Source organism: Heterodontus francisci, chromosome 16, assembly GCF_036365525.1.
Source record: "Heterodontus francisci isolate sHetFra1 chromosome 16, sHetFra1.hap1, whole genome shotgun sequence".
NCBI classification, from domain to species: Eukaryota; Metazoa; Chordata; class Chondrichthyes; order Heterodontiformes; family Heterodontidae; genus Heterodontus; species Heterodontus francisci.
Window position 1 is genome coordinate 39,432,894 of NC_090386.1, and position 66,127 is coordinate 39,499,020.

The window sequence follows — 66,127 nt, forward strand, 5'->3', positions numbered from 1 at the left end:
GTGAAAGTTGGAATTTCGATTATTATTTTACTTAGATTGTGATTTGATTTTAAATACAATAAACTAACCTCTTTCTTGTTTAAACTCAAGAAACCCTGTCCGATTGATTCTTTTATGATCACAGCACATTCACTGTAAACGGAATAAACTTTTTTTTCCAAAATATACTTTATTCATAAAAATCTGTAAAAAAATACATTACAAAACAGTACCATGTCCTCAATACAAAGAGTGCAAAGGAGATCAGTTTCCTTCAATACAGGACTGAGTTGCCTCACAACCCTTCCATTTCATTTTATATGCCATGTACATTTTGCAGCAAACCCATATGTGCTGGATACAGCCCGAGGGGTTTTCCATGGATCCAGTCCCTCCATTCACCTTGGTAGGGGGACCTTACACAGTGGTTTTTCCCCATTGAGCCTTTGCTGCAACTGCCCCAAGCTTTAGTGCATCCCTCAGCATGTAGTCCTGGACCTTGGAATGTGCCAGTCTGCAACGCTTGGTCGTGGACAATTCTTTGCGCTGGAAGACCAAAAGGTTTCGGGCAGACCAAAGAGCGTCTTTCACCGAATTGATAGTCCTCCAGCAGCAGTTGATGTTCATCTCGGTGTGCGTCCCTGGGAACAGCCCGTAGAGCACAGACTCCTGTGTTATAGAGCTGCTTGGGATGAACCTCGACAAAAACCACTGCATCGCTTTCCACACCTGCTTTGTAAAGACACATTCCAGAAGGAGGTGGGCAACCGTCTCTTCCCCACCACAGCCACCGCGAGGGCATTGTGCGGAGAGGGTGAGACTCCGGACGTGCAGGAAGGATCTGACAGGGAGGGCTCTTCTCACCACCAGCCAAGCCAGATCTTGGTGCTTGTTTAAAAGTTCTGGTGATGAGGTATTCTGCGAAATGACATTGATAGTCTACTCGGGAACCATCCGACAGGATCCACCATCTCTTTTTCCCGTAGGGCCTTGAGGACATTCCGTGCAGACCACTGCCTGATGGATTGGTGGTCAAAGGTGTTTTTCCGCAGAAACCTTTTCACAAAGGATAGGTGGTATGGCACGGTCCAACAGGATGGAGCGTTCCACGACAATGTGACCAGGCCCATCCTTCCCAATACTGTGGACAGATAGAACCTCAGCATGTAGTGACACTTGGTGTTTGCGTACTGGGGATCTACGCACGGAATAAACGGAATAAACCCTGTTACGGTCAAACAAGAAAAAGGACAAAAGGGGAGCCTTTCAATCCTCCTCACCTGATCATAACACCACTTTTTGAACAGTTCTCAGTTCAAGACATTCATGGAGAAGACTCGGAGGGTGGAGTTCCGGACCAGTAGGTATAAAAAACTTACCTCGGGGATTCGCGGCCTACATTCACGGAGAAGACACGGAGGGCGGAGTTCCGGACCGGTAAGTATAAAAAAACTTACCTCGGGGATTCGCGGCCTACATTCACGGAGAAGACTCGGAGGGCGGAGTTTCAGACCGGCAAGTATAAAAAACTTACCTCGGGAATTCGCGGCCTACATTCACGGAGAAGACTCAGAGGGCGGAGTTCCAGACCGGTAAGTATAAAAAATGTACCTCGGGGATTCGCGGCCTACATTCACGAAGAAGACTCGGAGGGCGGAGTTCCAGACCGGTAAGTATAAAAAAACTTACCTCGGGGATTCGCGGCCTACATTCACGGAGAAGACTCGGAGGGCGGAGTTTCAGACCGGCAAGTATAAAAAACATACCTCGGGGATTCGCGGCCTACATTCACGAAGAAGACTCGGAGGGCGGAGTTCCAGACCGGTAAGTATAAAAAAACGTACCTCGGGGATTCGCGGCCTACATTCACGGAGAAGACTCGGAGGGCGGAGTTTCAGACCGGTAAGTATAAAAAACATACCTCGGGGATTCGCAGCCTACATTCATGGAGAAGACTCAGAGGGCGGAGTTCCAGACTGGTAAGTATAAAAAACCTCTGGTAAAAAAAAACTGAAAAGTGACATCACAGGAAAGCTGTGACCTGATTGGCTGGTAGGGAATCTGTACTGAATTTGAAAATAAAACATTGGTAAAAATTGATTAAAACCCTTAATTAACTAATTAATAAGTAGAGTAACAAAACCAGAGGGAGGAGATTACTGTATTTAGTTAGCATTTAATATTTATCGTAGAAATCTAGCACTAGGGACCATATAGTTAATTATAACAATTTAGTAAGGATTTAATAAGTATTTATTTATTTTATATTAATTAACTAATTAGTGCTAGAAATGACAGTTAGAGGGGTGAAGTGCTTCACCTGTGAGATGTGGGAAGTCCGTGACACTTCCAGCGTTCCGGACGACTACATCTGCAGGAAGTGTACCCAGTTGCAGCTCCTCACAGACCGCATGGATCGGTTGGAGCGGCAACTGGATGCACTTAGGAGCATGCAAGTGGCAGAAAGTGTCATAGACAGGAGTTTTAGAGAAGTGGTTAAACCCAAGGTGCAGGCAGATAGATAGGTGACCGCTAGAAGGGGCAGGCAGTCAGTGCAGGAATCCCCTGTGGCTATTCCACTCTCCAACAAGTATACCATTTTGGATACTGTTGGGGGGGATGGCCTATCAGGGGAAAACAGCAGCAGCCAGAGCAGTGGCACCACGGCTGTCACTGTTGTTCAGCAGGGAGGGACAAAGCCCAGAAGAGCAATAGTTATAGGGGACTCTAGAGTCAGGGGCACAGATAGGCGCTTCTGTGGACATGAAAGAGACTCCAGGATGGTATGTTGCCTCCCTGGTGCCAGGGTCAAGGATGTCTCTGAACGGACAGGGGGCATTCTGAAGGGGGAGGGTGAACAGCCAGAGGTTGTGGTACACGTCGCTAGCAACGACATAGGCAGGAAGAGTGATGAGGTCCTGCAGGGGGAGTTTAGGGAGTTAGGTAGAAAGTTAAAAAACAGGACCTCTAGGGTTGTAATCTCGGGATTACTCCCTGTGCCACGTGCCAGTGAGGCTAGAAATAGAAAGATAGTGCAGCTAAATGTGGCGGAACAGCTGGTGTAGAAGGGAGGGTTTCAGATATCTGGACCATTGGGATCTCTTCAGGGACAGATGGGACCTGTACAAGAAGGACGGGTTGCATCTAAACTGGAGGGGCACAAATATCCTGGCTGCGAGGTTTTCTAGCGTCACTCGGGAGGGTTTAAACTAGTGTGGCAGGTGGGTGGGAACCAGAGCAGTAGGACAGCAAGTGAAATAAATGAAGGGGAGCTAGTAAATAAGGCCAGTAAGACTAAGAGGAAGAGCAGGCAGGGAGATGTTGCGGAGAACAGCGGGACTGGTGGTCTGAAGTGCATTTGTTTCAATGCAAGAAGTATAACAGGTAAGGCAGATGAACTTCGAGCTTGGATTTGTACTTGGAACGATGATGTTGTTGCTATTACAGAGACTTGGTTGAGGGAAGGACAGGATTGGCAGCTAAATGTTCCGGGATTTAGAAGCTTCAGGCGGGTTAGAGGGGAATGTAAATGGGGTGGGGGAGTTGCATTACTGGTCAAGGAGAATATCACAGCTGTACTGCGGGAGGACACCTCGGAGGGGTCATGCAGCGAGGCAATATGGGTGGAGCTCAGGAATAGGAAGCGTGCAGTCATGATGTTGGGCGTTTACTACAGGCCTCCCAACAGCCAGCGGGAGGTAGAGGAGCAGATATGTAGACAGATTTTGGAAAGATGTAAAGGTAACAGGGTTGTGGTGGTGAGTGATTTTAACTTCCCCTATATTGACTGGGACTCACTTAGTGCTAGGGGCTTGGATGGGGCGGAATTTGTAAGGAGCATCCAGGAGGCCTTCTTGAAACAATACGTCGATAGTCCAACTAGGGATGGGGCCGTACTGGACCTGGTATTGGGGAATGAGCCCGGCCAGGTGGTTGAAGTTTCAGTACGGGAGAATTTCGGGAACAGTGACCATAATTCCATAAGTTTTAAGGTACTTGTGGATAAGGATAAGAGTAGTCCTCGGGTGAAGATGCTAAATTGGGGGAAGGCTAATTATAACAACATTCGGCAGGAACTGAAGAATTTAGATTGGGGGCAGCTGTTTGAGGGTAAATCAACATCTGACATGTGGGAGTCTTTCAAATGTCAGTTGATTAGAATCCAGGACCAGCATGTTCCTGTGACGAAGAAGGATAAGTTTGGCAAGTTTTGGGAACCTTGGATAACGCAGGATATTGTGGGCCTCGTCAAAAAGAAAAAGGAAGCATTCGTAAGGGCTGGAAGGCTAGGAACAGATGAATCCCTTGAGGAATATGAAGACAGTAGGAAGGAACTTAAGCAAGGAGTCAGGAGGGCTAAAAGGGGTTATGAGGTCATTGGCAAACAGGATTAAGGAAAATCCCAAGGCTTTTTATACGTATATAAAGAGCAAGAGGGTAACCAGGGAAAGGGTTGGCCCACTCAAGGACAGAGAAGGGAATCTATGTGTGGAGCCAGAGGAAATGGGCAAGGTGCTAAATGAATGCTTTGCATCAGTATTCACCAAGGAGAAGGGATTGGTGGATGATGAGCCTGGGGAAGGGAGTGTAGATAGTCTCAGTCATCTCATTATCAAAAAGGAGGAGGTGTTGGGTGTCTTGCAAAGCATTAAGGTAGATAAGTCCCCAGGGCCTGATGGGATCTACCCCAGAATACTGAGGGAGGCAAGGGAAGAAATTGCTGGGGCCTTGTCAGAAATCTTTGCATCCTCATTGGCTACAGGTGAGGTCCCAGAGGACTGGAGAATAGCCAATGTTGTTCCTTTGTTTAAGAAGGGTAGCAAGGATAATCCAGAAAATTATAGGCCGGTGAGCCTTACGTCAGTGTAGGGAAATTATTAGAGAGGATTCTTTGGGACAGGATTTACTCCCATTTGGAAACAAATGGACTTATTAGCGAGAGGCAGCATGGTTTTGTGAAGGGGAGGTCGTGTCTCACTAATTTGATTGAGTTTTTTGAGGAAGTGACGAAGATGATTGATGAAGGAAGGGCAGTGGATGTTGTCTATATGGACTTCAGTAAAGCCTTTGACAAGGTCCCTCATGGCAGACTGATACAAAAGGTGAAGTCACATGGGATCAGAGGGGAGCTGGCAAGATGGATACAGAACTGGCTCGGTCATAGAAGACAGAGGGTAGCAGTGGAAGGGTGCTTTTCTGAATGGAGGGATGTGACTAGTGGTGTTCCGCAGGGATCGGTGCTGGGACATTTGCTGTTTGTAGTATATATAAATGATTTGGAGGACAATGTAGCTGGTCTGATTGGTAAGTTTGCAGACGACATAAAGGTTGGTGGAGTTGCGGACAGTGATGAGGATTGTCAGAGGATACAGCAGGATATAGATCGGTTGGAGATTTGGGCGGAGAAATGGCAGATGGAGTTTAATTCGGACAAATGTGAGGTAATGCATTTTGGAAGGTCGAATGCAGGTGGGAAGTATACAGTAAATGGCAGAACCCTTAGGAGTATTGACAGGCAGAGAGATCTGGGCGTACAGGTCCACAGGTCACTGAAAGTGGCAACGCAGGTGGATAAGGTAGTCAAGAAGGCATACGGCATGCTTGCCTTCATCGGTCGGGGCATAGAATATAAAAGTAGGCAAGTTATGCTGCAGCTGTACAGAACTTTAGTTAGGCCACACTTAGAATATTGCGTGCAATTCTGGTCGCCACACTACCAGAAGGATGTTGCCTGGTCTGGAGGGCATTAGCTATGAGGAGAGGTTGGATAAACTCGGATTGTTTTCACTGGAACGATGGAGGTGGAGGGGCGACATGATAAGAGGTTTACAAAGTTATAAGCGGCATGGACAGAGTGGATAGTCAGAAGCTTTTTCCCAGGGTGGAAGAGTCAGTTACTAGGGGATATAGGTTTAAGGTGAGAGGGGCAAAGTTTAGAGGGGATGTGCGAGGCAAGTTCTTTACACAGAGGGTGGTGAGTGCCTGGAACTTGTTGCTGGGGGAGGTGGTGGAAGCAGGTACCACAGAGACGTTTAAGAGGCATCTTGACAAATACATGAATAGGATGGGAATAGAGGGATACGGACCCCGGAAGTGCAGAAGGTTTTAGTTTAGGCAGGCATCAAGATCGGCGCAGGCTTGGAGGGCCGAATGGCCTGTTCCTCTGCTGTACTGTTCTTTGTTCTTTGTTCTAAGAGTCAAGATATTTGGCAATGCATTCTGGTACAAATATTCAAATTTTGCCCAAGTTTACGTCATGGGAGCAACCAAAACATAAAGTGGAGCTTTTTTGATTCAAGCACATGGGGAAGGGAATCAGTCTGGTTGCAAACACAGTCAACAAGAATATGTTTACAATTGAACAATATAATGACAATTCTGCACCTTGGTTGTATTATAATGTATGCAATAGAATTCTGAAGCGGAGACATCTCTTACTGCTGATAGTTATTGACTGGAGTAGCCTTTAATCAATTGAAAGACTCTCCCAACAAAATACAGACATGAATCTAACCTTAACAATACTACATATAAATGGAAAATACATTGGGAGTATTTCTGATTGTCACAAGACATTTCAGTACACCAGTAATTTTTTTTTTATTTCATTATTTGCAATGGTAACAACTAAAATACAGAAGTAAGAAAATTAACCAAAAAAAGAAAAAAAATGTTCCAATAATTTCAGTTCTTCTTTTACTGCATGGAGATTCGTAGAATTTTAATTCTACTGCAGGTTTTCTTTCCTCAAATTAATACTCTTTTCTGCAATTTTTTATGTTAAAGTATCACACATCCTATTGTCATTTTTGGTTTTATTCTTCATTACAATATCAAACCTTAAAATACAACAATTTTTAGTTCCTATTTCCAGATTAGTAATTCGCTCTTTCCAATTCCACCCCCAACCCCACCCGTGCAGTGAGTTTCCTTTTGCCATCCTCTCTCCTCAGACATATTGCTGCCTTCCCTCCCACACCATATGAACCTGCAAAATGGTAGGCGGTGGCGTAGTGGTATTATCACTGGACTAGTAACCCAGAGACCCAGGGTATTTCTCTGCGGACATGGATTTGAATCCCACCACAGCAGAAGGTGGAATTTGAATTCAATTAATCTGGAATAAAAAGCTAGTCTAATGATGGCCATGAAACCATTGTCGATTGTTGTAAAAACCCATCTGGTTCACTAATGTCCTTTAGGGAAGGAAATCTGCTGTCCTTACCTGGTCTAGGGTGGGACAGTGGCGCAGTGGTTAGCACCGCAGCCTCACAGCTCCAGGGACCTGGGTTCGATTCTGGGTACTGCCTGTGCGGAGTTTGCAAGTTCTCCCTGTGACCGCGTGGGTTTTCGCCAGGTGCTCCGGTTTCCTCCCACACCTGAAGACTTGCAGGTGATAGGTGAATTGGCTGTTGTAAATTGCCCCTAGTGTCGGTAGGTGGTAGGGAATATGAGATTACTGTAGTTAGTATAAATGGGTGGTTGTTGGTCGGCACAGACTCGGTGGGCCGAAGGGCCTGTTTCAGTGTTGTATCTCTAAATATAAAAAAAAAATATTTGCTCCCTTGTACACAAGGCTGTCCCCATGCATTGATTTTAACTTGCAGGAGCGCACAGATATCCTTGGGCTTGGCTTGCAGACTGCAACTTCTTTACCCTTACCAAGGCTGTTCTTGCTATCCTCACTGAATTCTTCACCCTCCTGTCCATCCTGTCACTACATGAAAATTATTTAATTCTTGACATTTCAACCTTTGATCAACTATGGAACATACCTTTTGTATTGCTATATCTGAGGTTGATCACCAGCAGTTATGAGGTCTTCCTTGGCAGCATGTTCCCACCTCTTCAGTTCATCTGAAGCCATCGACTAAAGAGTTGAGTCTCCAGGGTGGTAGATGAAATCCCAAAGTTGCTTTATGTTACATACTCTGGTCCAGGGTCACATAGTTTTGTTCTTCTCATTAACGTTACAACCATAATTCAAGAATTAATAAGGAAATCTGCTACGTTGATTTCATCGCTATTTTTAACCAACCTGATTTGTAGTTTCTATCCTAAGTCACAGGGACTTTGGCATTCTTTTGTGCTATTCAAAGACAGGAAAAGCACAAAGTGGCTTGTGACAATTCAGTGAACTAATTGAAGTAACAGATTTCTTTTTGATCCTGGCAATTCTACATTAACAGATTTTGTCTACAAACTCACACACTGGTTTCTAAGGGGTGAGAGTTTGCTTGCAGGAGTGATCACCAGAGCTGGGCAGAAGGGAAATATCTGTCAAACCCCTTGAAATGAAATTGGCCAGATAGATCAGGTGATGGACAGGAAGGTCAGTCAAGGATCATGTGCAGTTGAATTAGATTCTCAGATTTAAGCAGCGAACAATCATCCAGGATCAGAGGGAGGGTGGATATGGCACAGCTGTAAAACAGATTGACAGAAGCACTAGCAGAGCAGAGAAGGAAAGATTAGAGCTGTAAGGGAGTTGGACAATTTTGTTTTCCTGGGGGTGAAGGATGGAAGCAAAGAGGTCTATTTATACCAGAAGGGAGTTGTGCTCAGAAAGAGCATAGTTGATGATAAAGGCTTGAGGGATATTGAGGACCTATGTCGAGATGAGATTGGGAAAGCTAAGAAAAAACTTCCATCTCTAAATGTGCCCTTTCAGAACCTCCAGACTTCTGAAAACACTTCACAGCCAATGAAATACATTGTTTTAATGTATGGAAATGCAGCAGCCAACGTTGTACAAAGCAAGGTCCACAAAGCCCAAATAAGATAAAAATGACCAATCTGCTTTAAACGATGCTGGTTGAGAGATAAATGTTGATCAGAACTCCCTGCTCTTTGAATAGTGCCAGAGATTCTTTCAGATGCACCAACATGGACTGCAGTGGTTCAAAAAAGCAGCTCATCACCACCTTCTCAAGCGCAATTAGGGATGGGTAATAAAGGCTGGCATAGCCAGCAACTCCCACATCCCATGAAATGAATTAAAAAAAATGAACTCAGAGACATGAATTCTACCCCTCAGCCAAGCCTGCAACTAGGAAAATGAAAGATGAACTTGAGGGAGGTAATGAGGCCAAGAAGTCTGAGATTATAATACACATGCAGCACACATAATTCTTTAGAAATATTAAAATTAGCAACTGAAATAAAGCAACATTCAAAGCTAATGCTTATTGGTAGCTGCTCCATTACTGAATAAGTTAAAAATATAAAAGGCTATTGAGATTTAATTGAGACAAAATAAAATTCAATGAATATAATCAGGTGAAACCAGAACTCTCAATAATTGCAATTAATCAAATGATTTCAACATCAATATTTCAATTTCTTCCCAACTGTGACAAGCTTGATTGAAAAATGCCTTACCCTAAATGAAAGAAACTGACGCATATACATTTTGAAATCTATCTTTATCATAAAACATATGTGAAATACTGCTTTTACAATATTCATCTCTCATCACCAGAATAATCTGTCACATTTATTCTGGACCAATATTTTCATATTGCAATACCAACCAAGTATCTGAAACTTTTAATCACATCTTAGGTTCTAGCAAAGATCTGAACTAAAAACAAAAAAACACAAATGCACTGGTTGTTTTATATTTGAAAGCCAAATGATATGTACTTCCTCTGGTGAAAGAATGCATCAGGTTCCACTTTGCAGTTTTCAGTAATACCGCTAGTGCAGAAGCACAAACTTAATACTTTCTCCAAATTATCTTACAGCACAACTCCAGTCCTGGATATATGTTATTGTCCACTACTGACAGTTTGCAGTTGTTTAGATATCATCTTTGCCGAATTGTTCAGTGTTGTATGGCAGATTGGGATACCCTTTAAACTTTGAGAACTGGCAGATGTTATCTGAAAATAAAGGCACAGAAATTGAGTTAAATATTATCCATAAAATGTAATTATTTTGTTAATAACACAATTGCAGCTATTTACAATAATTTACATATCTGCAATTTCCATTTTTTTGTTGGGAGGGCAGAAAAAGTAGAGAAAGCAATATATCAGCAACTAAGAGAATCTGAGCTGCTCTCATGCACCTCCTAGTGGGCTACTCAATCAACCACAGTACAGATAGAACCTTAGAGCTGGTTGGGTCAAAGACTCACAATTCCAGTCAAGTGCCATTAGTTTTTTTTTGAAATGGCAATATAATTGACCTCAGAACCACTGGGCTAAAGGACTGCATAAAGAAATACGAGTCTCTCACTTTTCAGTGATCTCTGACGAAAATCATGTTTGTATTGAACCCTTCCAATCAGGTTGCTGCTCCTGTCAACAGCAGTGAAAGTGCCCTTAACAAAATCAAAGTCAAAGCCATAAGATCATTTTCTTTAAAAGAAGATATTTAGGTCTCCATTAACAATATAAAAATTCTCTTTATACAAGGTCACTGTTAAAAAGGCTTCTTAGCAAGCATCAAGATAGTTGGTCAACAGTGGCAAGAATTTTACAGCGTGGTGGTTGCCCCGCCCATGGCTAAAAACTCAGGGGACAGCCCGCCTCCACCGGGCCTGGAAGCCACGTGGTGAATTTACGTGGCTCAGGTCTTTAACTGACCCCGTGTGGGACTTCAGCTCCTCTGAGACAGGGAATCCCGCCTCCAGGAGCTGCCAGCCAATCAGGGGGCTGGCAGCTCTTCAGTCCCAGCAGCGCTATAGGGAGCAGTGGCCACTGCTGGGACTGCACCCAGCTAGAAGACGACCATGGACGCCAGTCCTGAAAGATGAGTGGGGTCTTGGGCCTCGCCAAGGAAAATCTGCTGGGCGAGTGGGGCGAGGGCTGATTAGGAGGGTGGGGGTTAATGCTTCAGCCGGGGGAGGCTTGTGCCGCAGGGATGCCTTCCGTGGAGCACAAGGTGCCCAATCAGGAGGGTCCCCATCCAGCCCACAAGGAGGCCACCAGGTCTTATTGGGCAGTCTCCCCAGGTGGCAAATGCCAGTCACCGCTGGTAAAATATCAGCAGCGGCAGCAGGAGGCCCTTAAGTGGCAATTAATTGGCCAGTTAAGGGCCTCAATTGGCCTGGAGCAGGCAGACCATTTTCAACCTCCCCTGTTTCTAGTAAAATGGCAAGAGTGCGTAGGCAATGGAAACACATCCCCCCACCCCCGCTTCCCATTTGATTTTACGTCCCCCTCTTAGCCTCCAGTCTGCTCCCAGGAGGGGCATAAAGTTCCAGCCAGTATTGCTGCAATATTCTCTGCTGTATTAATAAATTAGTTTAATGTAGAGAAATGCACAGGCTGGTTTCCATTATGATTTTGAAAAAAATTCTGACTTATATAAATCATTATTGTATAACATCCGTTCTCCTTGAAATTCATACTTAGAATTTGACAAAAATGTGACAATTTCACAAACGTGCATTGCACATCAGAAGTATTCCTGCAAAACCTCAGTTATTCACTTACTTGCACTGATATATAGTCTCCAGGTCTGATAGGAGCAAGTATTCCAGATGGCCAGTCACATTCTATCCCCACACTGGGAAATATTACCTTAATATTACCATCATTTCTACCGCACAATTCCACCTTAGACCGCTTACTGACCTGGGAAAGTGTAACAAAATTAAAGAATTGTTAATGGGTTTCTGTAGTATTGGTTTTAAAACTATGACACAAAATCTAAGGAGAGTTATTGGCATAAAATGCCAGTCATACATTATAGGTTACATTTTCAATACCCAAGTTTTACATTTTCTACATCAAATTGACCTAGTACCCATTCTCTTATTGCACATTCTATCAAAAGATTTGTTGGGAACTGTTGAGATAAAAAGAAAATCAGAATAGTCAAATGCTTAGGGCAAACATTTAAAATAAAACAAAACTAAAATCAACTCACCTGTTATCTGGATTAAGGAATATCTTCTCAAAGTATTTTACAGTCTATCCTATGTCTGTTAATTATAGGGAAAGAAATGCCTAAAGGTAGTACTTTTAGTTCCTTTGTCACTTTCATTGAAGAACTTCTCATAATTTAAACACTCCTGTAACTATTTCTCTGCTTCTTTCCTTCTCAACAATTCTTCTGACATCATCTCCTGTCTAAAAGGGCAGATTTAAACAGTGGGAACACCCAGCCTGGAAGCTGTTTCATGGGAATAGTGTGGTGAGGACCTGTGTATGGTTGTAAGCAAATCTGTAAGTACTCATATAAATTGGGACCTCAGTGGGTTAGGAGCAATCAGCAACATTGGGTCATTGGTGCACTGAAAGGGAAGGGAGTCTGACACCACTCAACAGCTGGATCTGTCAATACTGGGATAAACTGAGTTTTTTTTTAAAGGGTCAGGCAGTACTTGGGGGAGATGGAGGAATACTTGGATGGTTCCTGAACTTTGTTAGCAATAAGTTGGGTAGGGATGTCGAGGATTTGAGAGGAAAGAATGGTGAAGGTCTTGCACTTTACTAGCATTGGGATGGTGGTCTTGGGAAGATAGTTGTCAAGGGTTTGTTAGCAAGGGTGTTTTTTAAAAAAATATCACTCACAGGATGGGCGTGATAACTCCTGGGAGTTTCAAAAAAAAACTGAAGCTGGTATGTGAAGGAAAAGAGATGAAAAATTCTTCTAGGGTTTATCATCATTCCTAGGGAGGAAGGTAGCCCTGGGTTTGGCAGCTTTGGGAGAGAGGGAGGGGATACAAGGGTTGGCAACACTGTTTTGGGACAGAGAGAAAACCCCACCACAACAGAGAAAATGAGTGTTGCCACACAAGGGTCAGCAGAGGAAGCTGCAGAAAGCCACCACCATCACCAGACAGACAAGAAAGGCATCCATTATCACAACATGAAAGTAGAATAAAGCAGCAGTGACAACACGAAAGATCAAAACAACCACCTGAGCAGCAGAAAAAAGGGGCCATCGCCATCTTAAATGCTGAGAAAGCATCAAAGGTTCATAAAAAAGCATAAAAAGAGGAAAAGGACAGAGGAAATTCACCAGATGGAAGAACTGTACAAATGAAAATATGTTGAATGACAGCAAAGTCCAATTAAGGGAGGCAAGGGAAGAAATTGCTGGGGCCTTGACAGAAATCTTTGCATCCTCATTGGCTACAGGTGAGGTCCCAGAGGACTGGAGAATAGCCAATGTTGTTCCTTTGTTTAAGAAGGGTGGTAAGGATAATCCAGGAAATTATAGGCGGGTGAGCCTTACGTCAGTGGTAGGGAAACTATTAGAGAGGATTCTTCAGGACAGGATTTACTCCCATTTGGAAACAAATGAACTTATTAGCGAGAGACAGCATGGTTTTGTGAAGGGGAGGTCGTGTCTTACTAATTTGATTGAGTTTTTTGAGGAAGTGACGAAGATGATTGATGAGGGAAGTGCGGTGGATGTTGTCTATATGGACTTCAGTAAAGCCTTTGACAAGGTCCCGCATGGCAGGCTGGTGCAAAAGGTGAAGTCACACGGGATCAGAGGGGAGCTGGCAAGATGGATACAGAACTGGCTCAGTCACAGAAGACAGAGGATAACAGTGGATGGGTGCTTTTCTGAATGGAGGGATGTGACTAGTGGTGTTCCGCAGGGATCAGTGCTGGGACCTTTGCTGTTTGCAGTATATATAAATTATTTGGAGGAAAATGTAGCTGGTCTAATTAGTAAGTTTGCGGACGACACAAGGGTTGGTGGAGTTGCGGATAGTGATGAGGATTGTCAGAGGATACAGCAGGATATCGATCGTTGGAGACTTGGGTGGAGAAATGGCAGATGGAGTTTAATCCGGACAAATGTGAGGTAATGCATTTTGGAAGGTCTAATGCAGGTGGGAGGTATACAGTAAATGGCAGAACCCTTAGGAGTATTGACAGGCAGAGAGATCTGGGCGTACAGGTCCACAGGTCACTGAAAGTGGCAACGCAGGTGGATAAGGTAGTCAAGAAGGCATACGGCATGCTTGCCTTCATCGGTCGGGGCATAGAGTCTAAAAATTGGCAAGTCATGTTGCAGCTGTACAGAACCTTAGTTAGGCCACACTTAGAATATTGCGTGCAATTCTGGTCGCCACACTACCAGAAGGACGTGGAGGCTTTGGAGAGGGTACAGAGGAGGTTTACCAGGATGTTGCCTGGTCTGGAGGGCATTAGCTATGAGGAGAGGTTGGATAAACTCGGATTGTTTTCACTGGAACGACGGAGGTGGAGAGGCGACATGATAGAGGTTTACAAAGTTATGAGCGGCATGGACAGAGTGGATAGTCAGAAGCTTTTTCCCAGGGTGGAAGAATCAGTTACTCGGGGACATAGGTTTAAGGTGCGAGGGGCAAAGTTTAGAGGGGATGTGCGAGGCAAGTTTTTTTACACAGAGGGTGGTGAGTGCCTGGAACTTGCTGCCAGGGGAGGTGGTAGAAGCAGATACGATAGCGACGTTTAAGAGACATCTTGACAAATATATGAATAGGAAGGGAATAGAGGGATATGGGCCCCGGAAGTGCAGAAGGTGTTAGTTTAGGCAGGCATCAAGATCGGCACAGGCTTGGAGGGCCGAATGGCCTGTTCCTGTGCTGTGCTCTTCTTTGTTCAGCCACTGATCCAAATTGAACCTCAGGATAAGATGTTACTTAATGGAACAAATTTATGAAGAAGAATAAGCACTGTATTTAGAGTTACTGAATTAGAAACAAAATTAAGTGCATTTAACATAACTTTTACCTGTAAATGTTATGCTGGAAGAAGATTTAAGATGTTGGCTAAAACCAAATTTTTTGGATTAATTTGATTGCTTTGCTGATTCTTTCTTTTATCAGTAGTTTCTCCTGACTGGCTCTTTAGGATAGGTTGTTTTCATACATCGTTAGTAATTTCTCATTTGTAGTTTTCTAGTCGCTTTCCTAACTTTTGATTCATATGCTCCCTACTCCAGCTCTGATTTTTCCTGTTTAATGAATATGAAATTTAAACCAGTGAATAAAATGTGATTAACAAAAAATGCACACACTTTTTTTTGTAGCTTACAATACTAGCAGATCTCCCATGACAATTTGTGCAGTGTGTCAGCGGATACCCTATTTTAACAGAACATTATGCTACGTAATGCACAATATATTATCGGGGTGCTGATTTAGTAACTAAATACATGAGATTGCATTTATATTATATAGTACTCTGGAAATGTTGTCAGTGTTTTGGGAACAAACTGAGTTTCATGCATTTTTCTGTGAAAATTATAAAATTGGTTTTATTATATGTTCCTTTACCCACATCTTAAGTTTTTGTCTTTTACTTTTTTTTTTAGACTGTCCAGGATTCGAAACATGATCTGGAAATGAAAGAGAAACTAGTGAATTAGGCACACATGCTGGAAGAGTGTGAGGAGGCAGGGACAGCAGGAAGTATGGAGTGGTGGACTCGGGTTATCCAAAGGGCGGGTGGATCACAAGGGAGAAGAAAGGAAACGAGGGCAAGGAATACAGTGCAAGAATATCTGAAATGATAGCATTTAGTAATGTCATTTGTAAGAAAATTCCATACAGAGGCGGCAATTTTTTTTTTGTTGATTGGTTCCTGGAAAATAATTAGGTGCTTTTCTCACTACAGATGGATAGACAGACAGGTGGCAGACAGGGTGCCAACAGTTTACTGCTTTTACATTCTATATTATATCAGTGGATCTCTTTGGTATTGCTCATGAAGTCTGCTGATGTACAGTTTAATAACGAAAGATGCATTACATAATGCGATTAAATATTAATGCTGAAAATATTCGACCACTAAAGTGAAGCTGTATCCCCTTGAAGGCCAAAAAAGTTTAATTGCTGTTAAACATGGGATATATTCATAAAAAGGTCAAATAGAATGGCATAGGTGCTCAGGCTCTAATATTTTTGTTGCTGGAGAGTTTCTCTTTTATATTCAAAATGACTGCCTTGGTTCCCTCGCACTTTGTTCAAAAAATTGTGATACAGAATACAAGAGCAAAATACTGCTGGAAATTTTAAGTAAAAACAAAAAATGCTGAAAATACACAGCAGGTCACACGACATCTGTGGAGAGAGAAACACAGTTAACGTTTCAGGTCGATAGCCGTTCATCGCAACTGGAAAAGGTTAGCGATGTAACAGGTTGTAAGCAAGTACAGCGGTGGGGAAAGAACAAAAGAGAAAGTCTGAGATAAGGTGGAAGGCAGGAGAGATTAAATGAGAAAAGGGATGATGATGCAATGCAAAAACAGATGGTAATGGACAAGGAAAGAAACAAAAAGATGATTCTAGAGGAGCTGTAAACAGGAATAGCAGAATCACGACTAAGAGGTGCTGTCCAGAAAACCGGGGGCAGTGGTTATGATCTGAAATTGTTAAACTCAATGTTGAGTTCGGAAGGTTGTAAAGTGCCTAATCGAAAGATTAGGTGCTGCTCCTGAAGCTTACGTTGAGCTTCATTGGAACAGTGCAAGAGGCCGAGAGAGAGAGAGATCAGAGTAGGAGTAGGGCAGAGAATGAAAATGACAGGTGGTCATTGGGGTCACATTTGCAGACTGAATGGAGGTGTTCCGCAAAGTGGTCACCCGAACGGCTATTGGTCTTTCCAATATAGAGTAAATGACATAATGAGCAACAAATACAGTATATTAAATTGAAAGAATCACAAGTAAATTGCTGTTCACCTGTAAGGAGTGTTTGGATCGCTGGATGGTGGGGAGGAGGTAAAAAAGGCAGATGTTACATCTCTTGTGCTTGTACGGAAAGGGGCGGGGGTGTTGTGGAGGGAATGGTCCCTTCAGAATGCTGAGAACTGAGTTTTTTCTTCAAGCGAGGATTCCCCTCCACCATGGTTGACAGGGCCCTTGACTATGTCCATTTCATTTCTCACACTTCTGTCTCACCTCTTCCCCTCCTTCCCAGAAACACGATAGGGCTCCCCTTGTATTCACCTACCCCCACATTTAACAGATCATCCTCCACCACCTTCAATATGATGGCACCACCAAGCAAATCTCCCCCTCCCCTTTCAGCATTCTGAAGAGCTTGCTCCCTCCATGATACCATGGCCCACTCCTCAATCATTCCGAATAACCCTTCCCTTTCCCATGCTGCCTTCCCATGCACGCACTGGTGAAACAGCAATTTAATCATACTTGTTTCGATTTAGTATACTGTATTTGTTGTCTCCTCTACAAAAGGGGAGAACAAATGCAGATTAGATTGAGTGATTCTGTGATTCTGGGCGACCACTTGCAAAACACTTCTGTTCAGTCCGCAAGCATGACCCTGAGCTTCCGATCGCCTGTCATTTTAATTCTCTGCCCCACTCCCACTCTGGCCACACTGCTCTTGGCCTCCTACACTGTTCCAATGAAGCTCCACATCTTTGATTAGGCACTTTACAGCCATTCCAACTCAACACAGTGTAACAATTCAAATCCTAACCTCTGCTCACAGTTTTTCAGACAGCAGCTGCTGACAATGATTCTACTATTCCTGTTTCCACCTTCTCTGGACCCATTTTTTGTTTCTTTACTTGTTTTGTTACCACCATCCATTTTGTCATTTAACCTCTCCTGCTTTCCATCCTATTACAGATCTTCCTTTTTGTTGTTCCCCTCCATCATCCCTTTCCCTGTCTCTGTACTTGCTTAAAACCTTACATCTCTAACCTTATCCAGTTCTGACAAAAAGTCATCAACCTGAAATGCTAACACTGCTCTTCACATATGCTGCCTGACTTGCTGAGCATTTCCTGCATTTTTTGTTTTTATTGTGACACAGAAATTTGAATATAATGTGCTGTGACAGGCAGGAAATGCGCACTCGGTATATCATTTTTATTATGTTATTGACATAGGTATAAAATTGAAATTAAATTGAAAAGTTCATCATTAAGGTTGCAACTGTTCTTGTGAGACAAAACCCAACACAACCAATCAGTACTGGTCAAAGACTTTATAACTGACCATGAACTCTGTACTGATCTTCTGACAGCAACATACATTCTGTTCTGGATCATGTTACCATTTCAAAATAAGGCTCACATTTCAAACATCTTTAAGATTCCTCTATACTTACCCCTTCCACTAGCACAAGTTGCTCAGTTCCAATAAGGTCAGAGTTGAGTTTAGCTGCCTCCTCTCGGAACACAGTGATGAGTTCTTCCAAACGCCGCTGCTTCACAATGGGAGGAACACTGTCCTGTAGTCTATGATAGGCATGTGTCTTCTAGAAGTGACCAATAATGCACTTTAATTTAGGCTTTTGTAGTCAACCACTGACAGAGGATCCACAATAAATTGAGGGGTATAGATGAAAATAAAGAAGTGAATTATACATCATATTAGCTACTCCCTGCAGAATAAATTTTTTTGTTGCAAATTTGACAGGCAATAATATGAAGGATGGAAAATGACGTACCTTTGTGAAGAGTAAAGTTAACTGCAATTTAAAGCTTCTTGTAGCTTGGTTTTACAATCAGTCTGAATTGTAAAATCAGAATATTGACTACCTGTGGCATCTTAATTTTCTCATGCTATGACTCTCTAAATTACATGGTTTAATCAGTAAGTGCCAAGCTATGGGGGCATGTTGTGCTAAGGCATGTAATGAGGTAAAAGAACAAGCCGGTTCAGGCATTTTAGGAAGAAGCTGTTTTTGGCAAACTGGTTTTGAAACAGGATACGGCTAGTGAAGGAATCAAAAAGCCGATAAATTATGTATCCCTAAGTCACCTATTTTTTGTAAGTAGGCAAAACAGAAGTGAACAAGCAGCTTTCAAATCAAATGAAAAGAACAGTAGTAATGAGGTAAAAACAAGAAATGCTAGAAATACACAGCAGGTCTGGCAGCATCTGTGGAGAGAGAAGCAGAGTTAAAGTTTCAGGTCAGTGACCCTTCATGAGGTGATGGGATCACGAAATATAATCTCTGATATCTCCATCTCTTCCAAATAGATCATGAAGATTGATTACTCTGTGTAGCTCACCTTTCTCATGCTGTAGGCGAAAAGATATCCCACATTGTATTGGACCTGTCTAAGAAGAGAAATGGTCTGCAAGTGGTCATCCTCAGTCTCCTCACAAAATCCAGCAATGAAGTCACTACTTAAGCTTACACCTGTTTTCATAAAGTACATTTACAGAAAAATGTAAATGACATTAATACAGTAAACCAGCTATAATAAATTAAAAACAGCGATTGGTCTCAGAATTTGAATAGTACTGCACCTGCAGGTGGCTCTAGAAATGTAACATTATATGAACAACTGGCTTCAATCGGTCAGACCCTATACCCACCCATGAGTAACTATTTTACAGCTCATTGCCACTTAGACAGCACTTGGTCCTAATCCTGCCCACCCCACTAATTCAAATCTCAGCTCTCAATCTCCCTCACCTGCACTGTGGACGTGTTTGATCCTCAGACCCTTCCTCCCGCAGTCAATTTGTTGCCTCTCAACCCCCACTCCAAAACTCAGCAAGAACTGATAACATTCCCCTGAATCTAAGTTAGATTTCAACCCCTCCTCTTGCTGCCAAGCAAATCTTTATAACCCACTCATCCCAGTGGTTGAATCTCCTGTTCTAACCCACCCACACTCTGACAATTACCCCCAAGCTTCTCTCTCCCATCTCCCACTAGCTGCAGCTGGCCCTCACGATACTCATCTCACTTAATTTCCCCTTTTACAGAAACCTCTTTCCACCCAGCTGCATTTCCCAATGACAGAATTTCCCCATCCCCCATATATTTCTCTTCCCATGATGGCTGGGTATTCCATACCTCAATACTACCACCTCCACTGATCTGAAGCCAATAATTGTGACTGTGCCAGAATTGCCCACATCTTGAGAGCAAATCAAAAAATTATGAAGGAGATTATTTTCAATGGTTAGGCAATTAAAATATTAACCATTTCTAACATTTTAGTCATCAGGAGCTTCATTTCATTTGACACTTGAGCTCACCAACTATTCACATCTGACAGCAGTCTAAAAATAACAAATGTCTTTCCAGGAACTATAAATTCAAATACCACCTTTAACACAAAACTACTGTATCCTAGCTAACCTTTAGATCACAAAAGCCTGCCTGTGACCAGACAAATTTTAGCTTAACCTTATTTTGAAAAACAGGTTACCCTGTAGCTCTACAGTCACATAAAATTAATTTTCGACTTTGAAGTATAACGAAACTTCGCTTCCATCATGCACATCACATCTCTCCACTTTCATCAAAGGGAAATAAAGAAATTTGAATATACAAACCAAATTCAATAATACCATGCATTGTAGTAAGGCATTATTGTTTGAAAATATTGAACGTGTAATTACCTGGAATGATCCTGCGTATGTGTTCAACAAGTTCTAAGTATGTTTCTCTAGTATACCTGTGATGAAAAGTAGTCAATTAAGGAACACAGTCCACCAACAAAACTAGCATTTATTTAGCACCTTTAAGATGTAAGAAAGGCTCTTTAGATGAATTAAAATCCATAAGTTAACAGAATAGAAGAGGTGACTGCAGGCATGATCAAACATCCAGATTCTGAGGTGTTTAAGAGGAGGCTTTTGAAGATGGGAATAGATATTGCAAGCTAATGGACGAGTTTCAGAGAGTAGTAGCTCTGCCACAGAATGTGACATGGGGGATACAAAGGAGGCCACGGACAGAAGAATGGAGGGCACATGCTGGTTGATATGGTCGAAGGATGTTGCAGAGGTTACGGTGAGATGGGATGGTCAAGCGAATTGTGAAGGATTTTAAATTGAATGTATTGGAAGACATGGAAGCCAATTGAGGTCATCAAGAACAGGACAATAGACAAATGAGATGCAGACTGAGTTTTATTTGAGTTGGATGTAGGTTGATATCCATGAATTTCCCAAGATGAATTAGGCTACACCTCAACTCACCACCAAAGTTCCTTCTAAAATCCGTGGTAGCGCAGCAACCTGAAAGTCCCCGTGAAGGCTGTGCACAAGTCGGCCCCTTTAAATTACCATGCGGCAACAGCTATGGAAAAAAACTTAAAGGGGCCACACAATTTAAAATCAACCAGATTCAAGAAAGTAGCAGCAAGGCTCCAAGACAGTTTGGTGCAATGTCTAATAGAGGCAGTGACAGGCTGCTCCTATGAGTACTTTATCCTTCCTCGAGTTAGCTCAAATGTTTAGAGTGTCTCATCTGTGCTGTCAACATTTACATTTTAACTGATGGAAGAGCAGTTCTGTGAGAACATACGAACTAGGAGCAGGAGTAGGCCACTTGGCCCTTCGAGCCTGCTCCACCATTCAATAAGTTCATGGCTGAACTGATTACTGCACATTTCCACCTACCCCCAATAACCTTCCACCCCCTTGTTGGTCTTTATTGCAAGAGGATTGGAGTACAGGAATAAAGAAGTCTTATTAAAATTGTACAGGGCTTTGGTGAGACCGCACCTGGAATACTGTGTGCAGTTTTGGTTTCCACATTTAAGAAATGATATACTTGCACTGGAGGTGGTGCAGTGAAGATTTACTAAATTGGTCCCTGGGATGAGGGGGTTGTCCTATGATGACAGGCTGAGTAAATTGGGCCCATATTCTCTGGAGTTTATAAGAATGAGGTGATCTAATTGAGACATACAAGATTCTGAAAGGGCTTGATAGGGTAGAAGCTGAGAGATTGTTCCCACTGGTCAGGGAATCTAGAACACGGGGACACAGGCTCAGGATAAGGGGTCAATCATTCAGGACTGAGATGAGGAGAAATTACTACACTCAAAGGGTTGTGAATCTTTGGAATTCTCTACCCCAGAGGGGTGTGGCTGCTCCATCATGAATACATTTGAGGCTGGGAGAGATTTTTGGTCTTGTAGGGAATCAAGGGATATGGGGAGCAGGCAGGAAAGTGGAATTGAAGCTGAAGATCAGCCATGATCATATTATGCACTTGCAGAGCTTTCTTTTTTATTATTCATTCATGGGATCTGTGCAACGCAAACAAGGCCAGCATTTATTTCCCATCCCTAACTGCCCTTGAAAAATGGTGGTGAGCCACCTTCTTGAATCACTGCAGTCGATGTGGCAAAGGTACCCCCACAATGCCATTTGGTAAAGAGTTCCAGAATTTTGATCCAGTAATGCTGAAGGAATGGCAATGTATTTCCAAGACAAAATGGTGTGTGACTTGGAAGGGAACTGGCAGGTAGTGTTCCAATGTGTCTTCTGCCCTTGTTCTGCATCTTCTAGATGGTACACCGCAGCTACGGTCTGGAAGAAGTGAATGCTTGAGGTGGTGGATGAGATGTCCATCAAGCAAGCTGCTTTGTCCTGGATGGTGTTGAGCTTCCTGAATGTTTTTATATCTGCACTTATCCAGGCAAGTGGACAGTATTCCATCACACTGCTGACTTGTGCCATGTACATGGTGAAAATGCCTTGCAGAGTCACGAGGTGAGGGACTCAGCTGGTCCAGTTAGGTTTCTGATCAATCTTGAACCCCAGGATGTTTCTGGTGGAGGGTTTAACAAAGGTAATGCCGTTGAATATCAAGAAGAGGTAGTTAGGCTCTGTCTTGTTGGAGGTTTTAGCTAGGCAGTGTAAACAGAGTAAACAACTGGCTGTAATCTGTAGTATAGAAACCAAGATATACCCTTGAATTGTAACAATGCTTTCAATCCTGTGAAGTATAAACACTAGCACAGACTACTTGGGCCGAATGGCCCATTTCCGTGCTGAATGTTCTATATAATCTCCAAGTCAATAATAGGATGAATCTTACAGCCCCCTTCTGTGCTGTAATGACTATAACTGTATTGAACAAGGGATTTAAAAAACAGCAGAAAGTTGTTTACCCTCGTCGCATAGCTTTAAGGACGGCAGTGCTCCCACTCTGTGCTGGCAAATGAATCTGTTTGCAAATGTTGGCTCTCTCTTGGATAAGTTGTAAAACCTATGAAGGTGGAAATGAAAAAGAAAAACAAAACAAAAAAAAAAAATTCACCATTTATTAAATCAAAAGGACTGCAGGTACTAACAAATATTGAACCAAAAAAAAGTAACGATTTCAACTAAACAGCTAACCACAGTTAGACATAAATAGTACATTTGTAGAATTATTTCTATAAATGGCATAATATTGTACAGATTTCATTTGTTGAAATTTATTACTAGAAACAAAAAACAAGGGGCTGGATTTAGTTCCCAGCTGGAGAATCAGAACGGCAGCGGCCTGCCACAGAACTTGATGCTGGTACTGCCGAACCCGATATTCCCGTCGGCAAAGTTCCGCAGTGGACTCTCCGCTGCTCTGCGATGGGACCAGAGTTTGAATATTAAAATTCCATCTTTGCATGAATTAAAATGTAACCCACAGCAATCTTACCTTCAGTTCCCGATCTTCAGCGCGACATGTGGCATTCGTGTGCCTTCACTTTCCCGTCCAGGGAAAGCTGATGCCACCGAGATGGGGAACGGGTCAACTCTGTCTTCTGTTGTGTATGGGGGAGTGAGGGGTGGGAAGGGCATTGTATATGGGGGAGGAGGGGTAAACTCTGCACTATGTAGTGTATGTGAGTGGGGGTGGAGGGGGGTGCGCTGGGGGTCATCTCTACACTATGCTGTGCTGTTTGCAGGGCTGGCAGCCTTTTAAAAAATGCACCAGCGCCTGTTCCTTCATCAAGTCATGCCATGAAGAGCATCGCTAAAGCCGCCCTGGCATGTGATTGGGCGGGGGCGTGGCCGCTGTGCATATGCTAAGTAGCCGCCGGACGCAAGATTGCAGTGGCATGGAGGCTGCCATTTTCTTCATTCACTGCCACTCCCAGCAGCGGGAGAACAAGGTTTCACCCAAAATGTGGAGAGAGGAAAACTAAAATATAAGCAGAAAGTAATCAGATTCCCCCAGCTTCTAACAGCCTGCCAATTGCTGCAATAGGGAGTAATTTGTGGAGGTGGACCATGTAGTAGATATATCAGGATTTATCAGCTGGATGCTCCCTACTGAATATATTAATCTTAGAATTTTGAAATTATAATTCTTTTCTTGGACTTGTTCCCCTTTGCTTCATGGAACATTGCTCCACAGAGCTTCCAGTATGTAAAACAGCTTCCAAAATCAAATCTCTTAAGAGGGTTACTTTGCTGACAGTGTTGCATAATCTATTTATGCAGAACTACAGAAGGGACCAGAAAACTTAGAGAAACTTTGGTACTTCTAGTGAACAGTGAAAACTGAACAGCATTATACCTCATCTGGGAAATCCTTCGGGTGAGGAGATGTAAAACGGATTCTCATCTCAGGATCAATTCTCGAGACCTGATCTAATAAGTCAGCAAAACGCAAGCCTCCAACTTTGTTCCTGTATATGGTACTAAACCCACGACTCAGATGTGTATGCTCCTTCATGTGAAACAAAACCTCCGATGTATCACAGTAACTGTTGACGTTCTGCCCCAGTAACGTAACCTCCTTCACTCCCTGAAATCAGAGACACAACTGCATTGCATTTAATCCATCTCAGGTTACTGTTCAGCATATACTAAATTACTGCGAATCCCATCTTCCTTTCTTACACTTATCTTTGTCCGATCTTACAATGGCTTCTACAAGTCCCTTTGGATGATGTCCCACACAACATACTGGCCTCTCTTCAACAGGATAGGCCAGGCTTCCATCTCATGAAGGCCATTTTATATTAGATTATCTAGAGTCAGGACACACAAAGCCACAAAAGATTCTGCAAATGTCAACCTGAGAATTCACTGCGTGCAGAACCTAGAACATGAAGTGGATTCCCACCTGTAAATATTATAATCCTGAAGTGGGCTAACTCCTAGTTCCAACTTGTCTAATTTTAGTTTCTTTCAGGAGAATTCCAATTATATTTACAGATTTGCCTAAACAATCAAGTATGACTGGTAAAGTCATGCATTTATGGGGAGGCGGTGACGTAGTGGCAATATCACTGGACTAGTAACCTAGAGGACCAGGCTAGTACTCTGGGAACATGAGTTCGGATCCCACCACGGCAGATGGTGAAATTTAAATTCAATTAATAAATCTGGAATTAAAAAGCTAGTCTAATGGTGACCACGAAACCACTGTCGATTGTTGTAAAAATCCATCTGGTTCACTAATGTCCTTTAGGGATGGAAATCTGCTGTTCTTACCTGATCTGGCCGACAAGTGACTCCAGACCCACAGCAATGTGGTTGACTCTTAAATGCCCTCTGAAATGGCTTAGCAAGCCAATCAGTTCAAGGGCAATTAGAGATGGGCAATAAATGCTGGCCTAGCCAGCGACGCCCACATCCCATGAATGGATATTTAAAAAAAATTTCATTGGCTACATTGTTTCCATTTTTCAACTAAAAAAAAATTTCAGCTGTTTTTAATTCATGTAATCATTCCACTCTATAATTCATGTTATGCATGCTATGTTTAAAAAAGTCCTATTATGTGACTGCAAACTTTCCGATTCCACATAACATGTGTCGTCCCAGACAAAAATCTCAGTACTTTTATATTAAGTAATTATTAGCAGTTACTTTTCCTTCCTTAATTCTTCCACGTGTGTATTATTTGTCGACTAAAAAGTTAAAACTGCTTCAAAACGTCTGACAATTTGACCTAGTGAAGCATGCTACCAGTCAGGTATGTGTCTCGGCTGATATGATGCTACATATTTGTTGATTTCAATGGAATTGCATAGGACACCTTCCAATCAGTGACTTCACAGTAGCTCCATGGAAAAATGATGTGATCTGGAAAGTCGCTTTAAAGCAACTTCAAAAAAAGTCAAGAACAATTTTTCTCAGCTTCATTTTCTGAATATAGAATCGGCAACAAAATGTATATGATTTTTGAATCTTCTAAACCTTTCTTCCATTTTATGATCAAAGTTTGAGAAGTCTTAAACATTCAAGACTGAGGTTACCTGATCTGAAAGCATTCGGACTTCTTGTAAAATGGAAGAAATTGGTCTGCTTCTCTCCCGTCCACGGATGAAAGGAACAATACAATAGCTGCACATGTTGTTGCATCCTCGCATAACAGAGCTAGAACAAGAGAAATACTGTTTGTTTTTAACCTAGTCTGTTCAGTCTTACCGAAGCCAATTCTCCCTTAATAATTATTCCTGGAGAGCAGTGACAACAGCCATACATCTATAGAACAATACACTATGCTGCTGAATATTTAAACTACATTTAATAGAGGAAGCACACTAGCGCTGAAAGATTAATCTTTCCACTACATTTTGACACAAAGCAGTGAGATACAGAGTTCACCACTGATAATAATTGCATGGAAGCTATGATTTTAGCCACTTCATGATGATGAAGGAGCATCAAGCATAAGCTAGACACTCCCTAATTAGATAGGGAGAGAGACAAATCACATGGAGACATTCTTCTGCAAGTCCTACTGTTCAACTGAAAGATCAATATTCTCGTAAGCCAAGGAGCAAAGTGCCTGACCACTCTCCTCGACCAAACAGAAAGACTTGCATTTACATCGTATGTACAAGAAGGACGGGTTGCATCTGAACTGGAGGGGCACCAATATCCTGGGCGGGAGGTTTGCTAGAGCTCTTCAGGAGGGTTTAAACTAGTTTGGCAGGGGGATGGGAACCGGAGCGACGGATCAGTGGATGGGGTAGCTGTTGAACAGGCAGATACAGAGTGCAGAGAGTCTGTGAGGGCGGTTAGACAGATGACAGGGCAAAGTTGCAGCCAGTATGATGGGTTGAAGTGTGTCTATTTTAACGCAAGAAGTGTCAGGAATAAGGGTGATGAACTTAGAGCATGGATCAGTACTTGGAACTACGATGTTGTGGCCATTACGGAGACTTGGATATCACAGGGGCAGGAATGGATGTTGGATGTTCCGGGGTTTAGATGTTTCAAAAGGAATAGGGAGGGAGGTAAAAGAGGTGGGGGAGTGGCATTGCTAATCAGGGATAGTATCACAGCTGCAGAAAGGGAGGTCATCGAGGAGGGTTTGTCTACTGAGTCAGTATGGGTGGAAGTCAGAAACAGGAAAGGAGCAGTCACTTTATTGGGAGTTTTCTATAGACCCCCCCAATAGCAACAGAGACACGGAGGAACAGATTGGGAGGCAGATTTTGGAAAGGTGCAGAAGTAACAGGGTTGTTGTCATGGGTGACTTCAACTTCCCTAATATTGATTGGAACCTCCTTCGTGCAAATAGTTTGGATGGAGCAGATTTTGTAAGGTGTGTCCAGGAAGGTTTCCTGACTCAATATGTAGATAGGCCGAGAGGGGAGGCCATGTTGGATTTGGTGCTTGGCAACGAACCAGGCCAGGTGGCAGATCTCTCGGTGGGAGAGCATTTCGGTGATAGTGATCACAACTCCCTGACCTTTACTATAGTCATGGAGAGGGACAGGAGCAGACGGGATGGGAAAATATTTAATTGGGGGAGGGGGAATTACAATGCTATTAGGCAGGAACTGGGGAGCATAAACTGGGAACAGATGTTCTCAGGGAAATGCACGACAGAGCAGTGGAGGTTGTTTAGGGAGCACTTGCTGCGACTGCTGGATAGGTTTGTCCCGGTGAGGCAAGGAAGGGATGGTAGGGTGAAGGAACCTTGGATGACAAGAGATGTGGAACAGCTAGTCAAGAGGAAGAAGGAAGCTTACTTAAGGTTGAGGAAGCAAGGATCAGACAGGGCTCTGGAGGGTTGCAAGGTAGCCAGTAAGGAACTGAAGAATGGACTTAGGAGAGCGAGAAGGGGACATTAAAAAGTCTTGGCGGGTAGGATGAAGGAAAATCCCAAGGCGTTCTACACTTATGTGAGGAACAAGAGGATGGCCAGAGTGAGGGTAGGGCCGATCAGGGATAGTGGAGGGAACTTGTGCCTGGAGTCGGAGGAGGTAGGGGAGGTCCTTAATGAATACTTTGCTTCAGTATTCACTAGTGAGAGGGAACTTGTCGTTTGTGAGGACAGCGTGAAACAGGCTGATATGCTCGAACAGGTTGATGTTAAGAAGGAGGATGTGCTGGAAACTTTGAAAGACATGAGGATAGATAAGTCCCCGGGGCCAGACGGGATATACCCAAGGTTATTATGGGAAGCGAGGGAAGAGATTGCTGCACCTTTGGCGATGATCTTTGCGTCCTCACTGTCCACTGGAGTAGTACCAGATGATTGGAGGGTGGCAAATGTTATTCCCTTGTTCAAGAAAGGGAATAGGGATAACCCTGGAAATTACAGACCAGTCATTCTTACGTCGGTGGTGGGCAAATTATTGGAGAGGATTCTGAGAGACAGGATTTATGATTATTTGGAAAAGCATAGTTTGATTAGAGATAGTCAGCATAGCTTTGTGAGGGGCAGGTCATGCCTCACAAGCCTTATTGAATTCTTTGAGGATGTGACAAAACACATTGATGAAGGAAGAGCAGTGGATGTGGTGTATATGGATTTTAGCAAGGCGCTTGATAAGGTTCCCCATGGTAGGCTCATTCAGAAAGTAAGGAGGCATGGGATATAGGGAAATTTGGCTGTCTGGATACAGAATTGGCTGGCCCATAGAAGACAGAGGGTGGTAGTAGATGGAAAGTATTCAGCCTGGAGCTCGGTAACCAGTGGTGTTCCGCAGGGATCTGTTCTGGGACCTCTGCTCTTTGTGATTTTTATAAATGACTTGGATGAGGAAGTGGAAGGCTGGGTTAGTATGTTTGCCGATGACACAAAGGTTGCTGGAGTTGTGGATAGTGTGGAGGGCTGTTGTAGGTTGCAACGGGACATTGACAGGATGCAGAGCTGGGCTGAGAAGTGGCAGATGGAGTTCAACCTGGAAAAGTGTGAAGTGATTCATTTTGGAAGGTCGAATTTGAATGCAGAATACAGGCTTAAAGACAGGATTCTTGGCAGTGTGGAGGAACAGAGGGATCTTGGGGTCCACGTCCATAGATCCCTCAAAGTTGCCACCCACGTTGATAGGGTTGTTAAGAAGGCGTATGGGGTGTTGGCTTTCATTAACAGGGGGATTGAGTTTAAGAGCCGTGAGGTTATGCTGCAGCTCTATAAAGCCCTGGTTCAACCACACTTGGAATATTGTGTTCAGTTCTGGTCGTCTCATTATAGGAAGGATGTGGAAGCTTTAGAGAGGGTGCAGAGGAGATTTACCAGGATGCTACCTGGACTGGAGGGCATGTCTTATGAAGAAAGGTTGAGAGCGCTAGGGCTTTTCTCATTAAAGCGAAGAAGGATGAGAGGTGACTTGATAGAGGTGTCCAAGATGATGAGAGGCATAGATAGAGTGGATAGCCAGAGACTTTTTCCCAGGGCGGAAAAGGCTATCACCAGGGGGCATAATTTTAAGGTGATTGGAGGAAGGTTTCGGGGAGATGTCAGAGGTAGGTTCTTTACACAGAGTGTGGTGGGTGCGTGGAATGCACTGCCAGCGGTGGTAGTAGAAGCAGATACATTAGGGACATTTAAGCGACTCTTGGATAGTTACATGGATGATAGAAGAATGAAGGGTATGAAGGTAGTTTGATCTTAGAGTAGGTTAAAAGGTCGGCACAACATCGTGGGCCGAAGGGCCTGTACTGTCCTATGTTCTATATCGCACTTTTCACAACCACAGTATGTCCCAAAGCGCTTTACAGCCAATGAAGTACTTTTGAAGTGTAGTTGCTGTAACGTAGGAAACCCAGCAGCCAATTTGCTCACAGCAAGGTCCCTCAAACAACAATGTGATAATTACCAGATAATTTGTTTTTGTGATGTTGATTGATGCGTAAATATTGAGCATGACAATGGGGATTGCTCTCCTAGTCTTTGTTGAAATAGTGCTGTGGAATCTTTTACGTACACACAAGAGGGCAGGAAGAGCCGCAGTTTAATGCCTCATATGAAAGATGGCACCTCAGACAGTGCAGCACTCCCTCAGTATTACACTAGTGTTAGCTTTGATTTTTGTGCTCGAGGCCTGGTGTGAGGCTTGAACCCACAACCTTCTGATTCAGAGGCAAATAGAGTGCTACCAACTGAGCTACCAGCTGACACTACAGAGGTCAGTTACACATCTGCAATTCCAAAGATGGCAAATTTATGACTTTATTTCTTCCAACCTAGAATTCTGGTGAAGGTATGGTGCTTTCCCTACAGTTCTGCTACGTCTTTGTTTGCTTCTTAATAGGCTAACTGCAGATGAGCACAGGTGGACGTCTAGGAACAGCATGCCCTTCAACTGGCACATTACTACTCCCATCCCAAAGTATAAATTAGTAAGTTGAGATTACACATACATAAATGCAGACTTTGTCTCGGAGTTGACTTGAACTGGCATGACATCTGCATAGGTCTCATCCAGTGACAATAAAACATTCACAGCCTTTTGGCCTGCTTCAGCCACAGTCAGGAGTCTAGGAAGATCGCGATATGAATCTGGTCCAGCAAGTACATCAACAAGCTTCTCTTTTTCCAGGATCTCCTCTTTCAGTCTCTCAGCCATGCATCCTATCACCATAATACAGTAACAATATTAAACCACTCAGTTTCAGCTTTTAAAGAATTTAAATGTGAGTCGTTCACATCATCATGCATCCCCTCACTTCCAAGTTTTAAATTTTTGCATCATTTTCACCAGAATGGATGTGATTTAAACAGTCAGGGAAGCAAAACATTTATTTAACTTTGTGCACAATTGGATGTTTCTGTAGTGGAGGCATACTCTGATTCGACTACTGAAAATCATAAAGCATAAGCAGACATTTTGCACTTTCCATTACAATGTCTTGAAGTAAAAAAAAAAAATCACCATTTGTTTTTATTACAACAGAAGCATGATCTTTTCTGTTTTGATATTTGATATCACTACATGATCATTTCTAAACAATCAGCATTTGCACCCAATTTAACTTATACTGGACCTACACTACTGAATCATCATGGCTACATTCAAATCAAGTATTTCTATCATATCCTGAGAAAATAATGTACATGGCTCTAAAACAATGCAACAACAAACCTCAGGTAAGTTAATAACTGAACAAAAAAAGAACCCATGTCTTTTTTCAAATATATACTATTGTTCATATTTTGTTTCAGCTATTTTATATATTAAGTTCAGTCTGTCTGTGGCTGGTTGTATTGAAAGCTCCTGCCAACAATCTCCATCAGGATATCCTTTTGTTAAAGGTGTTTACATTAGTCGCAATAACTGTTAAACCTGTAGGGAGTATTATGTGTTTTCAATGTTAAAAGGTGCCATGACTTGCCAGCAACAATGTAGGACACTTGGTGTGATGCAACTGCTGCTATTTTATACTGAGAATATGGTTTTAAAAAACTGCTTTCAGGGGAATTTTATGCTCTGCGCTGCGGCAGATTTGGTGGCGTGCAGGGTGATATAATTAGGCAGGAGATGTTTTTTGGATTCCCGATGGTGGGATTTGTGAGAGAAATTAGGTTGGCAGCTGGTTAGCGCTGTTCAGGGGTTCCTCCAGCGCGGTGGTGGATTGTAACTTTGCATTCATTTAAATATCATGAATACTCATTACCTTACGCATAGTCCTACTTTCCAGATTAAGTGAATGGCGAGCGATATTCCCATGCACCCAGTTCACGATTGTTTTATTGTGCCGTGCAGCAGTTGGATTTGTGAGTGTCAGGTCAGTGCTCTTCTCTTTAACGCATCTGCTAAACTAACATCAGCATTGCCGTGGATGTTCCCCTCCAGGCCAGCATTGGAATGATGTTTGCCTCCAGGCTCGGCACCAGCAAGAGTGAATCTTCTCAGGGGATGGTGGCGAAGGCATGGGTGGAGCTAAATGAAAGAGCAGGGGATGAGAAGATGGGGCTGATCAGATGCATGGAGGCGCAGGGGAGGATGGAGTGGGGTGTCCAGGATGATGAATGGTTGCTGTTGATGCTGAAGATGCATGTTGTTGGGTGTGGTGGTGGTGGGTGGATTATAGCATTATACTGAGAAGATATTTAGCAAGGGCCTAAAGGGAGTCAATGTCGGGGAGCTGTGAGGCAAATTGAGGGTACTGGCTAACAGAGGGAATGGTCACAGTCAATGGATTCTGTACGGGGGGGGGGGGGGGGGGGGGCGGGTGGAAGGTCAAGTCTAATGGGTGGATATTTGACAACTTGACAACTTCATACGAGGGGAACAGGACTCGGCAACAATGATCTGTTCGATGTGAGGAGGTTCGAGGGCAAGAGCCGGCACATCGATAGTAAAGGGAGTAGGGACAGGGCGGAGGGATGACATGAATAAATTGATGATTACACTGTGCACAGTAATAAGAACATAAGAACTAGGAGCAGGAGTAGGCAATTCAGCCCCTCGAGCCTGCTCCGCCATTCAAGATGATCATGGCTGATCTCATCTCGGCCTCAACTCCACTTTCCTGCCTGTTCTCCATAACCCTTCAACCCATTACTAATTAAAAATCTCTCTATCTCCTTAAATGTACTCAATGTCCCAGCATCCACCGCACTCTGGGGTAGTGAATTCCACAGATTCACAACCCTTTTGAGAGAAGTAATTTCTCCTCATCTCTGTTTTAAATCTGCTACCCCTTATCCTAAAACTATGACCCCTCGTTCTAGATTGCCCCACCAGAGGAACCATCCTCTCTACGTCTACTTTGTCAATCCCCTTAATCATCTTATGAACCTCAATTAGATCTCCTCTCATTCTTCTAAACTCTAGAGAGTAAAGGCCTAAACTGCTCAATCTCTATTCATAAGACAAACCCCTCATCTCTGGAATCAATCTAGTTAACCTCCTCTGAACTGCCTCCAATGCAACAACATCCCTCAAGTAAGGGGACCAAAACTGTACGCAATACTCCAGCTGTGGTCTCACTAATGCCTTGTACAGTTGCAGCAACACTTCCCTACTTTTATACTCCATTCCTTTAGCAAGAAACACCAAAATTCCATTTGCCTTCCTTATTACCTGCACACTAGTTTTCTGCGATTCATGCACGAGGACACCCAGATCCCTCTGCACCGAAGCACTCTGAAGTTTCTCTCCATTTAGATAATAATTTGCCTTTCTATTCTTCCGATCAAAATGGATAACCTTGCACTTATCACGTTAAACACCATCTGCCAAATTTTGGCCCATTCACCTAACCTATCCATATCCATTTGTAAATTTCTTATTTCTTTATTGCAACTTACTATCCCACCTATTTTAGTGTCATCTGCAAATTTGACTATAGTACCTTCTATTCCTGAATCAAAGTCATTAATATAGATTGTAAATAGTTGGGGCCCGAAGACCAAACCCTATGGCACTCCACTATATACATCTTGCCAACCAGAAAAGGACCCATCTATTCCGACTCTGTTTTCTGTTGGTTAGCCAATCCTCTATCGAAGCTAATGAATTGCCCCTAACCCAATGTGATCTTACGTTGTGTATTAACCTTTTGTACAGCACCTTATCAAATGCCTTCTGGAAGTCCAGATATACTACATCTACAGGATCCCCATTATCCACTTTACTTGTTACATCTTCTAAGAGCTCGAGCAAATTAGTCAAACACGATTTACCCTTCATAAAACCATGCTGACTCTGATGGATTACATTTTGACTTTCTAAATGTCCTGTTATTACTTCCTTAATAATGGATTCTAATAATTTCCCAACGACAGATGTTAAACTAACTGGTCTATAGTTACCCAATTTCTGCCTCACTCCCTTTTAGCATTTTTCCAATCCACTGAAACCTTTCCCACATCCAGGGAATTCTGGAATATTATAACCAATGGATCCACCATCTCTTCTGCCACTTCCTTCAAGACCCTAGGATGTAGGCAATCAGGCCCTGGGGACTTGTCTGCCTTCAATCCCAATAGTTTGCTCAGTACTGGGGGGAGGCTCAATGGTTAGAGAGGGCAGGATAACGGCAATGGTAATATTGCGTGGGTCAAGGATGATGAGTTCAAGCTGGAAGGTTGAGAGAGGTTGGAATGTGGGGAGACTTGCCCATCCTTCACTCCCCTGCTCTTTCATGTAGTCCCACCCATGCACTCATCCAGAAAGACCCATCCGTGGCTCACTCAGGAAGTTAAGAAAAGTATTAGACTAAAAGGAGAGGCTTACAATGTTGACAAAAATAGTAGCAAGTCTGAGGATTGGGAGTGTTTTAGAAACCAGCAAAGGGCCACCAAAAAGTTGATAAAAAGGGAAAAAATAATGACAGTAAACTAGTCAGCAATATAAAAACAGATTGCAAGAGGAGTATAGAAGTATATGCAAGTATAGAAAAAGGGAGAGAGTAGCTAAAGTAGACGTTGGTCCCTTAGAGGCAGAGCCAGGAGAAATCATCATGAGGAAATGGCAGAGGCATTGAACAAATATTTCGCGTCTACCTTCACAGTAAACGACGCAAGTTCCATACCAGAAATAGGCAGTAACCTAGGGGCTAAAAGAGTAAGAAAGTTAAGGATATTGATATACAGTCGAGAAAAAGTATTCGAGAAACTTGAGGGACTAAAATCTGACAAGTCCCCAGGACCAGATGGCCTACATCTTAGGGTTCTTAAAGAGATAGCTGCAGAAATAGTGGATGCACTGACTATGATTTTCCAGAATTCCTTAGATTCAAGAATGGTCCCGTCAGATTGGAAGTTGGCAAATGTTACGCCACTTTTCAAGAAAGGAGGTAGAGAGAAAACAGGGAACTAGAGGCCAGTTCCTTAACATTAGCCCCTAGAAACTATTAGTAAACAAGTCTTAACATTGCACTTGGAAAAGCATAGTATGATTCGAACAAGTCAGCATGGTTTTACTAAAGGGAGATCCTGTTTGACAAATTTATTAGAGTTTTTGAGGATGTAACACGTAGGGTAGAAAATCAGAATTTTTTTTAAAGGTGTGAAACTGGTAAGTATTGATGTTCAGAGAGACTTGGGGATACTCGTACAAGGAACGCACAAAGTTAACATGCAGGTACAGCAGGCTATTAGGAAGGCAAATGGCATGTTACAAACATACGAATTAGGAGCAGGAGTAGGCCACTTGGCCCTTCGAGCCTGCTCTGCCATTCAATAAGTTCATGGCTGAACTGATTACTGCACATTTCCACCTGCCCCCGATAACCTTCCACCCCCTTGTTGGTCTTTATTGCAAGGGGATTGGAGTACAAGAATAAAGAAGTCTTACTAAAACTATACAGGGCACCTGGAATACTGTGTGCACTTTTGGTCTCCACATTTAAGAAAGGATATACTTGCACTGGAAGCAGTGCAGCGAAGATTTACTAAATTGGACCCTGGGATGAGAAGGTTGTCCTATAATGAGAAGCTGAGTAAATTGGGTCTGTATTCTCTGGAGTTTAGAAGAATGAGAGGTGATCTAATTGAGACATACAAGATTCTGAAAGGGCTTGATAGGGTAGAAGCTGAGAAATTGTTTCCACTGGTCAGGGAATCTAGAACACGGGGACACAGTCTCAGGATAAGGAGTCAATCATTCAGGACTGAGATGAGAAGGGTTGTGAATCTTTGGAATTCTCTACCCTTGAGGGTTGTGGATGCTCCATCACTGAGTACATTTGAGGCTGGGATAGATAGATTTTTGGTCTTGCAGGGAATCAAGGGATATGGGAAGTGGGCAGGAAAGTGGAATTGAAGCCAAGGATCAGCTATGATCGTATTGAATGACGGAGTAGGTGCGATGGGCCATATGGTCTACTTCTGCTTCTATTTCTTGTGTTCTTATATCCCATTCGCACTATTTTCCCCAATGATACTGGAAACCACGGAGGACAAAAGGAAGGCCCCAGGGCACCAAGTGAGTGCTTCTCCTCCTTCCGTGTGCACAATGGCACCTGCCTGTCTCCCTGAGGCGAAGGGGCACCCAGAGGGAGGTCCAGGTTCCTCATCCCACTCTTGCTTAGACATGTGGAGCTGTTGTCTGCCTACTGGCTTACATGTGACTCAAATTGGCTGCAGGGAAATTAAATGATGTGAAGTTGGTGGTGACTTTCACTACATAAGAGAGGCAAGAACATTTTGAATTAAGGAAAAGCTTCAATTTAGGTTAATCTGAAGATAATTACATGAAAGGAAGGCTGATGATCCTTGAGGTCGCAAGCACAGAAAGTTTTATATCTGTGGTGATCATTGTGCTTGGAGCAGTGATGGTGTGTTCCACCAATGACAGGCTGCCCATGCTGCATGATCCCATGTGTCTCCCATGCCCAATGCCACACAGTTAATTTACATATAAAATTACATGTGAAACAGGAAACGCGCAGGAGCAGAAGTTATGCAACTCCCAACAGCACTGTTGGTGTACCTACACCCCAAGTACTACAGCGGCTCAAGAAGGCAGCTCACCACCACTTTCTCAAGGGCAATTAGGGATGGACAATAAATGCTGGCACAGCAGCCAGCAACACTCACATCCTATGAATGAATAAAAAAAAACTTCCGGTCACGCCGTTGAGAATGCCACGGCAATCATGAAATTCCCGCCTTTAAGTCTACATGCTGGGTTGAATTTTACCGGCCCCTTAATGCCGTGGGTCGTGGCGGGGAGGCCCATAAAATGTTAGCGGGAGTGCCCCGCCTCGATCCATGATGCCGAGAAGGTCCCACCGGATATTAGCGGCGGTGGTGAGGTCTCGGTGCGGACCCCCCTCCCCGCCACCAAGTGGCGGGGCCTTCATTACAATATTGAAATTAGAGAAATTGAAATGCAAATTAACCTACCTGCTGCCGGCAGCTGTCCCATGCCGAGTTTATAGCCAATCAGCTGTAACTCATGCAGCTTCGGAACTCCGTTGGAGTTCTGAGGCGAGAGACTGGTGGGGAGGGAGGAGGAATAAAATCATCAGTTCGGGAGGTGGGGGAGGATCAGGGAAAACTATAACTGTTGGTTGTGGGAATGGTGGGAAGGGGATGAAGGGCAAAAGGGAAGCAGTTGGTGGGGAAAGTTGGGGTTTGGAATAATGTTCATGTTGTTCATATTGCTCTGAAAACACACATTGCAGGGGTGGGTGGGAAAGGGCCTCCAGCATTTATTTCAATTTCTACCCAATTCAACAAAATATCACTTCAAAAATTAAAATCACTTCTCAGGGATTGAAGGCCTTTAAAAATGGCGCCGCCACCTGCACGTTGGCACCGGACGCCGTTGCCGGGGACGTGGCAGCTGCCCCGTCTCCGTCATTGAGGCCGGCAGCTCCACTTCCTCCATTTAAATGAGCCCCCGCGCGTAATATCACAGAGACTGTGCGGCGGCACTTTCGTGTCGTGATAAAATTCAGCCTGCTGTTACAGATTCTGGTCACTATGTACTGCAGAGCGGTTCCTCCCCGACATTGATTCTCCAGGAGGATGAATTTATGATTTTCAAGTTAGTTGCTTTACTTTTTAAAAATGTCCAACTTTTAAAATTTATTCTTTAACTGTATAAATATTGCTAACCTTCTTCATTTTCCCCTCCATGAGATGTTTTGCCCCCAAAATATATTTGCTTGGGCCATCGGCTTGGGTACCCATCTCTTGCTCCCTAAAACCATCCAATTGAAGAGTGGATATTGTGCCTCTTAAGATTTTTAGATTTTCCCTTAAGAGTTGAATATTCATGAGAAAGGCACAGACCCAAACATTTGAAATATAACCACTCACAACCCCCCACCCAATCTGAGATCCGATTTGCACCCTAGCTGTTTTCAGCTGACTGCCACATCTGTTACCAGCCTGGTGTGAATGTATTTTTCTCCCACTCCTCTTCCAAATGAGGAAACTGCATTGTTGGTTAGTTGGCGGAGCACCAGTTTCATAACCACTGCTTCTATCAGTATGAAGATCTGCAGCTTCGAAAGCTCCATCCAGTGGTAGAAACGTGCAGTTGTAGGAATGGTTATAATAGGTAGCTGGACAATGGAAAAATCCTACTGAAATACTATGCGGAAACATGATATTATGAGGAACACATTACATGCAAAAACTTACTGTACATATAATTTATCCCTATGTGAACCACATTACTGAGTTACTTCCTGTCTCCTTCAATATTCCTTCCAATGTTTCTTTTGAAATCTTTGGCTCCAGATAGACAACTCACCACCTTGTAAGCATTGACTTGTCACATGGAACAGCTATCCTAAACAAATAATCCAATACGACGACAATCTCTGTACGACTGATGTGTCTGGACTAGTTGAAAGGACTTGATGACATTCAAATAGGCATAAGATGGGCTAGCTGGATTCTCTGCGTGGTTACCCATATGTTTGCGTCAAAAGCATTAGAGGGGCCAACGTACCTAAAATTCCTATTTTAAGTGGAACTTGAGACTTTGTCCGCTTGGATTTCAGGGATGCAAGCTGCTTTAACCTGTTCCAGATGGTCTGCTCTGCCTTCTCTCTGCAATTAAAAGAGATGTTTTTTAAAAAAACATTCACAACATATCTTTACGTAACACTATATTAAAGTTGCAGTTTCTCATGGTTGCCTTAAAATAATTTCCCTCCCTCATCCAACACATAGGCAGCAGCTAATAATATTTCCTTGCAGCTGGATGACCAATTTAAGGAAGATCTTGGTTGTACGTACACTGGCAGCACAGCCTCACTTTTCACTCCAAGATCAGTGGTTGGAGGCTGGGCGCCTGATTTGCAACTGATGCCTGCAAGACTGCCAGTAACAGCTCCCTTTGCAGAAGTTATCCTACAATGCATCTGAATGAAATTAAGCTGGATATATGACAGTTAGCAAGAGACCTGCAAAGACTAACTGCAGAAATACAGATTAAAATAATTCTACTGCATAAAATAAGAAAACAGAAAGATTATAGAAAAATATAATACCTGATTGAACATGTTACTAGTAAAATCACATCTGCCTGCATCAAAAGAAATACAAGTCAGGTTGGTTCTCGAGAGTTCATTAGATCAACAATGCATAGAAATCCAAATAAATAAAATACTGCGTATTTAATTCAGTTATAACCTGGTGTTGCAGCCATATCCTGAAACAATGAGATAACAAATAGAATTGATGATTGTAGAACATACACATTCAGCAGTATATCAACATAACTCAGTCATATTTCATGTCCCTGCAATACATACACACTAGCCTTTTACTGTATAAAATCATACAGGTGAAGTGAGTGGCTTTATTCTGGTCTTTATTCCCTTGTTGCTGACAAGTATCATGGCAAATGATACATGACGGCCTCCTGTGATTGCACACACATCTGAACTGAAGTCCTGTTGTAATACATGACAAAGATTCAAATGACACCCGCACCCCCCCCCCACCCCAACCTCTGAACTAGAGATGTGCTACTGTCCTGTAATATACTCTTGTGCTTTTGTCTGTTCCAGCTAGTTCTTTATAAAGCTCGGTGGAATGACACACATCACAAATAATGCTTCCAAACCACTAGAGGGTTACATAATAATTCATGGCAGAAACATCACTTCATTGGATTTTAAACATCATTGACAATTTATTGTATGGCATATTGTAATACTGAAATTAATCTGAAATATTTCTGTCTCAAGTCAAAGTGGAAACTGAAAAGACCATAAAGAAGTAATTTAATTGTTAGAGGGTACTGCACATATTTACCAAAAAGTGCTGATAAGCTGAAGATTCAGAAATCCTGACAATTTTATGTTGCAAAATCAAAACATTAAGATTTACACCTTCCCTCTACTATAAAGTCAGAAGTGAGAATGTTCGCTGATGATTGCACAATGTTCAGTATCATTCGCAACTCCTCAGATACTGAAGCAGTCCGTGCCCACCTGCAGCAAGACGTGGGAAACATCCAGGCTTGAGCTGATAAGTGGCAAGTAACATTCACGCCACAGAAGTGCCAGGTAATGACCATGTCAAACAAGAAAGAATCTAACCACCTCTCCTTGATGTTCAAAGACATTACCATCCCAAATCCCCCACCATCAACATCCTGGGGATTACCATTGACCAGAAACTTAACTGGACCAGCCACATAAATGCTGTGGCTACAGGAACAGGTCAGAGGCCGGGAATTCTGGGGTGAGTAACTCACTTCCTGACTCCACAAAGCTTGTCCACCAACTACAAGGCACAAATCAGGAGTGCGATGGAATACTCTCCACTTGCCTGGATTAGTGTAACTCCAACAACACTTAAGTGGCTGGACACCATCCAGGACAAAGCAATCGTTTGATTGGCACCCTATCCACCACCTTAAGCATTCACTTCCTCCACCACCAGTGCACAGTGGTAGCAGTGTGCACTATCTACAAGATGCATGACAGCAACTCACCAAGCCTCCTTCGACAGCACCTTCCAAACCCATGACGTCTACCATCTAGAAGGTCAAGGGCACCAGACGCATGGGAGCACCACCATCTGCAAGTTCCCTTCCAAGCCACACACGATCCTGGCTTGGAACTATAATCGCTGTTCCTTCACTGTCACTGGGTCAAAATTCTGGAACTCCCTCCCTAACAGCACTGTGCACCTACACTATATGGACTGCAGTGGTTCAAGCAGGCGGCTCACCACCACCTTCTCAAGGGTAATTAGGATAGGTAACAAATATTGGCTTACCCAGTGACGCTCACATCCCAGGAGCGAATAAGAAAAAACAGAATTACACCATCAGTACTGAGCAGCAAAAGAAAAGGAAGAGAGTGTTTGGGGGAGAGGCAAAAGTGCGATCAAAGAGAAGGATTTTAGGTTTAGAAAGCAGAAGAGAGTAGACAAAGCAGAGATGTAAAATTCCAGAAAGCAGAGGCACAGGATCAGAAGGACAATCGACTGATCATGGGAGAGAGAAACAAGCAGAAAGTAAATATTGGAGGATGTGGGCTGGAATAGGAACATAGGAGCAGGAGTAGGCCATTCAGCCAATTGAGACTGCCCCGCCATTCAATACGATCATGGCTGATCATCCACTTCAATGCCTTTTTCCCACACTATTCTCTTATCCCTTTATAGCATTGGTATTTAGAAAGCTGTCAATCTCTACTTTAAACATACTCAATGACTGAGCTTCCACAGCCCTCTGGGGTAGGGAATTCCAAAGATTTACAACCCTTTGAGTAAAGAAATTTCTCCTCATCTCTGTCCTAAGTGGCTTCCCACCTATTTTGAAATTGTGTCCCCTGGTTCTAGACTCCCCAATGGATGGCTGGAGGTCATCAAGGTTAGGTAGGGCAAAGCAGAACGAGGACCTTAAATATTAATTTTCTGGGGCATAGGAAGACAATAGAGCTTACTGAGGTTGGGGACAATGGGAATGGAGAGCTTTGTGCACCTGGAAATGCAGGTGGTGGCATTTTGGACAAGTTATCATTTATGGAGGGTGGAAGCAGGAAAGCTTGCAAGTAGACCACTGCAGAAGTGAAGCTTCATTACATCAGTTAACCTTTGTTGTACAATTCAGAGTTTCTCCCAACTCTTTTTACTCATGTTTACTGCAAAAGACAATGTGCAGACACATTTGCTATGATCTGTAATTTGCAATCATATACATGGAGTAAGTGGGAATAGCATTCAATGGGATTAATAGCATCTTTTTAATCACAATACTTCCCGCCAAAAGCTCTGCACAGTGCCCACCTTGCAATCCTGTCCACTCTGAAAAGTGGAAAAAAACCCCACAGTGTATTGATCGGGGTAAAACTGCAAGTCAAATTTATTTTCAAGGAATAAGATTACATAGAAGCAAGAGATTCCAGCAAATAATCACCAACACAATGCCAGATTTCCATAATACTTTTGAACTGATCCTGAAAATAACTCTTCAAAAACATTTCACCTAATCCTTGCTAAATATCATTTGGGTACTTCAATGCCATGTAGCCCCTCCAAGTGTTATAAGATGAAAATTAACAAGCCATGTAAATGACTGAAAACAGAAATTAATACTTACTATTTCATTCCTCTCTGCTTCCAAAGCACAATACAACGTACAAGTTCAAAGGAGTTCCACAACACTAGACAGGTAATTGTGTACTAATCAATTTTATTTTTTAAGAATGAGTCTTAATGCAGTTGTGGCGGTGTGTTTTGATTGCTTTAGCCACTTGACCAGTACATTCAGTAGATTAGTTCGGAGAACAACCCCTTAGGGTTCAACAGTTTGCAAGTATTTAATATTTCCGAGATTATTTTGATTTGGCAATCTCACAAACAGAAGCGCACCATCCATCTTGACATTAACAGTTAACTCATTATTCATGTATTGTCTCCCACACCTCACCCATAAGATAAATTAAATATTTTAACAATACAGCTAATTTTAGAACTTGCATCTTAAACATTGACTTGTTATATGAGGTATTACAAAGCTCTGTTTCCAACATACTTTGGTTCTGCATAAAAATGTAGTTTATAAATATCCGAATAGCTATAGGTCAACAATAATTATATTGATATAATTTACCTCTGTGCAGCTGCTGGCTTTCACATAACCATTTTTCTGGAGGATGGACCAAGCAATTTCTGTGTCATTAACATTCATTTGACACCCATAGGTTTCAAAATACACTAAAAATTGATAAACAATAAAACAAATTACATGCTAGAAAAAGTATCAGGACATGCAGTGGGTATTGGCACCTCAAGTGCAGCAAACCACATCAAATGAACATTCTTGCAATCTCTGATTTTTTTTCCCACTACTGATTGAATGCATTACTATCTTAAAGGCACTATATAAATGCAAATTGTTGTGGAGCTTTGTGTTTAGTTTGTAAAAACATTATATAGATGTTAGCTATTTCAGTAAGAATGCGCTCAAGAATAAATGACAATTTCAACACCCATCTATTTTACACTTTCCCATTCTGTGAGGATAAGGGAAGTGTTATAACTTGCCCACTTTCATCAAAATTCATTTGTAGGCTAGCCAGTTAATGAAATCTCATTTGTTTCCAGCAAGAGTACAATTTATTTCAGGGTGTTTCAATATACAAATAATGTCAATTAGCAGCATTAAAAATGCTGATAAATCTGCCGCAACAATTCTCCTGTGGACACCTTTCATTGTAAACAAGGCATGCATGTTGCCTGTTGTTGATGAAGTTGTCTAATAAAACCACCCCAACACTCAGAATTAGAAAATACTAAAATTAGAAAAATTAATAGTGGCCAAAATCACCAGAAATGGTCATACTGGACTTGGCACTGGGAACACACCGAAAAAGAGGAGTGGGAATATTGTGCACAGGAACGCTTCCTTTTAAAGTTGGGGTCAGGGGGTAAATTTGAAGTGATGTTGCCACTTAAAGGCAAGCAGCTGTATGTGGCAATATATTCACAAATATTATAAAAGGTTGTTTTTTTAAAAAAAAATCAGCTTTTGTGAATGCTTGGCAAAATCCAGTGGCTGTCACAAGAAATATAAAGACAAGAAATCAAGTCTGTGCCCATCATCTGTTTGATGGCGAACAAAGTGGAGGTGATAAAAACAAGAAATGCTGGAATCACTCAGCAGGTCTGGCAGCATCTGTGGAAAGAGAAGCAGAGTTAACGTTTCGGGTCAGTGACCCTTCTTCGGAACTGGGAAAGTGGAGGTGATGCTGTTTCAGGTGTTGGTGAGAAGGTCACAAGGCATCCTTACTAAAAGCCTGCACAGCAGCATTGCCAGAGGCAAAGATAGGCCTCTTAACAATACAACTGGTAGTTACTGTCATTGTTAGTGCCAGCAGCTTGGTCCATGCTATTTCTGTCCTAGTTCCCAGACTTTACACCGGGTTTTTAACGCTCTGCCGTTTACTGAGGAGTGTGGCGGTACAATTTAGTTTAAGGATTTCAGTAGCATGAAATCGACGTAAATTTTAAGGAAATTCATGGCTGAGCCACACAGGAAACAACAATGAATTGCGCTGGCTTTACGGCCGCTGATTGGAGAATCTCCCCTCACGTGTCCAGGCTGCTGGGGCCGTCTCCAGGGTAACCGGCGGAATGCCATGCGCACGCACCTTTCCTCCCGCTGCCTGCCACTCGGTCCCTGCTCAGGTAGGGTGGCGTCTCTTCGCCCGGCCTGTTCACAGTCCCATTTTCGGGCGCCGTCCGGATAAACTCCAGGAGACCGGGCCCGTCTGCCAGTTTGGTAACAGGCTTCCTGCCGTCTGATGTCGGTGGGTTGGCACTGGGAGGCAGCTCCAGCCTGTAGTGTCTGACCATGGTCCCGGGCACCGAAGCACACAGTCCGGCTTCAAGTTGCGCATTAACCCATGGCACGCTGTAATTTAAAAGCTTGTTCGCGGCCCTCATAGCGGGAGCGGCTGACAGCATCACTATGCACGGCATGATCCCGGGGCGACTGATATCGCGGGAGTTGGCAACACATGAGACTTCAGTAGTGGAGTCGTTCCTTCCCGCATGCGTGAAGGTAATCTAGTCGCCATCTTACTAAAGTAATGTGCACCACGCATGAGTGAAGCAGAGGTGACCCCATATCGCTGCCATCTTAGTAAAGGAGTGTTTAAATATCGTAATTGCGCGCCAAGTTACATATGAACTGCTGCCTCCTGGGGAGCTTTTCCTGAAGCAAAATAAGGTTGGTCAGAAATGTTTGGAAAAATAATTCCACATGATAGCATCAATAAGGAGGAAATGTGTGGCTTGAAGCTTACATTAACACATTGGAAAATCATTCAAAATGGAACTTCATTTTTATCAATAAAAGGAATCAAAATAGGAAGTTATTAAACCAAAACAGAGTTTGATTCCAAAAGATTGATAATTAGGAATTTCTAGGTAAATAATATAATAAAATGCAAAAAACTTAATGGGCAAGAAATTGGAATCATTGGTGTCCATTTTTTGGACACTGAGAGCCATTGGAGCTCCAAAATGGCATCCACACTCATGCATGAACACTTGTGGAGTTAGTTACACCGGAGAATATATTGGTGTGGGCATTAGTGCATGCACAGTGAATGTCAGCTGGAATTCTGCAGATGAGGCAGATCAGAATGTCAATCGTGTGCAATGCTGATTGGACACCAGCAGTGCCATTTTGGAGCTCAATGCTCTGGCTAACACCCTCTCTTAACCTCACACAGCTGAACACATGTTTAGCAACAGGAAGGATTTCACTCCCACCAGTACTATTCAATGGGAGCATCAACTACTTAAAGGTTAGTTGCTGGTTGATTTCCGCTGACAATTACTACAATTCTGCAAGTGTTCGGTGCTTTCTATGGTTGTCTCAAGTTGTAAAAGTCTACAGGGAGCAGTGTGGCAGGTGCTGAATGATTTTTTGGTGACTTCAAGGTTTCTGCACAAATCAATTGCTTCCAGTCATGGGTGCACTGGTAGACATTCCCCTTGGAATAAAGCATGATCTGGACAATGAACAGAGGGCACACAGAGCAGGACAAGCTGCTGGAAGAGGGAGGGGAAGAAGGACTCAGTAGGTAGCCATTCCTGTTCAGGGGGAAATTATCCTATCTGAATTACAGCGAGAAACAATGGGAGGAATTTTATGGAAGTGACAGGGGTCTCGGCTGCCGGCTGAAGACCCAGTGAGAGACCTGCGTTGTTGCCTTTGGGGAATGCCCGCCAAATGACGAGCCAGGCGGGAACTGGAGAGGGCACTGGCGGGCGTTTCCCGGGATCAGGACCCCGGGGGTGGGAGATCCCACTTGCCAACGGCTGCTGGCCAATCAGAGGGCGGCAGCTCTTTTGCTCAGCAGCACCACTGGGGAGGCAGTGGCTGCTACCTGAACAGCACCCACTGGAGACCCAGGATCATGGAGCAAACCAGGCCAGAGGTAAGTGATGGCTGGGGAGGTTTCATGGGTTGGGGGTCACGGGGAAGAGGATGTAGGGGTGTGGACAGCAAGGACAGCGGGTGGCTCTCAGCGGGCCCCCCCTTCCCAATACCGGATCCCTCGATCATGCACTGAGTGCTTTTGAACAAGGGAGCACCCCGCTGGGAGACCCCATGCAACCCTGCACAAGTTTGCACGATGTGCTGTCCGTATGGCGCCAGTCCCCCACCCCCCCCCACCCGGCGGTGATGGGAAAACGCCCTTAATTGGGCGTTAATTACCCCTTGAGGCCACAATGGTGGCAGGGTGGGAAGGCCATCCCATCATGGACTTAGCCGGGGTGGAGGTGGGAAGTTGGCAGGGTCCCCACTCGCTATCAGCGTGCCTGATTAAATGCCCTCCCTGCTTCCAAACTTGCCATGGGGGAGAGCATAAAATGCTGCCCAATGTGAGATGTTTGCCCTTTAGTCCTCACTGAAATCTGCTCACTGCTGCAGTTATAACGGAAACCTCAGAGCAGGGCAAGGATCAGGTGGCAATTAACTTTTATCTGTCTGTCTCTTTCCAGGCTGGAGATGGAGATATTTGCAAGATCTCACAGTTTGCCGTCCACTATTGTGTAAGGGAGGCCACTGAGTCTTTCTATTTAAAGAGAGCTGAATACCTTTCACTCTTTCTTGCCAGAGACAAGCAGATGGACTCAGCATTCATCTCTAAGGAATTCTTGTAAGAACTTCAGCACAAGCACAAGCTAAATGATCTTCCACTAAACTGTGCACGAGGCCTCATTCTGAGACACATTATTCTTCTTTTGTACCCCGGTAAGACCTGCAGGTCCAGACTCTGGGAAATGACACTGAGAAGAGGGTAAGATTGAGAAGACCAAGAATAAATCCATTGTTCAATTCTTGTTGGCTGCTATGACTTGGTTGCCAATAGTGACCCTATCTATGTGTAAAGCTGAACCAAAGAAAACTGATAAATGAATTACACTGGATGTGTCAGACAACATAAAAATTGACAACCAACACCAGGGGAAAAAGATTATAGATGCTTTTAACTTAGGTGTTTCATGCAAACTATTGTTGAAAGTCACCAAGCTTGTGTATATTAATTCTCATGATCCCACCTCCCTCATATTCGTGGACAAAGATGAAATGCATGATTAAAAAATTCACCTCATATCCTGGGATGATCAATCTCAGCTAAATATTGTCTTTACTTGTACTTCCTCAATGTGAATGAACAGTCATAAAGCATGTGGAAGAAAGTGCTGATAGGGAGAATGACATACAAATGACGAAATGTACTGAGGACAACTGAATCTCTAACTTGGGGAGCAAATAATCTACAGTATTTGGGAAAATGTAGGTACAGGATTGAGCAAGATTACTAGATATGTATTCATTATACTGAATTAATGGAAGTTTACAAATGCATTACAGAATCAGGAGGAAACATTTGTAGCTTTTATTATGTAATTGTAAAAAGTAGAACATTGACCAGTCTCTTGTACGGACACACTTATTATCAGCTTTCTGACCTTGGTATTAATAAAATAATACAAAGCTTTAATGTGTTTACATGTAAAGCATTATGAAATGCAAGGAAAAATTGCTTTCGACAAGTATCATTTGCAAAAGAAAGATTTGTTCTTCCTGAATGTTCAAATTTTTGACCACTGTATCATTGGAGTGCAAATTCTTCGACATTCAATTGTAGCTGAGATCTGTGCCAAACAGCAGGAAATGCTAAAATACATAAATAAAATACAGTAAGCACCTGAAACAATGGTTTAGATGTTATGTTTACTTTTAACACAACCCATTTTATGGCATCATGGAAACGTCAGTCAGGGAGCTTACAGAAGCATAATTCACAATAATACAAATGCATGAGTCTGTAGATTTCTAAGAGTGAGGAGGGTCTTACATTATTGCCATGTTTTATTGTACTGTATTACTTCCCTGCATACTATTAAGGTATACTAGGAAAAGTAGCTATTTTTATGAAAAAGAATGCCTGAATCATTAATAATAACTTACTCGTTCTAGAAAAGCAAATGTAGGAAAAATAAAAATTAAATCAGAATTGGACAAACAGTATGTAGGAAATATGTAATTGTAATCGCAGGGTACAGCATGGAACAAAAGGCCAGTTAGCCTGATATCGAAAGTAGGGAACATGCTAGAATCTATTAGGGAACATGGTAACAGGGCACTGAGAAAAATCATAATATGATTAAGCAGGGACAACACAGATTTATGAAAGGGAAGTTGTGCATTTGACAAATTTGTTGGAGGTTTTGAGATTGTAACGAGTAAGGTGGTTAAGGGGAACCAGTGGATATTGTGTATTTGGATTCTCACAAAGGATTTGATAAAGTGATGCATAAAAGGTTATTACATAAAGTTAGAACTCATGGGCTGGAAACTTACATTGGGCAGGAGTCCCTGCCCACCGGCCAAAAAGCCGGGGACAAGCCTGCCACCACCGGGCCTGGGGAGCCATGCCGGGATTTTATGCTCCCCAGGTCTTTAATTGACTGGAAAATGTTGATATTTAGAGGCAGCTGAGTGTATTTGTGATGAATCACAGAAAGCTAATGAAATCTAAGGGCGGCACAGTGGCGCAGTGGTTAGCACCGCAGCCTCACAGCTCCAGTGACCCGGGTTCAATTCTGGGTACTGCCTGTGCGGAGTTTGCAAGTTCTCCCTGTGACCGCGTGGGTTTTCGCCGGGTGCTCCGGTTTCCTCCCACATGCCAAAGACTTGCAGGTTGATAGGTAAATTAGCCATTATAAATTGCCCCTAGTATAAGTAGGTGGTAGAGGAATATAGGGAAGGTGGGGATGTGATAGGAATATGGGATTAGTGACGATTAGTATAAATGGGTGGTTGATGGTCAGCACAGACTCGGTGGGCCGAAGGACCTGTTTCAGTGCTGTATCTCTAAATAAGAAATAAATAAATAAAAAATAAGCAGCTACAGAAAGCAATTAAGAAAGCAAATGGTATGTTAGCCTTTACTACAAAGCTACTGGAGTGTCAGAGTGAAGAAGTCTTTCTGAAATTGTGTAGGGCCTTGGTGAGTCCATGTCTGGAGTACTTTTTGATTTCCTTACCTAAGGAAGGATGTACTTGCCTTAGAGGGAGTGCAACAAAGATTTACTAGACTGATTCCTGGGATGAAGGATTGTTCTGTGAGGAGAAATTGATTAAACTAGGCCTCATTCCCTAGAGGTTAGAAGACTGAGTGGATCTCTGAAACATATAAAATTCTTAAGGAGTTTGAGAGGGTAGATACTGGGAGGATGTCTCCCCTGGCTGGAAAATCTAGAACACAAGGTCATAGTCTCAGAATATGAGGTCAGCCATTTAGGACTGAGAGGAGGAGAAATTTCTTCATTGAAAACATTTTGAACCTTTGCAATTCTCTACCCAGAAAGCTGTGGATGCTCAGTCGCTGAATCTATTCAAGTCAAAGAGAATCAAGGGGTATAGGGATCATGCAGGAAGGTATAGCTGAGGTCGAAGATCAACCATGATCTTATTGCATGTTCGAGTAGACCCAAGGGGCCAAATGGCCTACTCCTGCTCCTATTTCTGATGTTCTTATATCAGCTAGATGGTTGAAGTAAAACAGTTCCTCTTTACCACTATGTTTGCTTTTCCTAAGATTTAATGTAAGATGCCTAATTTAGCTTGATTTGAATTGTCCAACATAAACTAACTTGGTTAAGGCTTACCAAGCTAATATTCTGCTGCTCACAGGTGTAAGGTCTAATATAGACTGAAGTGCCCACCAAAGGTTTAAGGACTGAACAAAGATATAACACAGAACAATCTGATTTAACTACATTTGTAACATTGGCCCAGAAATTGCTGGAAAAATAACAGCAGCTATTATTAGTGTGTAAAAAGCACAACAACTTGTGGATAATACGCCATGAATTCTGGTTTGCCACATATTGCTGGACTATTTGCACCACTCTACTTATAGCCTCACCAAAACTCAAAAATTGCTTTCTTGTTGTGAGTCTCCCCATTTTGTGTCATGAAATTACTGAATTTGCACCATTAATACGAATTAATCTCACTGCAGCCATTTAGGGCCGGCAGTTCATGTCATAAGAATCTGGTTAATTATATGATTTATGGTCCTGGCTTGCCCCTCAAACTAGAAGGCCCAGAAAGGGAACACTGAAACTTTGGAGTATTACTCCTGCAGGGAGTAAATTTTTCATGGAAAATTTTTAAACTTAACATTTAAACTTTTGTTTATTACTTTTCCTTTTTGCCTACTTTTCTCTCTTAATCCACTCTCTTTCTTTCCTTCTGTTTATTGCTCTTTTTTTATCTATTTGACTCTAATTCATCATATTCACTGTTATTTGCTCCATTTCTTTATCTTTAAATTTAATTGGTTAAGGAGATTGGTTAATGGACCTTAAGTTCTCAAGGTCCCAGATGCTTGGTTGACATCACCGTGCCGTAATCAATTCACATTTCTGGCAATTTGCCACTCAAGAATAAGATCTGAAGGGTGAGTTTAAAAGATCTAATTCACAATGCTCACCATGTGATGCGCTGCTCCAGCAATTTCTGCACCATTATGGCAAGAATCAGAAGGCTCTGTGTCAGTGATCACAGTAAAATTTAGCATAAATTGACAATCTATTTTATCATAAACCATGTATATGTATTAATTGTTTACTATTGTGGCAGAATAGGGGTGGTTTCTTATACTTTCTGGTAACTGTTAGTGTGGAACACATAGCAGAGGTGCTCCATTGGGACCCAGAGCACAACATCTGAACTCGTTGTAGTACTTTGTTCAAGTATAAGTCATGCCACATGGACACACAAGGGAGCGCAGCATTGGCTGTAGCCATCAAGACAGAAGTCCTTAAAGGCACTATTAGTATTAATGGGGCCGTAAAGCTCAATGGGAGCGCCTGAAGGATTTTGTTTTGCAGATAATGTGACTGGATTTTTTAAAAATCAAGGGCACCTTCTGATGAAGAATGGTGAATTCTTAAATTAATGTATATGTGTGAGAATCTATGAATTACATATTGACGGTCTTCACATTTAGTTAATATTCCCATGAATGGATTTATACTGCTATGTGATGGCTGAATTGGCAGCAACACCCCAATCTGTAGTCTGTTTTGAAAGTAGCTGTTAAAAAGTTGATGCCGTGATGTCTTGCAGTAGTGGAGGAAAAGGGATAACAACTGTCTGTATGAAGTATTATGGTGTGGGAATAGGAAGAGAGTACTGGTTTGATGTCAAGCCTCTCTGTTTGTTTCAGTTGGCTTAGAGCAGTTGTCCGGACAGCAAGAAAGGGGTTGGGAAGAGCAGTGAATTCTCACTCTTCTGCAGGGAAGCAGTTGTTCGTAGATTGGAAGAAACTGAGCTGAATTACTTCAGCAGCTATCAGGAGAGTTTGTAATTATTTTCCTTCATCTGTCTCCAAATAAGGTGCACCGCAAAACAGCAAGGGCACAATCGTGACTGTGGCTTCTATCATTGTGTAAAGGTCTAATGGCATTCTGTAATAAGTTCTGAAGAACCATAACAATTTTTTTTAAAATTCTGGAGGGGGAAATAAAGATATTTCTCAACAATACCAAGAATTGCTGAAAAAACCTGGGACATTGGGGTTGTATCCAGAGCAGCAACTGAATTGACACATGTCAGGACACAGGGGAGCTCTAAGCTTCATGGGTCAGTGGGGGAGACCTAGGCAGGATAATAAAAATAGCAGCTGATAAAGGAGTAGGTAACCAAACCAATAAGAGTGCCCAACATAAAGGGGGAGGAAGTTTCTAGGCTGTAGGTAACAATGGAAATAAACTGGTTGGCAACATAAAAAAGGGCATGGTACACCCAGAAGCCAGCTGCAATTACAACCTGACAGCAGCTGGTAAAGAATTCAAACTAACACATAATAAGGGGCAGAGAAAAGGTCTAGAGTTAAAGGAAGTTGATCTATGAGGCCAGTGGAGAGTAATTTAGGAACGCAATAAAAGAGTTGAGCGGCATATAGGAAAAACCAGAACACTGTACAGTTTAAGTATGATTTACTCCAATTTTTATTCTGCCATTTTAGTGATATAGTTCAGTATTTTATTTACTTTGTTGAATGCTGCTCTGCAGAGATTTGACACAGCCTGAATTTTGTGACCCCTGTCACGGGTCCTGGCGACCGACCTGGAAGCAGTCACCACATGTCACATTTGCGGCCAGCCAACAGCGATCATGCAGTGGGCGGCCACTTACCATAATGGAGGTTCGGGGCCCGTTCAATTGCAAAATGGGAGGGTGGGCTTGCAGGAAGTGATTGCGGTATCAGATATCTCCAATGTAGGTGCTGGTGCCATATTTAAAGTGCTGCCAGCCCTGCATCTATTGCTGCCTTTCGGTGTGCCAGTAAAGCTGGGGTGCTGCTGCACCACGCTAAAGTGCTGTTGCAACACTTGGACCTCCTATGACCGTCTTTCTACTTGCAGGACAAACGGGTGCATAACACGAGGGAGATCTTGAGGACTGGCAGAGGCATCCCAGATCTTCAGCCTCTTATCGTCAGCGGAGAAGAAGGCACCGGAGCTAGCAGGGGTCCAGGGCGGCCATTCTATAGTGGATGGTGAGACAGGAGTCTCCGCACAAGAGAGTGAGGATTGTGTGCATGTGACACTTCTGGATATCTGCACAACCTAACCCACAAATGTTTGTGCTCTCTCATGAAGGTCATTGTCCGCAGGAGGCTGGCGCTGATGCTGTGACAGGGGGACAGTTGTCGACCTCTGAGGAAGAGGAGCAGTCAGAGGATGCACCATCATATCATTCTCCTGCACCTTCCACCAGCACAGATACTTTCTCCTCTGTGGGTATGCGTTTGCCTTAGATTCAGGGTCACAAGCTGGTGAGGGTACCACATAGGTGCCCGAGCAGCTGACAGAGGCTGTGACAGCTGAGGCTACTGACAGTTGGAGGACTGTGGGTGGCCAGGCCCATGCTGTGCCCCAGGCTGATGACGAGCCTCTGGTGTCGACAGCACAGGACATGCTGGAGTTGCAGAAAGAGGTAAGGCAACATCTGGCAGAGATTTAATTATCCAAATTTAAATTGGGATAGTAGTATTGTAAAGTGCAGAGATGGGGCAAAATGGAGGAGTCCATCCATGCCATTTTTGCTGCCATGTCTCAGGCGTGTGAGCGCATGGCTTCCTCCGTTGAGAGGTTGGCGACTCTCAGAGAGAGCCAGATCCCACAGATACATGCAGACCTTCACATCATCGCTTTGGCCGTGAACTCAACTCGGTAGTGGCAAGGCAAGAGAAGGACGAGGCACCTGGAGTCTTCTCAAGATCCTCGTCCTTCTCTTGTTAGCAGGGAAGTTCAAGTAAGCCTTGAAAGGGAGGAGTAGAGGCTGACCTCCACATCTGGGGGCTCCTCTCAGGGCACTTTGAATGTGGACAGTGGCTCTTCAGCCCCTCTGCCAGTGAACCCAGTTCCAGTAGCTGCCATGACTGAGGACAGTCCTACATTTGTCCAGCAACTCCTCAACCAGCTGGGACATTCGAGGCCTCAGGCACCCAGAGGACAGCTGCTGAAGTCATCCCAGGCCAAGGGGCAGCCTGATCAGCAGTCGGCCTCCATCCCAGCTGCTAGTGCAGGGGTCACATCTCATAGAATCAATCGTAAATGTAGAATAATGCAATATAGGGTTGTGACTGGGCAGAATATGTAAGTCTACTGTGAGCATCATCACAGGAAGTAATATAATGTAATCTGTACAGAACCTCGTGGAAGAGTTGTAGTGGAAGACTTAGATGCAAGACATAGGTAAATAAATTCCTGTTACTTGAACACTCAAACTCATATATATATATTCTGTACTAAGTCAATAGTTAACAGAATATTATATGGTGGCAGCAGAAAATCAGCAGAATAACAATGGAAAAACCGAAGAAGAAAGCAAAAAATGGGAGAGTCTTTGCCTGTCCAGAAAACTTCAAGAGTGTAACTGGACTGAACCAAGCTGAGGCATGGCCGAAATGGATATGGAGATTCAAAAGGTACTGTTCTGCATCGGGTCTAGTATGGAAGCCAAACAAAGAGCAGATCAGTACATTACTGTATGCTGTGGGGCAGTGTGCAGACGACATCCTCATCACCCAAGGCATAGATGAAAAGAGGGCTACATACAAAGAAATTACCAAGGCACTCGAGACTTATTTTAAAGTAAGAAAAATGTTATTGTGGAGCGTGCCAAATTGATTAAGCGTACACAGTAGAAAGGGGAGAGTTTATTAACGATTTATATCAAATCATGGAGGATTGCAATATGGCAGCTTATTAGGGACAGGATCGTAGTCAGGGTATTAGACAACATCCTTTCTGATCAGCTAAAGTCGAAGGATGATTTAACATTAACAAAGCCATTCAATTGAGCAGACAAGCGAATGGTTAGGAAGTTTAACCGACCCATGGTTTGAGGGACAGTGAGAGTCTGATCTTGAGGGTATCAGACTCAATTGAATTGGTCAGAAAAACGAAGGAGAAAAATAGCGGCAAGACATCAGAAAGACAGGAAAAGAATTTGAGGTAGCAGCAGTTAATTGCAGTAGGTGTGGTCTGGAGAGGCACCAGCATGAAAACTGCCCTGCCAGAGAAGCGAATGTTTCTTGTGTGGGAAGAAGGGACACTTCCAGTCAGTGTGTCGCAGTAAAAAACTAGCATTGCAGACAAAGAAGGAAAAATCTCAAGAGAGCAAAAAAGTTAACCAAGTACAGGATGTCCAAAGTGTGGAAATTCACTTTTTAGGAGAGTTCCAGGGAACCAGTGAGAATTTCTGGACAGCAGAAATTCTTGTGGAAGGAAACAAGACTGACTTTAAACTGGATACTGGAGCAACAGTTTCAGTTTTATCAGACACAGAACTGTCGCTGAAAAAGAAAAGTCTTAAACCAACAAGTAAAAGTTATATGGGCCTGGAGGCATCGAGTTGAAGGTAATAGGAGAATTAAAACTATAATTGAGTTACCAGGGAAAAGAAATTCATGAGACTTTATATGCAATTAAAAATCAAAGTTGTTCAGTCCTAAGCAGAAAGGCTTGCATAGACCTACAATTAATATATAGAGTAGAAGAGCTCAAATGTAAAGAAAAGCAGCATAGAGATTTTAAAGTTGAATTTCCAAAATTATTTAGAGGATTGGGGAAGTTAAAAACAGCACACCAACATCACTCTGAGAAAGGAAGCAGAACCAGTGTGTTTGCTCACACCTAGGAAAGTTCCACATCCACTCCCAGAGAAAGTTAAAAAAGAGATTGAATTAATGGAAAAACAAGGAGTCATTTCATCTTAACATACCTACAGGATGGTGCTCAGGTGTGGTTCCAGTGAAAAAACCTAATGGGTCCATTTGAAATTGTATTGACCTCACACAACTGAATAAGGCAGTGGAAAGAGAAATACATCCAATGTCACCAGTAAATGAGAGTTTGGCAAAGCTATTGAAGAGCTCACTTTTTACCAAATTGGATGCTAACAGCGGATTTTGGCACATACCATTGGATAAGGAATCTAAGCTCTTAACATCCATAACACCATTTGGAAGATTCCGTTTTAACAAGTTGCCATTCGGAATTACGCAGCATCGGAGTTCTTTCAAAGGACAATGTCGAGGATCCTGGAAGGGTTAAATGGGATCATTTGCCATTTGGATGACGTCTTAATTCATGCAGCCAATCAGAAAGATTGAAGATAATGGAAGAAGCAGGTCTCACATTGAATGCAAAATGCTTTTTTCACAGCCAATGGTAAGATATCTTGGACATATAATAGATGGGTCCAGTATCAGAGAAGATCCACAAAAGACAAAAGGGAATTCCCAGAGCTTAAAAATGTGAGAGTTTCAGAGGTTTATGAGAATAGTGAATCAAGTAGGGAAATTTATGCTGAATTTAGCCATGATCAATGAGCTGTTACAACACTTAGTTTAGTGATACAGCACTGAAACAGGCCCTTCGGCCCACCGGGTCTGTGCCGACTATCAACCACCCATTTATACTAATCCTACACTAATTCCATATTCCTACCACATCCCCACCTGTCCCTATATTTTCCCTACCACCTACCTATACTAGGGGCAATTTCTAATGGACAATTTACCTATCAACCTGCAAGTCTTTGGCATGTGGGAGGAAACCGGAGCACCCGGAGGAAACCCACGCAGACACAGGGAGAACTCGCAAACTCCACACAGGCAATACCCAGAATTGAACCCGGGTCGCTGGAGCTGTGAGGCTGCGGTGCTAACCACTGCACCACTGTGTCACCACTTGTTGAAAAGTGATAATGTTTGGTGTTGGAACGAAGCCCAACAAGAATCCTTCTAGAAAATCAAGAAAATGCTAGTAACATCATAAATGTTAGCCCATTAGGACCCGGAGCTATTCACCATTATAGCTGCGGATGTGTCATCAACAGGATTGGGAGCAGTCTTATTTCAAGTCCAGAAAGATGGGAGATGCAGACCTGTATATTTTGCCTCTCATTCATTAACTGAAACACAGAGATATGCAATCATAGAAAAGGAAGCATTGGAAATAGCTTGGGCATGCGAAAGATTTATGTCCTACGACTTCAATTCAAAATCAAAACAGATCTCAAACCATTGGTTACTTTTTTAAACACAAAGGAGCTTGCAAAAGAGCACAGAGGTTCAGGTTAAGACTGATGAGGTTTGATGAGAAAACTGAATAGAACCGTAGAAACCGTACGACACAGAAGGAGGCCATTCAGCCCATCATGTCTGCGGCAGCTGAAAAAACTAGCCACCCAATCTAATCCCACCATCCAGCACCTGGTCCGTAGCCTTGCAGGTTACAGCACTTCAAGTGCATGTCCAGGTACCTTTTAAATGAGTTTGAATATGTTCCAGGAAAATAGCAGATCACAGCAGATGTTTTATCACGTATTTCAGCAGCACGACCAGAAGAAAGAGATACATTGCTTCTCAAGGAAGTAGAAGTTATTGTTTTGACCATGTCAACAATGTTACCTGCTCCAGCTCAGAAACTGAGTGAGATCAGGGATGTGTAGAAGACAGATGAAGTATGTGCGAAAATCAGGGAATATTGCTTGAATGGTTCCCCGGAGTACATGCCACATAACCCTGCTCTAAGACACTATTACAAACAGAGGGGTCATCTAAGCATTGTTGATGATTTACTGATCTATGATGAGAGATTAGCTATCTTGGAGAGATTGCATCAAGGTCACCCAGGTGTTACAAGGTGTAGAGCAAGGGTAAGATATTCAGTTTGGTGGCCTGGTGTATCGAAAGAAATAGAAGAAATGATATTGAGAGGCATCGTGTGCTATCAATCGTCATGAGATGAAAGAACTGTCATGTCATTTTCCTTTCCGTCCAGACCACGGGAGCATCTAGGAATGGATCTTTTTGAACATAAGAGTAAAATGTTCCCAATTGTCGATTTATTATTCAAGGTGGATTGAAGTTAAATAACAACAAAGTCAAAGTTCAGAAGCCATAATCACATACTTGAGGGAAACTTTTGCTACACATGGACTTCCAGATATTGTAGAGTCATAGAGTCGTACAGCATAGAAACAGGCCCTTCGGCCCACCGCGTCCATGCCGACCATATTGCCTATCTATACTAATTCCATTTGCCTGCATTAATTCTATATCCCTCTATGCCTTGCTCATTCAAGTACCTGTCCAGATGCCTCTTAAATGTTGCTACTGTTCCTGCCTCCACCACCTCCTCAGGCAGCTCATTCCAGATACCCACTATTCTTTGTGTGAAAAATTTACCCCTTTGATCCCCTTTAAACTTCCTCCCTCTCACCTTAAATCTATGCCCTCGAGTTTTAGTCACTCCTATCATGGGAAACAGACTCTGGCTATCTACCCTATCTATGCGTCTCATAATTTTACATACCTCTATCATGTCCCCTCTCAGCCTCCTTCGCTCCAGGGAAAACAGAACCAGCCTATCCAATCTCTCTTTATAACTCAAGCCCTCCAAACCAGGCAATATCCTTGTGAATCTTTTCTGCACACTCTCTAGCTTAATCACATCTTTCCTGTAGTACGGCGACCAGAACTGCACACAGTACTCCAAATGCAGCCTAACCAATGTCATGTACAACTGTAACATGACGTCCCAACTCTTGTACTCAATGCCTCGGCCAATGAAGGCAAGCATGCCATACGCCTTCTTCACCACCCTGTCTACCTGTGTTGACACTTTCAGGGGACTATGTACTTGCACCCCAAGGTCTCTCTGCTCAACAACACTCCCCAGGTCCCTCCCATTCACTGTATATGTCCTGCCCTGGTTTAACTTCCCAAAATGCATCACTTCACACTTGTCTGCGTTAAATTCCATTTGCCAATCCCTTGCCCACTTTCCCAGTTGATCTATATCCTGTTGTAACCTTAGACAACGTTCTTCACTGTCCACTATACCACCAATTTTGGTGTCATCTGCAAACTTACTAATCACGCCCCTTACATTCACATCCAAGTCATTAATATATATGACAAACAACAGACGGCCCAGCACTGATCCCTGCGGCACACCACTGGTCACTGGCCTCCAATCTGAAAAACAACCCTCCACTACCACCCTCTACCTCCTATCACCAAGCCAATTTTGCATCCAATTTGCTAGCTCACCCTGGATTCCATGTGTTCGAACTTTCTGGACCAGCCTACCATGTGGGACCTTGTCAAAGGCCTTGCTAAAGTCCATGTAGACAATGTCCATTGCCCTGCCCTTGTCAGTCCTCTTGGTCACCTCCTCGAAAAATTCAATCAAATTCAAGAGACATGATTTCCCACGCACAAAGCCATGCTGACTATGACTAATCAGACCATGCCTTTCCACATGCATAAAAATCCTGTCTCTCAAAATCCCTTCCAATAACTTTCCCGGCATTGATGTAAGGCACACTGGCCAGTAGTTCCCTGGCTAATCCCTGCTGCCCTTCTTAAATAAAGGCACAACATTAGCTATCCTCCAGTCTTCCGGTGCCTCACCCGTGGCTAACGATGATACAAAAATCTCTGCCAGGGCCCCAGAAATCTCCTCCCTTGCTTCCCATAGCATCCTAGGATACACCTGGTCAGGCCCTGGGGATTTATCCACCTTAATGCACTTCAAAACCTCCAACACCTCCTCCTTTGTAATGTTGATATGTTCCAGGATATCGGTGTTCCCTCCCTTGAACTCACTAGCTTCCATGAGCTTCTCCACGGTAAATACGGATGAGAAATATTCATTTAAGACCTCGCCCATTTCCTGTGGCTCCACACATAGATTACCACACTGATCCTTAAGGGGACCTACTCTCTCCCTAGCTACCCTTTTACTCTTAATAAACTTATAGAATCTTTTAGGATTCTCCTTTATCTTATCTGCCAGGGAAATCTCATGGCCCCTTTTTGCCCTCCTAATTTCCTTCTTAAGTGTAGATATAGCCCTATATCCCCAATACTCCCCGAGGGACTCGCTCGATCCCAGCTGCCTATACCTGACATATGGGCGGCGCAGTGGTTAGCACCACAGCCTCACAGCTCCATCGACCCGGGTTCGGTTCTGGGTACTGCCTGTGCGGAGTTTGCAAGTTCTCCCTGTGACCATGTGGGTTTCTGCCGGGTGCTCCGGTTTCCTCCCACTGCCAAAGACTTGCAGGTTGATAGGTAAATTGGCCATTGTAAATTGTCCCTAATGTAGGTTGGCGGTAGGAGAATGGTAGGGAATATGCGATTAATTTAGGAGGGGATGAGGGGATTAATGTAGGATTAGTATAAATCCACCCCAGGAGGACGCAGATGAGCTTTCCCAGCGTCGATGGTGGGAACTGATGAAATGTTTTTACCTGCACCCCCTTCACCTCCCCCCCGCTTCCCCTTTTCCCCCTCCGCTTCCCCTTCCCAGCTCCCCCCTCCCAGCTCACCCCCCCTGCACCCTCTTCCCCCAACCTATTTCCCCCCCTCCCCCCTCGTAACCCCTTCCCCCCTCACAACCCCTTCCCAGCTCCCCCCTCGCACCATCTTCCCCCTGCACCCCCCCACCCCTGTACAGCCCCCTTCCCAGCTCCCCCTCGCACCCCCTTCCCTCCACCCCTCCACTTCGCACCCCCTCCTCCACCTATCCCTGAGCAGGGGCCCTAACAACCCCACTGCCTTGTGGGCATCTTGGGAGAGTCCAAGGCTAAGGGAGTAAACCCTAACAGAAAATCCGGAGCGGAACCCCGTAGGTGGTCATGTGTCACCTTTGGCATGTTTCCGGCAGTTCCTGCAGCCATACCGGTGCCAAACATCGTGCTCTGCACTCCTTTGGACCCCACCAGAAAGGCTGTGAGGCGGGTTTTGACGCTTGAGCAACTCACAAGCTCCATACATTTGCCCAGGCATGCGCCATGGAGAGGTCACTCCATAGTTGCCTCACAGCGACCGAAACAACACGGAAGGCAGCAGTTACTGGTTATAAGTCCAGCTCAATTGGCATAGAGATTGGGCGCCACGGGTTGCCTTTGTCCGTGGGAGAGGTCATCGCACCTCTCTGGACAGCTACCGCCCGCCTCAAACCGGGCAGCCCCCGGTCAATAAGGTTCTGTCCCGCCACAGTCCACCTGCTTCAATGGGTGCTTGGAGCTCAGGGTCATTGCCCGAAAAGCGGACTGCAACACTGCACCAAACAGCACGAAAAAAGGAAAGAAGGTACCAGCCCTTCGTTTTGCCAGCTGGAACGTCAGAACTATGTGTCCTGGCCTGTCGGAAGACCTTACACAAATCAACGATTCTCGGAAGACCGTCATCATTAACAACGAGCTCAGTAGACTCAACGTGGACATTGCAGCACTTCAGGAGACATGCCTCCCTGCGAGCGGATCTCTAACAGAGCAAGACTACACCTTCTTCTGGCAGGGTAGGGATCCTGAAGAACCAAGACAGCACGGAGTGGGCTTCACCATCAGAAACTCTTTGCTCAGCATGATAGAGCCACCTTCAAATGGCTCAGAATGTATACTGTCCATCCGACTGCTCACCGCCTCTGGTCCAGTACACCTACTCAGCATCTATGCTCCAACACTCTGCTCCCCACCTGAATATAAAGACCAGTTCTATGAGGAACTCCATAATATCATTCGTAGCATCCCCAATACCTAACATCTGTTCCTGCTGGGGGACTTTAATGCCAGGGTTGGGACCGACCATGACTCATGGCCCTCCTGCCTTGGGCACTATGGCATTGGAAGGATGAATGAGAATGGACAGTGACTGCTTGAGTTGTGTACCTATCATAACCTCTGCATCACCAACTCATGCTTTCACACTAAACCCTGTCACCAGGTTTCTTGGAGGCACCCAAGATCACATCGTTGGCACCAGCTGTACCTCATCGTCCCAAGGCGAGCCTCCTCAAACTGTGTTCAAATCACACGCAGCGCGGACTGCGACACTGACCACTCCCTGGTGTGCAGCAAGGTTAGACTCAAACCAAAGAAGCTGCATCACTCCAAGCAGAAGGGCCACCCACGCATCAACATGAGCAGAATTTCTTATCCACAGCTGTTACAAAAATTTCTAAATTCACTTGAAAAAGCCCTTCAAAACACTCCCACAGGGGATGCAGAGACCAAGTGGGCCCACATCAGAGATGCCATCTATGAGTCAGCCACGATCACCTATGGCAAACGTGTGAAGCGGAATGCAGACTGGTTTCAATCTCATTTTGAAGAGTTGGAACCTGTCATAGCTGCTAAGCGCATTGCACTGCTGAACTACAAAAAAGCCCCCAGCGAGTTAACATCCGTAGCACTTAAAACAGCCAGAAGCGCTGCACAACGAACAGACAGGCGCTGCGCAAATGTCTACTGGCAACACCTATGCAGTCATATTCAGCTGGCCTCAAACACCGGAAACATCAGAGGAATGTACAATGGCATTAAGAGAGCTTTTGGGCCAACCATCAAGAAGATCACCCCCCTCAAATCTAACTCAGGGGACACAATCACTGATCAACGCAAGCAAATGGACCGCTGGGTTGAGCACTACCTAGAACTGTACTCTAGGGAGAATGTTGTCACTGAGACCGCCCTCAATGCAGCCCAGTCTCTGCCAGTCATGGATGAGCTGGACGTACAGCCAACAAAATCGGAACTCAGTGATGTCATTGATTCTCTAGCCAGTGGAAAAGTCCCTGGGAAGGACGGCATTACCCCTGAAATAATCAAGAGTGCCAAGCCTGCCATACTCTCAGCACTCCACTAACTGCTTTGCCTGTGCTGGGGACGAGGGAGCAGTACCTCAGGGCATGCGTGATGCCAATATCATCACCCTCTATAAAAACAAAGGTGACCGCGGTAACTGCAACAACTACTGTGGAATCTCCCTGCTCAGCATAGTGGGGAAATAGTGGGGAAAATCTTCGCTCGAGTCGCTTTAAACAGGCTCCAGGAGCTGGCCGAGTGTGTCTACCCTGAGGCACAGTGTGGCTTTCGAGGAGAGAGATTGACCATTGACATGCTGTTCTCCCTTCGTCAGCTACAGGAAAAATGCCGCGAACAACAGATGCCCCTCTACGTTGCTTTCATTGAGCTCACCAAAGCCTTTGACCTCGTCAGCAGACGTGGTCTCTTCAGACTACTCGAAAAGATCGGATGTCCACCAAAGCTACTAAGTATCATCACCTCATTCCATGACAATATGAAAGGCAAAATTCAGCGTCGCGGCGCCTCATCAGACCCCTTTCCTATCCTGAGTGGCGTGAAACAGGGCTGTGTTCTTGCACCTACACTGTTTGGGATTTTCTTCTCCGTGCTGCTCTCACACGCGTTCAAGTCTTCAGAAGAAGGAATTTTCCTCTACACAAGATCAGGTGGCAGGTTGTTCAACCTTGCCCACCTAAGAGAGAAGACCAAAGTACGGAAAGTCCTCATCAGGGAATTCCTCTTTGCTGACGATGCTGCATTAACATCTCACACTGAAGAGTGTCTGCAGAGTCTCATTGACAGGTTTGCTGCTGCCTGCAACGAATTTGGCCTAACCATCAGCCTCAAGAAAACGAACATCATGGGACAGGACGTCAGAAATGCTCCATCCATCAATATCAGCGACCACGCTCTGGAAGTGGTTCAAGACTTCACCTACCTAGTCTCAACTATCACCAGTAACCTGTCTGTCGATGCAGAAATCAACAAGTGCATGGGAAAGGCTTCCACTGCTATGTCCAGACTGGCCAAGAGAGTGTGGGGAAAATGGCGTAGTGACACGGAACACAAAAGTCCGAGTGTATCAAGCCTGTGTCCTCAGTCCCTTGCTCTACGGCAGTGAGGCCTGGACAACGTATGTCAGCCAAGAGCGACGTCTCAATTCATTCCATCTGCGCTGCCTCCGGAGAATCCTTGGCATCAGGTGGCAGGACCGCATCTCCAACACAGTAGTCCTCGAGGCGGCCAACATCCCCGGCATATACACTACTGAGTCAGCGGCGCTTGAGATGGCTTGGCCATGTGAGCCACATGGAAGATGGCAGGATCCCAAGGACACATTGTACAGCGAGCTCGCCACTGGTATCAGACCTACCGGCCGTCCATGTCTCCGCTTTAAAGACGTCTGCAAACACATGAAATCCTGTAACATTGATCACAAGTCGTGGGAGTCAGTTGCCAGCGTTCGCCAGAGCTGGCGGGCAGCCATAAAGGCGGGGCTAAAGTGTGGCGAGTTGAAGAGACTTAGCAGTTGGCAGGAAAAAAGACAGAAGCGCAAGGAGAGAGCCAACTGTGTAACAGCCCCGACAACCAATTTTTTCTGCAGCACGTGTGGAAGAGTCTGTCACTCTAGTATTGGCCTTTATAGCCACTCCAGGCGCTGCTCCACAAACCACTGACCACCTCCAGGCGCTTACCCATTGTCTCCCGAGACAAGGAGGCCAAAGAAGAAGAAAAAGTATAAATGGGTGGTTGATGGTCGGCACAGACTCGGTGGGCCGAAGGGCCTGTTTCAGTGCTGTATCTCTCTATGACTCTATATTGTGATATCTAATAATGGGCCGCAATTTACAAATGAATGTTTCAGAGAGTTTACAGAGTTATACAGTTTTGTCCATGTTTGCTGAGGTTCCCTTAGGCTAATGATGAAGCAGAGAGAGGTGTAAGGACTGTGAAGACATTGTTAAAAAAGAATGAAGATCTTCAACTAGCATTTTTAAATTATCGATTGACACCGCTTCAGAACAGTTTTGCCCCATGTAAATTGTTAATGAGAAGAAGGTTGAAGACCCAGCTTCCCACACTCTCAAGTACTCTCAAGCCACAAGTAAGCGCAGAGGACTTGATGAAAGTGAGGGAGAGAGAAGATAGAGTGCGGTTGAATCAATCAGAAAATTATGACAGACATCACAGAGCAAGAAACTTGTCAAATATCCAACCTGAGGAATCAGTTTGGGTTAGAGATCAAAATGGGTATGAAGAAGTGATTAACAAATTGCCATATACATGATCATCCATTGTCCAAACTAACCAAGGGATGATAAGAAGAAACAGAAGATCATTGGCGATGATACCAAAGAAGCAGCAAATACAAGAGGACCAATCATCTTAAAGGTTTGATGAACCAGTGATGCTGCAATCATCAAGTAACCTAGAGGACAACTTGAATGAAGACCTTGAATCATCCAGTAGTTCTATTCAAGCACTGCAATGTCAGAAGGAGGAACTAGAAGACTCAAGACCTCAAACCCCTTTGAAAGAAGGAAGAATGCATTATGGCAGACTTGTGAAAACATCACAGTGATTGTCAATCTGAAAAGAGAAATCAGAGACTTTGTGGGTAGATGTTGTATAATGTAGTATAGGGTTGTTACTGGGCAGAATATGTAAATGGACAGTGAGCATCATCACAGAAACTGATGTAATGTAATCTGTACGGAACCTCATGGAAGAGTTGTAGTGGAAACCTTAGATGCAAGACATGTGTAAATAAGCTCCTGTTACTTTAATCCTCAGACTCATATATATTCTGTACTGAGTCAATAGTTACTAGAATTTTGCAGTAAATGTATAAAGAAGAGCACCACGATGAACTTGGGGATTCACGGGCATATTAAACTTGCCCTTTATATTGTTCGCTGCAATTTGTCATAAATAGGATTCATATTCATTGTCGTCAAATGCTCATTCTCTCATGCCTGAATTGGGAGATGCTGCCATCAACCTTGATCCCTCAATGGGCTGCTAGTATAGGCACAGGCCATGTTTGGTTATCATCTCAGATGTGCCAGAGGATTTAGTGCAGCTGGGCGCTAGGTATGGAATCGAGATGGAAAGGAGGTGACAGGCAGAATACAGTGAGGTGAATCTTTATTGAGTCCACTTTGAGAGGCCATCATGGTGGCAGGAACCGGGTATGTATGAGATTGTCTCTTGCCTCCCTTGCACATCTCTCAATGGCCCTGGCCTCTGCTGCAAGGGAATTATTATCCAGTGTTGCCAGCTCATTAATCTCCTCCGCATCTTCCTTGTCAGATGAAGACTGACGGGTAATCATGTCCTCTTCATGGAAGGGCTCTCCCCTCTCCCTCTGCAGTGCTAGATTGTGCAGCGTACGGCAGACGACCATAATAGCAAGACCCTCGCTTAGGCATACTGCAGGGCTCCACTGGATTAATCAAGGCATCCTCAGCAGTCCAATGGCCTGTCGATGGTCACTCACTTGGAGTGATAGCAAGTGTTGTACCTCTCCTCCGCTGCAGTGTGAGGGTTCCTCCCAGGCATCAGTAGCCATGTATTCAATGGGTAGTCAGTCCCTGTCCCCAAGAATCCATCCGTGAAGGCGAGCAGGGGGCCTGAAAAGTTGTGGCACCCACGACTGCTGAAGTATGTAGGCGTCGTGGCTGCTTCCTGGGAAGTGGGCACACACCTGTAGGAAACGCTTTCGGTGGTCGCAGACCAGTTGAACATTGATTGTATGGAAGCCCTTCCTGTTGGTGAAGGCAGCTGCTTGTTCCATGGGAGCCTTGATGGCCACTTTCATGCAGCTGATGACATCTTGCACCTGGGGAAATCCAGCAATGGCTGTGAACCCGATGGCCCGCTCCACCTGACTCTTAGGGCTGGTCTGATAGTGCACATGGTCGCCTGCCCTCTTGAACAGGGCATTGGTCATCTCCTTGATGGAGCAGTGGGCTGCTGCCTGGGAGACCTTACACATGTCCCTGGTGGATCCTTGGAAAGAGCCAGAGGCATAGCAGTTGAGTGCCACGGCGATCTGCAGGGTCATGGGCATTAGGTGTCTGCCGAAGCCCATGGGTCGCAGCTCATCCGGCAACATGGCAAATAAGTTCTTTGATGGCCTCCCTGGAGAGCCACAGTCTTCACTGACACTGCTGCTCAGA

General features: G+C 43.8%; 1 protein-coding gene and 1 long non-coding RNA gene across 3 annotated transcripts; one reads left to right on the forward strand and one right to left on the reverse strand.

The window, feature by feature from the left end:
• Positions 1-9,403: 9,403 nt before the first annotated feature.
• On the reverse strand, positions 9,404-44,251 carry cdk5rap1 (CDK5 regulatory subunit associated protein 1). 2 transcript variants are annotated; one of them, XM_068048121.1, is made up of 13 exons: positions 43,879-44,251; positions 42,339-42,442; positions 38,758-38,792; positions 38,214-38,314; positions 30,217-30,427; positions 25,869-25,989; positions 24,179-24,409; positions 22,785-22,882; positions 20,278-20,333; positions 18,930-19,060; positions 18,020-18,169; positions 11,424-11,564; positions 9,404-9,863 (listed from the first exon to the last, which is right to left on the reverse strand). In XM_068048121.1, exons 1-13 carry the CDS (start codon positions 44,207-44,209, stop codon positions 9,750-9,752), a joined length of 1,824 nt encoding a protein of 607 aa, XP_067904222.1. In that variant the 5' UTR covers positions 44,210-44,251; the 3' UTR covers positions 9,404-9,749. The 2 variants fall into 2 exon arrangements, with proteins under 2 accessions (XP_067904222.1, XP_067904223.1); XM_068048122.1 differs by lacking the exon at positions 43,879-44,251 and adding an exon at positions 43,518-43,756.
• On the forward strand, positions 43,871-47,253 carry LOC137378061 (uncharacterized). The gene is made up of 2 exons (XR_010976545.1): positions 43,871-44,291; positions 46,247-47,253. It is a non-coding gene; the product is annotated as an uncharacterized lncRNA (long non-coding RNA).
• Positions 47,254-66,127: the final 18,874 nt, after the last annotated feature.

Bases quoted from the DNA above. Each gene is read 5' to 3' on its own strand.
- cdk5rap1 (XM_068048121.1), bottom strand. From the start codon at position 44,209: ATGCCGTGCATAGTGATGCTGTCAGCCGCTCCCGCTATGAGGGCCGCG. The intron at 19,061-20,277 runs GTAATTACACGT...TTATGAAAACAG, and splicing joins CATACGCAGGATCATTCCAG to GTGTAAGCTTAAGTAGTGAC. The intron at 11,565-18,019 runs GTAAGTATAGAG...ACACTTTCCCAG, and splicing joins AACTTGTGCTAGTGGAAGGG to GTCAGTAAGCGGTCTAAGGT.